This window comes from Dryas octopetala, chromosome 5, assembly GCF_963921425.1.
Source record: "Dryas octopetala chromosome 5, drDryOcto1.1, whole genome shotgun sequence".
Taxonomy (NCBI): domain Eukaryota; kingdom Viridiplantae; phylum Streptophyta; class Magnoliopsida; order Rosales; family Rosaceae; genus Dryas; species Dryas octopetala.
The window spans coordinates 672,067-744,155 of NC_141370.1; the positions used below are offsets into that span (position 1 = coordinate 672,067).

Consider the following 72,089-nt stretch of genomic DNA (forward strand, 5'->3'; position numbering starts at 1 on the left):
CCTTCTTTCTTTACAAACAAAGAACACCCTCAAACTTATTTCTTTTAAAGCACCTTAACATAATTCAATCTCGCATTTTTTTAACTTGGAAAGGGTAAGGCTAGTATTTTTTTAAAAAAGGTAAGACATTTTGTGGTGAAAAGAAATAAAAGACTAACATAAAGGCACAAAATGACAATCTAATGTGTATAACACAATTATAGATCATGCTCATTTGGCCATGGTGGATTTCTAATGCCTAGATCATTTCCAAGATGCATTCATGTTTGACACAAAACTTTGAGAGATATTAAGCAAGTTTTAGATATGCAATATGCACAAGATTTTGATCACACAAGAAGAATAAAGTGCTAGGAATAATATATGCACTTCCATGAGGCTCAAAACTCACATATATGGCATAATTGGTTCACATAAGGCCTACTATGGTTCTCTCATTACAATGCACCAAATTGACAAAATTTGTGTAAATGGATTCAAACAAGATCTCATAACTCACTATTAACAAGAGAGGAACTTCTTAGCCCTAAACAAACAACAAAAATTGAAAATTTTCAACATAAGTTACCTTTCCCTACACACTTGAATCTAACATTATCCTTAATGTTAAAAAGTGGCTTTAGAAACTGTCAATGAAACATCCAAGCATAAAAGGATAGATAAACAATAACTTATTCAAACTACTAAAGCATGAAAACAAAACACCAACAACAAAGCATAAATAAAGAAATTTAAAACAATGTAAGGATCAAGAAGACTCCCCCTTGTTGACCTCCATCACTTGGGTTGCCTCCCAAGAAGCGCTAAGTTTAACGTCTTTCGCCGGACTATGCATCCTTGAGAATCTTAAGGCAGCTTGAACTCCAACTCAAGTGCATGATATGGTGCAAGACGAGGGCAATTCACCTTGGAGATGACTCCACTCTTCAAATCCTTGATCTCAATGGCTCCTTGGGGAAAGACTTGAACAAGCTCAAATGAACCATTCTAACTTGATCTTAGTTTACCCCTAAACAATTTCTATCTTGGTTCGGAAAGAAACACAAGTTGTTTTGGCCCCAATCTCTTCTTCACAAACTTCTTATCATAATACACTTTGGTTCTCTTCTTGTATAGCTTGGCATTCTCATTAGAAGGACATACCTCAACTTTGGGAACCAAGGGTGTTGTATAGGGTCTCACGGCCTCCATGGTTGCTTATTCTTTGAACTTCATGTCATTCCTCACTTCAATCTGATAACAATCATAAACTTGTTATGGCTTCTCCAATGCATGAAAGACTCTAAAGGCAATGGTAGTGTCATGAACCGTCATGGTTTTAAGCCCTTCTTTGACATTAATCTTGGCACCCGTCGTGGCCATAAATGGACTGCCAAATATAATAGGCAATTCGCTCCCATATGCTTTCACCTTTTCCATATCAAGGATAATGAAATTCGCAGGTATGATAAGCTCATGAACTTTCACAAGAACATCCTCTATCACTCCTCTTGAATACACTATGCTTCTATCCGCCAATTGTAGAGAAATAGAGATGAGAGAGAGATGTCTCAAAGACCTAGTGTCTCATACACATGATAAGGCATAAGGTTGATGCTTGCCCCTAAATCCATCAAAGCTTTCTCAAATGGTTGTGACAGGACCGCTCCCAGATTCCACTCTGAAACCGGGAGAGGTCCTATGGGGTCCAAAATCAAGGAAAATGCTACCGAGAATTCGGAAGAACCTCCCTTGAAAATGAACTAATCCAAAATTTCAAAACCTGTAAAAGCACTTCTAAAAACATCAGCAGCCTCTACCACAACCAAAAAGGGTCTCAGACCTAACAATTTCAAAGAAAGCCATCTTAAATTTAAGTGTGGTTATCAGAGCCACTATTCTATTACAAAGAATTTTTACAAAATTAAAATGGCGTAAATGCCTCGACATGATTGGCTCGACCTCCACCAAAGCTACTACATGGGGAGAAAATTTTAGACAAAAATAGAGAAATGGTGAGATAACTCAGTGAGTGGACAGATTTATGAAAATGAAAACAAAGGTAAACTTTATGTTCAAAAATCCTTCAGAACCACGTTTAGCTCTAAGACCTCACGTCACTCTTTGAAATCCCATAGTTTTAAAATCATTTCCAAGCTTTAAGAGTGTTATAAAACTAATGGACCTCAAGGAAAAGATAAATCAAACACATTTCTCAAATGCCAACCATCTAAATTAACATAGTCATAAAAATAATAAAATCGAAATCTTTATAAAACCCGAAAGGTATTTCTTACTTAAAAATTCATATTTAAACTCTTGAAGATAACAATTCAATTTCCACCATGCTTATACCCTAATAAACCTGGCCATACACCTCTGCGGAATTCCTGCATCGCACAGGCAGGCAATATCCTGGCCATACACACCTACGGAGTAAAATTCATTCACGTGCAGGCAATCCTGGTCGTACGTGCACTCAGAGCAGCCCCCGAGGGGCGAAGCATCCCAACACACGGCCCAAAGCCTATATGTGTGCCGTGATGGGTCCCAAAGACCTATCCAATCTGATAACCTGGAGGGTACTGCAAGAGGGTGGATTTTGAAAACCATTTTTCATAACTAAATAATAAATCTTTTTCTCATCAAAAGCAAATATTATCGAAACCTTCCAACAAAATATAAATCAAAATGCCAAAGTGTATTATTTCAAATAAATTTTATATACATGAAACAAATCCAATCTTTTTGACAATACCCAAATTATTAAATAAACCACGTGAATGAAACAAGAGTTAGATTCTTTTCCAAAGTCCAACAACTCAGAAAAATCAACATGTAAATCTAGGTTTTAAAACTTATTTATGAACGCATTTTGAAATCCGAAATCCATTGCCATTGGTCAAATCCCAAATCATCTCAAGATATTATGCACAATAGAATGAATGAATTTTTATAAATTCATTTGAAAACCAAGGTTCACTCACACTTGTTATTTCTAAATCAAACTCAATTAATCAAAATAAAACGCAAATTTCATAAATCATTTAAGGAAACAAAGGTCCACTCACAAAGATAGCCCTAACTTCGATCCTCTGCCTGATCGTCACGAGCCACGTTCGTCTTGCCTATAAATAAACAATCAAAGAAATACAATTAGTTCCGACTCAAAACACTTAAATGTAGATGTGTGCTCAACTTAACGTCACACCCGACTTTCGTTCTAACTCGACGGTTTACGACGTTCAAATTAAACTCACAAACACCTCCTCAAATTCCCCAAAGCTTCTTGGCTCTAACCAACATCACCAACCATCCAAACAAATCCTAAACTTAAAAGAAAATCTGCACAAGACTTAATTCGGTCGAAAAGCTTATTTTAGAGAAATTTGGTATCAACAAGGTCTCAATTTAGTCCCAAAACAACTTCGGCTTCTCCAATCACATTCAACATGATCAACAACTCACTCCACAATTGCCCAAAACTAATCCTTTATTCACAAATGGTAGTGGGGGTTCAGAATCAATGTGGGTGCCGCCCAAAGCGACTGCCCCAAATCCAAATGTTTAACTAAAATACCAAATTCATCAAATCTACTCAAACTTTCAATTCTAAGCAACAATTGGGGTTCCTAGGGATGAAATTTATCCAAAACCATCACCGAAAACAACCATCAACCTAACTCCAATTTAGTATACACCCAAAACGAAAACATTGCAAAATACTCAAATACCAATTATACCTTTCTCGCATCCTATTACCACCGTGACACGGCTTAAGGTTTCGTTAATCGATCGGCCATGAATTGTTGTGTAATGTCCTAAAAAAAAATATATATAAAAAATTAAATAATAATAATAAATATAATAATAAATAGATAAATAAACTTTGGGCTACATTTCTAATGTTTGGGCTTTAGCCCAATTTTCTTCAACATACAAAGCCCAACTTAAAAAAAAAAAAAAAAAAAAAAAAAAAAAAAAAGAGATAATAACCAACTCCATCAGCTTTCTCAAAACTAGAACACCTAAGCCTTGATCAAGGGTGATGATTCCTTTAGGGGATAAGTCCTTATCTACATAATCATTAGATACATCCCTTCTTAACTGAAAATGCATGCCAATTAGACTATAAGGTATGCTTAAGAATAGTCTTGAGCAGCAAAAAGAAAACTGAACAGAGGAGACCAAAGAAGAAACCCGAGAGAAAAAGAAAAGAGAAGAAGAAAGAGAAAGAAAAAAATAAAATAAAAAGAGTCCAGCAGCTGGACTAGATTGCCTAGACATAACCGAAACCCAAAGGAAGAAAATAAGAAAGAAAGAAGAAGAAGAGAAAGAGAGGTTAGAAACTCTAGTAAGGTTAGAAATTGAAATTTCATCTTAGAAGTTTTCTTTAAACTTTCCTTAAACTAACCCCTTTTGTCATCTATGGTTTTTCTTTACTGTCGGAACTCACAGATTTTAGCCTCTATAGAACTCAAGGGGGGTATAAAGAAAGGTGAGTTTAAGGAACCCATGGAAAACATGGGTGTCCTTAACAAATTTTTTCTAAAACATGTTGTTTTATAATTTTATTTACACACCTTTCTTTTATGTTGTAAAACTAAAAATTAGGTTGTAGATAGCCTTATTATAGCCTTAGAAACATGTTTTGCGGTTTGGAATTGAAGGAAAATGAAAAACAAAGAAATATGAAAAATCTGGAAATTTTTCCAGAAAATTCGCATGTTCGTATAGCCTCTTTTCGAGCCTTATAACTTCAGTTTTAACCATCAGTTTTTCATGTTCTTTATATGGTTGTAAAGAGGTGATGCAGAGCTTTAAAACAAGTATAAGTTTGCTCAGTTTAGTGAAGGTTTGATAGGTCAAAAGTCGAGTCAAAAATGAGATAAAAAAACTGGAAAATCTGGAAAACAGGGACTGTTTAAAGAAGACGATGAACAGTGACCGGCCAGCCACCCCACTCGCACCGCCGGCGCGTGGTGGCGCATGCGGCTGTTTCCGGCGACCGGTTTCGCCCAATTTTTTACCCTCCTAACTCTATTTTTCGATACGAGTCCATTGGTACAAGTTTTGTGCCAATCCGACACCTCTAAGTTAGAGTGTGAGTTACACTCTCCTTAAAAAGTGAAATAAATTTAAATTTGATTAAGTTATATCTAAACTATATTTTTTTAAACTTTTTAGACCCGAACACATAGGAATGGACCAAGAAGGAACTCGTGCTCAAGAAATTAAGGTAGGGTCTCTATTTCCCCAATGATTGGACTATATTACAATTAATCCTTGTGTCATGTTGTGTGATTTATTTTCTTGTGATAATTTATCTTTATTACTTGTGATGTTATTTCTTCATTAAATGTATCAAGTGCATTATATTTGTGAATAAGCTTTTATTATTAATCTTGTGTATGCACTGTGAAATTCCTAAGTCTGTGATACACTCAAATTGCGTAAGGTTAAATTATTATGCATGTACTATTTAATTTCTCTATACATGCATTAATGTTTATCTTTACATGCATAATCATAAGTGCATAAGGCAAGTGTGATTGTGAACAAGGTTAAGAAAATGATTAATTGAGACACCAAGAAGAGAGAGAGATGAACTTGGTGGTCTCGTGATTTATTAGAGATACCATGGAGAAAGAGAGATGTACCTGATGATCTCATGATTTGTGGAAGAATTATTGAAGAAAAAGTGGAATTAATTATATTCAAAATATTTGGGCTTAAGGGACGGACGGGTGGTGGCTCATACTTGGGACATTCGGGGCCACAGTGGAAGGATGCACGGTATGGGACGTGTAGGCCTGTTTGTCTTGGGTATGTGTCAACGGGAATGGTTAAGGAGTGAGTACACACATTCTCATTGCATATAATTGAAATCAATATCTGTAATTATTTTTTTTTACTGAGACATTGATTAAATGTGATAACTGGCCATGAGGGATCAATATACCCTACTAAGCCTTAAAAGCTCACACCCTAATAAATCATGCAGGTGACGGAAATATGACCAATGTTGTGGAATATCCAAGGGAAATTTAGAGAATTTGTTGGAGTACTATGTTTTGTTTGTTTATCAATACATTGTAATATATATAAGAAGATGAACATCTAGTATGGTACTCTTGGAATAGTAGTTTGCTAAATAAAGTCTATTTTTCATTTTCACTTTACTTAGTATCTTCAATTATTTTATTTTATTTTATTTTCTTCTCACGTCCTAATTGTAGAAAAAAATTTTATTAATCTGCGATTATGACGTAAGTCACGCTTCACTCCTAGATATTAGATTTGATTCAGGATTGGGGTGTGACATGTTGTCCTTAGGATATGCATAATCTGTCCATAAAAATAATGCATTACAATCAAGAATTGGGGTGTGCTCGAATGTATGAACGATCAAGAATTTGCTAATACTAATCGATGAAGTAGATGAATTCTGATTTGGGCGATTTTTTGTAGGAATGATCTTTGAGTATAAACGAATAAAATGAATGGCTCCGATCATTGAAATTACATTATAGTCTTCACAATTGTTGAATCGACAAAGTTTCAACGAAAAAGCTATAGAATTATACTCTTCAAGTGTATTTGTATGTAGAAGATCACTTTTCTATTGTGTTTTTAACGATCCGAACCGATCATTTCTTAGTACTCCACTCAAAGATCATCCATGCAAAAAATTATCTCAATTGGAGATGTACAAGTTAGGTTTGGCGTTTAGGGTGTATGAACGATCTTAATTCTTATACTAATAATCGAACGGGTAGATGAACTCCAATTGAGCCGATTTTTTGCAGGGTTGATCTTTGGGTATGAACGTATATGAAGAATGGCTCTGATCGTGATAATCACGTTGTGGTCTTCATAATTATTGAAGCTACAAGTTTTTAACGAAAGAGTTAATAGAATTTTATTATTTAAGTGTACAATCCACTGATTTATATGTAGAACCTTATATGTCGATTGTGTTTTTAAAGATCTGAACCGTTCATTTATTAGTTTCTCACTCAAAAATCATTCCTCCAAAAAGTTTGGTCAATTGGAGATGTAGAAGTTTGGTATTGGAGCTTGAACGTATGAACGACCATGGTTCATACCAAAAATCAACTTTGGGCGACGAATACTTCGTCGCCCAAAGTCTGAAATTTTGGCAGGATGAAACGGTGCCCTAAAGTTAACGACTTTGGGCGACGAACAGGATTCCGTTGCCCCAAAGTTTCTTTGGGCGACGAAATCATCAATTCCTTGCCTAAAGGTTCTTTGGGCGACGGAATCCTGTTCGTCGCCCAAAGTCTTTCAATTATAACCCAATTTCTGGGTTTCATAATTTTCACTTCACTCCACTCCTGCCTCTCAGCTCTCGCTCCTCCCTCTCAGCTGTCGCTGCTCCCTCCTCTTGACTGTCGGCTTGTCGTCCCGCCTCCTCCCTCCTCCTTCCTTCGTTATCCCGAAAACCCACCCCCCTATCGGAAACCCACCCCTCCACCCGAAAACCCACCCCCTCCTCCTCCCTTCTTCCGAAACCCACCCTCCCCCGAAAACCCACCTCCACCGAAACCCACCCCCCCACCCTCCCAGCTCACCAAACCCCCCCCACACACGGTATTTTTTTTTTTCAATTTCAGTTATTTTAATTAATTTTTGTTATTTTCTGTTTTTAATGTTTTCTAATATTGTGAATTTTGTATTTGTAGGATTGGACAATTTGCACTTGTTGTGAATTTTGCATAAATTGGTTGTGAAATTTCTGATTTTTGTGGTAATCTGTTAATGTTGTGGTTTTTTTTAAATTTAGTAGTTTGGTAGTGAAATCTGAATTTAGATTGATGTTGGGCTAATATTTGACAATGATTTATTTTTTCGGTGAAGGAAGGATAGTGTTGCATTTGTTGTGAAGGATAATTACATTTTTGGTGAGGTATGTGTTTAATCTATCTTTTAGTTAAGTTTTTGTATGATTTAGTATTTAATGTTTCATATATAATTGTATTAAACTTTTTTACTGAATTAGTTTGTATGTTAAAATTAATTATAAAATTGATTAGTTAGTTTGTATGTTCTTAAATGCTAAAATTTAATAGTTTGTTTGTATGCTTGTATATATATTGTTAGATTAATTATAGTTTAGTTTGTATGATACATTTAATTTAGTTGTAATTGCAAAATTCCCGATGACGTAGTCCAGCACTCCTCGAGTACTGGGTTAGGTCATGTGGCACGAAGCGCCTGTGCGAAGTTATCAGTCGATAACTTTGTACATTCAACTAGTCGTGCGAAGTTATCAGTGGATAACTTTGTACACTAAACTTAAATTCACCTTAGACCTGTTCGAGAGTCTGTTGGATGCACGCATGGACGCTGGGCATGACTGCGCTCCAATATGATTCTTGAATTGTCCAAATTACCCATGGACAGTTTGGGAGTGCACAATTATGTGTTGTGGTTAGCGGTTCATGTGACGTGGTTTTGATCTGAGAAAATTTCGGCAACATCTCCCTATGTGTTTTTCGAGTGCATACTAGATATTTGTTTTAAATATCTACGTCGTGCACTTGGAGAACCATAAGGAGATGCTGCCGAAATTTTCCCAGATCGAAACTACGTCTGCGAGCCAACAACCACGACACATATGTGCATTATCGAATGGGATAGGGCCCTTACCAGAGGCATAAGGAAACAAAGAAGGGTGACAAATCTTTTTCTAATTGTCGTGTAATATGGACACAGGCATCATGGACCGACAGTGGATACGTAATACGAATTGTGTTAGTGATGAATATTTATATGGGATCGAGTCATTTATCTAAGTTGCACAGGAACATGTCAATTATCAGAATAATATAAAGTGTTCGTGCTAGAATTGTGACAACACTTTATGGAAGACAGTGCGTGAAGTCAGAATTCATTTGGTGAAATATGGGATGTCACACAACTATACGACATGGTATTATCATGGTGAACCGAGAGTTTATGCTTCGAATTCCTCGTATGCTCGAACAATTTTGCAGCCTACTGAATCTATTGGTGATAATAATGACCAAGTGATGGGCATAATAAACGATGCTTATCCATATGCATCGCTTGATCATGAAGTCAATCAGGATGATACAGAGAGCAATAATATGGATGAAGATGATGGGTTGCCCGAAGTCCAAAGAGAAGAGTTTGATAAGTGTGAGAGATTGTTGAAACAAGCTCAGCGGGAATTGTACTCTGGTTGTAAAGAGTTCTCAGTGCTAACTGCTGTTGTGGAGTTAATGCATTGGAAAGTACTTAATCAACATTCGAATCGAAGTTATGATCAGTTGATGGGATTTTGAAACAAATGCTTCCGAAGAACAATCATATACTTGAAACCTATTATCTTGCGAATAAGGTGTTGAAAGATCTCGGTTTAGGATATGAAAAGATTCATGCATGCAAGAATGATTGTGTATTGTTTTACAAAGAACACTAAGGGAAGGATAAATGCCCTGTGTGCAATGAGCCGAGATATAAGAACAAGTCTGTAGAGAGAAAGAAACAGATTCTGCAAAAGGTGTTGTGTTATTTCCCACTTAAGCCAAGATTGCAATGATTGTATATGTCGACACATACTGCAAGTAACATGAGATGACACAAAGATAAGCGGGTTGAAGATGATGTGATGAGACATCCTGCAAACGGAAGCGCATGGAAAGAATTTGACAAAATATATCCAGATTTTGCAGCAGATCCACGAAATGTCAGATTAGGACTTGCTAGTGATGGATTTAATCCATTCGGAAATATGAGCACATCTCACAGCACTTGGCCAGTGGTCGTGGTTCCTTATAATTTGCCTCCCTGGAAATGCATGAAAAAAGAATTTACAATTATGACACTATTAATTCCGGGACCGCAATCCCCTGGCAAGGAGATCTATGTATATTTGCGGCTGTTGATTGATGAGCTGAAAGAATTGTGACAAAATGGTGTGCTGACATATAATAAGTCCACCGGAACAATGTTTTCCTTGCATGCGGCAGTCATGTGGACAATAAATGATTTCCCAGCTTATGAGAATCTATCAGGCTGGAGCACCAAAGGTTATATGGCATGTCCTACTTGTAATAAGGATATAACTTCCGCTTGGCACAGTGGTAAAGTATGTTATATGGGCCACCGAATATGGTGGCCGGGGGATCATAAATGGCGTCACAGTAAGGAGGCCTTTGACGGAAAAAAGGAGATGGGCATGAAACCTAAAGAGTTATCTGGTGATGACATCTTGAGGTAGTTGAATAACTTAGAATTTGGCCGAATTGGTAAACATCCCTCTAACAAAGAACGAAATATGCCAAGGTCACCTGCACATCTAAATTGGACGAACAAGTCGATATTCTTCGAGTTGAAGTATTGGTCCAAGTTGAAAATCAGGCACAATCTCGATGTAATGCATGTTGAGAAGAATGTGTGCGAAAGTTTGGTGGGGACAATTTTGGGCATTGAGGGAAAATCAAAGGACACAATTAAGGCCCGACAAGATTTACATGAAATGGGCATCAGGAAACATTTGTGGTTAACGAAGAAGGGTGATAAAATGATAAAGAAACATCCATTTTATACAGTGATGCCTGGGGATAAGAAAGAATTCTTAAAGTTTCATGCATCGGTCAAATTTTCAGATGGATACGTGACCAATATCTCACGAAATGTGAAAATCGACTCTGGAAAAATTTTGGGCTTGAAAAGTCATGATTGTCATGTTTTATTGCAACGTCTGCTTCCGATGGGTATTCGAAATTTTTTGCCCCAAGATGTGGTTGAATCGATTGTTGGGTTGTCGAGATTCTTTCAGCATATATGCGCTAAGACGTTGTGTGTGTCGGACGTGTCAAAATTGAAAGATGAGATTGTGTACATCGTATGCAAATTTGAACAAATATTTCCACCGGCCTTTTTTGATATAATGATTCACTTGATGATACATTTACCGCAAGAGGCAATTCTTGCTGGGCCGGTCAGTTATCGGTGGATGTACCCAATAGAAAGGTAACAATTCCTAAACTTTTTTGTTACTATTCTCCAAATTTAGCTCTATGTTACTCACAAACGTTTTCTCACTATGTACTTACATTTGCAGAATGTTGGGTAATTACAAAATGTACGTCTGAAACAGGGCACGCCCTGAAGGCTCCATAGCGAAGGCATACATTGCAAATGAATCCATCACCTACTGTGCAAAGTATCTCAGCAGTGTTGAGACGTCATTCAATCGGCCCCAACGCAACGACGATGGTGGTTTAAAAAATGAGTCACTTTCTGTTTTTTCTCAAGTTACACGACCATTTGGCGAAGCCCCTAAACCAGCTGTTGAATTCTCGAAATACGATATGGAGGTGGCTCATTGGTTCATACTCAACAATTGCGAAGAAGTTGACTCCTTACACATTGAGCATGAGGAACTAATGAAACGCGACTATCCAAGATGGGACAAGGAACGTGTACAGAAAAAGCATCGAAAATTGTTTCCTAAATGGTTTAAGGAACATGTAAGTGATTATTGACAATAATGATCAGTTCGTTCATGTGTTTGTATGTTTTTTGTAATATATTAAATACATTGTCTTTTAACAGATGGAAAAGCTGACTAATGATAATTCGCCATTATACAAAGAGTTAATGAGTTTGGCGAGTGGCATTCAATGGGTTGAAACGTTTTCCTGATGTAATGTGAATGGAGTTAAGTTTTTAACTGTAGAACGAGATGTCATCTTGAGCACTCAAAATAGCAGGGTTTGTGTAGAGAACTTGGAGACTTGCACGGTAGATTTCTACGGCAAGTTGACGATTAAGATGATGAAGATGATGAAGATGAAGATGAAGATGATGATGTTGATGGTATCGATGATGATGATGGTATCGATGATGATGATGGTATCGATGATGATGATGATGATGATGAAATGAGTATTTCTAGTGGTGTTTCAGATTAGAAATTGATAATGGTGATTCAGATTAGTAAGTGATAATGATGATTCAGATTAGTAAGACATTACTTTAGTTTTCTTTTTGACTAACATAAATATTTATTGAATTGTGCAGATGAGTTTGATCTTGAAAAGGGGTGGATCTCGGAGGTCCAGTTCAGAATCCATGTCCGCCCCTGCAGCCCAGCCTGCCCCTGCATGCAGTACAGCCCGACCTCATAGTCCAGGGTGAATCGACCCCGGCGATAGCCCCAAATCTCTCATCCAGTACTGGGTCTGCGATTCAGTCGGCACGGAGAGCCCGACGTGGTCACCGTTATGGTGTATATGATAATGTTGCATCATCCACTCGTACTGCCTCATCATCAGAGAGTAAGAAAAATGTTTTCACAACACTTGTGTTTAGGTTTAATTTTATTTAGATATTATAAGATTACTGTGAAATTAATATGTTATATTTGCTTTTCTAGGTACCAAAACCACGAGGGGGATAAGTAGAGGGTTGAAGGCGTCCCAAATCACGCGCATGACGAACGAGAGGATTCGAATCGTTCTTCAGCAAGATCACCTACGACTGAGCAAGGAGGTCCATAGTACTTTCGCTTCCTTTGTCGGGGCGATTAGCCATGCCGAATGCCCCATGCTTTTCCCCAGTTGGGAAAAGGTTGATGACGCCATCAAGAAGAGCATTATAGGCTCCATTTCTGTGAGTATATTTCAATTAATACACAATGATTAATTTGATCATTCCTAACAATTTAATAATTATTTTTTCAAGTAAACTATGACATTCGGATGGAGGATCCAGATGTAGCTAGGTATATGGAGAAGTTATTGAGAAAAGTTTGCACACAATGGAAGCATGAGCTGCACAAGGAATATAACATGTTTGGATTGGTAGCTGAGGCATTGGCCAGCCCTCCTCCAGAGATGGCATCTCGACTTGATCAGTGGCAGTGGTTGTGCACTCATTTTCAGAGTCCAGAATTTTTGGTATATTATATCATTTTAAGACTTCAAAAATCTTTTTTCTTATGTTATTCCTTTATTGTGTACGCACTAATACATTTACAATTTGCTTAATATTTAACAGAAGAAGTCGAATGCCAATCTTAAGAACCGGAAAGCGCCCGCAAGGATTGATCATCATGGTGGTTTCATGCCCTTCTCATACCGGGTGGAGTCGTATCGTCAAGTGCGCCATTATTTAATTTATTATATATATTCCTTAGTATTGTTTGAGTTTTTGTCAACATTACATTCTTTTTCAGGCTGGTTCACAATTTCCGGAGCTCGACAACTACGGGGATGTTTATGGCCGACCCGACAACGACAAGGGCATGGCGAAGCACGTTAGTTTTTTATATTTTAGTTTTATTGAACAATTTTTAATATTTGTATTTGATTTCCTAATTTCTAACTTGTGTATAACATTTTGAAGGTTGAAATGCTCGCCAAGAAGGCGAGTTATTTGGAGGAGGTGACCAGCCAGTACCCTCCAGACACTCCGTTGGCGCCGATCTCAGTCCCCAATCGTGATACCGGTCTTCGTATTAAGACGGAAACACTGGGTGTTAGGCGTGGTAGGGAATGGAAGCGGGTCGGGTTCGTGATCTCAGCATTGGGTCTTCGTCTCAGCCATCTGCAAAATTAGTCAACCTGTCCACTGAAGTGCAGCTGTTGAAGGGTCAACTAGAAGAATCGAGAGGGGCATATGCGGAGCAGACGAGTAAGGTGCATCAGATGCAGCAGATGTTTGGCCAGTTGACCAGGATTATACCTGAGTTTGTGCTGCCACCGAACATTGACCAGTGCATGCCAGACTTCTCCACCGGTGCTGATGATGCTACTGACCTAAGGGGCCATTAGTGATTGTATGTACCGTTTATATTTGCATACAGTATTAAATTGTTCCTACTTTGTATGAATATTTAGATATATAAATTTATTAATTTTGTTTTATATAGTTTTTGAATAAAGATTTTTTTAAAATATTTAATTCAAATATATAATCTAAATTTTAAAAAAAATTTAAAAAAAATATGTTTAGGCGACGAAATTGTTTGTCGCCTAAACATGCTTTGGGCAACGAACAATTCTGTCGCCTAAACATATTTTGGGCAAGGAATACTTAGGTTTGTCGCCCAAAGAATGTTCGGGCGAGGAAATTAATTATTCCTCTCCCAAAGCATTTTTAGGCGATGGACAAGTTCGTCACCCAAACAAGCTTTGGGCGACGAACCTAATTATTTCTCGCCCAAAGCATGTTTTGGGCGAGGAATAATATGCTTTAGGAGACGAAGGAAATCCGTCGCCCCAAGTATCTTTGGGCGACGAAATTTACTAGTTCGTCGCCTATAGTGTTGGGCTACCAAACTGTCGACGAACTCAGTTCGTCGCCCAAACGTTTGGGCGACGAAATTCGACTTTGGGAGAGGAATTTGATTCGACGAAATTCACCCAAACCTTTTTTTCTTGTAGTGATAGTTAAACAAAATTTAAATTTCTAGTGGAATTTGATTTGGGTCGTTACAGGTTGATTCCCAATAGTGCAACAAATGGTAAAGGAACTCGGATCCTTCAACTTAGGTGGAAGCTTCATTTGCAAAACGACACTCACTTGCTCACTTAGCACCACATTATAATTCTTCACAAAGCTTGTCTTGCACCTCTTGTTTGTGCATAGGTCCTTCAAGAACTTAGAATAGGAAGGAATGGTCTTGATGGAATTGAGAAGTAGAATGTTTTCTTGAACAACTGAAGAAGCTCATTCTTCTCTTTTTCTTTCTTAGCCTTAGCCTCTTGTTTTCTTAAAACTTGAGGATATGGAAGTGGTGGTACAAAATCTTGCACTATATTCAAAGGAGGGTTGAATGTGATACCTCTCTTGAATGGTCTCTCAAATTGCTCTTGCTCTTACTTCCCCTTGATGCTACTCTCGGCCTAGGTATTAAGATTGTCCTTCAAAGCCTTAGAATAACACTACTACAATTATATAAATAGACAACGGTCAATAGACAATGGTTCTTATTTTATCCGTTATCTTAATTCATAACACAACGGTTTTATAAATACCGTTATATGAAGGTACAATAGCCAATGATATTTAGGATGATGGTTTTTCCTAAATTATTAAACACAATGGTATTAGTCAAAACCGTTGTGTTGGGCAAGTTTCACAAAAATAACAATTTTGCGGCTCTTTGTAAGTTGACAAAGCTCAAGCCCGCGTTAATTAAAAAATCGCACTTAAGTCTTTTTGGGTCAAAGCCCTCGACTTCACCCACTTTCAGACACTCACAACACTCAGCCCCATTTGTAACGACCCGACCCAAAGTTGACTTTTAAAACTAATGGAATTTCGTCTTTGACTTTGGGCACGTTGGGAAGGTCTCGAGCCCACGAGTTCGTAGACATGCGGCACGCGTCAATCGGAGCTACGGTCTGAAAGATACGGGCTTGTGAAGTGAGTGGCAAACTTGTAATTTTTACGGAAGTAGATTTTAAATACCCAAAATCCAGAAATTTCTGGATACTCTCTCTCCTCTCTCCCCGCTGGTTTTCTCTCTCTCGGCTGGCTCTCTCTCTCTTCCCCGTGATCTCTCTCTTCGACCCTCGGTCGTCCGGCGCCGGATTTCAGTGATCCGACCGGCGTTGGACTCGCCTCCACGCCGCCGACCTCCCAGTGGGGTCTGATCAGCCAACCAAGCCGCGACGGCGGCGCAGCGACGCAGTTTCTGAACGAAGCTCTCGACGGCGACTCGATTTTTCCGGCGAGTTCGAAGCCGACGACCACTTGGGTTCTCTTCCCCAGGCTCCGGCGATTTCAGCGGCGTCACCCCCTTCCTCCGGTGATCGCTCACGGCGGTGGATCGACGATACAAAAGCCGGCGGCTTCCGCCGTCGATTCCGGCGTTTCCGGTGACTTTTGGCCGTCGGTCCAGTTGACAAAATCGATCCTCTAGGTACGGGTAATCTTTCCCCTAAGGTGTTGATGTTCAATTTTGAGATTTTAGAAATTCAATTTTAGGGTTTGGGTCTATTTTGAATATCTTGAAATTGGACTCAAATTTGTGATGTTTATGTGCAATTGAAGGTTCTATTATATAATTAGGATTGTGTGGAGTTGAATTTGGATATTTCTAGGTTTGTGCCGCCGCTGCCACCGTCGGCCCCGCCCCTCGTGGCGGCGGGTTGGATGGTTTCTTGTATTTTTCCACTTCCTTAGAGTTCTAGCAGCTTAATTTTAGGTTCGGTGACTATCTGGGTTTATTTTTGAGTGTTGTTTATGGCCGGGCAGCCACCGTGTGTGGTGGTTGGCCGCTTGTTTCGGTTGTTTGACAGCTAGTTAAAGAATCTATTGTATATGGTTGGTTGTCTGGTCTTAACAGGTACATGGGCTCGGGAAATCTCATTTCCGATGCCGTTATGCTGCCGGATTTGGTATCCGAGCAATGACACCGTGAAGGGTATTTCGGTCTTTTACGTAGTTAAATTGTGAGTGAAACTTATTTAGTTATATTGTTGAGTACCGTAGATGAATCGTCAGTTTTGTGTGATTTGATGCTTTATGTTAAAGGAAGCCAAGTATAGGGTTCAAACCATGAGAAGGAATTGACGAAGATTGAGACTAAAGGATTAAGTGAGGATTAAGCAATTATCATACAATAGACTGTGAGTATGAATGACAAACAAGTGAGGAAGGGGTCGTGAGTAGGAATCAATTTCGGAAAGGTTTCAGTATAGTTCAAGGTAGACTGTGAGTGGATCCTTGGTTTTCTTGATTTATTTGAGTATGGACAGTTTTCTGGAAAAGGTTTTGGTATTATTTTGGGGAAGTTTTATTAATGAATTTCTGTCCTTTAGAAAATGATTTTTGATCGAGCAGCTTTCACGATTTGAGATTAATTGTATTTAAGCGGATTTATGGAAAGATTTAAATTTCAGTTTTTATCTGGAGGAGTAGTTTTTGAGAGGTGGTTGATTGAGATATACAGAAGCGGTTTCAAACCACCATACTAGTACCCCCTTCAGCAGGTATGTATTGCTCTGCACTCGCCTAGAGATGACTCGGCGGTGTACGACCAGCACGCAGGTATATATTGCTCTGCACTTGCCTAGAGATGATTCGGCGGTGTACGACCAGCACTTGCTCTGCACTTGCCTAATTGGCGGTGTATGACCAGCATGATATTCGCTCTGCACTTGCCTAGTAGGCGGTGTACGACCAGCATTTGCTCTGCACTTGCCAAGTCGGCGGTGTATGACCAACATCACAGCAGGTATAGATTTGCTATGCACTTGCCTAGAGATGACTCGGCAGTGTATGACCAGCAGTTCCCCGGGTACTAGTGTGGCATGAGATATCAGTTTGTGGAGCATTTTGCGAAATGAAATTACATCAGTAAATATTTTAAATGACAGTTTCAGTAGAGCATTGTGTTTTTATTTCAGTTATTTTAACAGTTTTACAACTTGAAAATACTATTTATTCTTCAGAGTTCGAATTACAGTTTTGAGATGATTTAAAAAATGGATTTGTGAAAAGATATTAAAGCTGGGGGATTTCAAAGAGCGACGTGAGTGAAATTAGATAGTCTGTTTTGTTGATGTGTGCTTGCGTGCTTTTGTTTGCTAGGACTTGATTTGACTAGGACTGAGTAAGTCTAGGCTTGAATCTTGAGGATGGAATTGATGAATGGATTATGCATTGAGATTATGAGTTAGGATGTGAATGATTCGAGATTGAGGTTAATAGTTGACGTTTAGGCAATTGATTTGCCAGAATGAGGAATTATGTTTATTTTGATGCTTGGATGATTTGTGATGAAATTGTGATGTGAATCAGTAATAATGGGTGTTATTATGGATTAACTTTTGAGGTTTATTGTTTATGTCATTTCACTCATACGAGCTCTAGTGGGCTTATCGGGTTTGTTGTATAACCCGGTACACCATGGATGTGGTGTAGGAATTGTGTTTTGCAGGTTAAGCAGACTGAGGAAGCAGTGGGGGGGGGGAGACGAGTCAGTGGGACCCAGAAAGATTTATTTAATTGTTTTTACTCAGTGGTTTGTTTAAAATGTTGTTGACAGAATTATATTTACTTATGTTGTTGTGCATGGCTCAAAAGTAAGAGAAAGCAGATTGAACAGTTTGATGTTCAGTATTTTCATGGGCCCGAGGTTCGGGGTGTTACACCATTCGACCTCCATCTTCATCCTCTAAACACTTAGACTGCAGTTCCCTCGATATATCTTCATTGTCCGCATCGATCACTCACTACAACAATAAAGTTAATAGACAACGGTGAAAAACCGTTGTCTATTTACCCAAAATTCCGTCGTCTAGGCGAGTGACGACTATAGTATATTTAGACAACGGTCAAAACCCGTTGTTTAAATGGATTAATACAACAGTTATAATTTAAAACTGTTGTCTAGTACCCACCAAAATGCATGATATTCAGCTTAAACAGTTGTGTTGAAACCCAATACACAACGTTTACAGATACAAAACTATTGTATTAGTAATGATTAAATAATACTTATGTGCTATAAATGTTGTCCAAAGTACTATTAAACATCCATTTTAAGAAACACCGTTGCATAATTAAGTATAAAACCGGCATGAATGTTTGTACATAAGAAACTCAACAACAGTTTTTACTAAAACATGTTATTTTAATTACTTATACATATCATTTTATATATTAAAACCGTTGGGTAATCATATTTTCCACAACTTCTTTTAACTATATGTGATGTTAAGTTATGCGTATGACAAGTAATTTTTTTTCAAAAATGTTGTATAAATAGATGATACACATCAATTTTTTGGTTAATAAACGTTTTAACTGTTGTTAGTAGGTGTGTTATACAATGGTTATTTAACTAAAACCGTTGTCTATGATTTATTAACATAATTTTTTTAAATTGAAAACTGGTGTTTGTTTGATTCACATTTTAATATCTCTGCTTACATCCAATTGAATCCCCATTAATTCCCTGCTTGCATATCCAATTGGAATTAAATCCCACTAAATCCCTGCTTGTTGCATCCAAAGTAATCCACAAATATTGGTAACTCAAAAAGATCCATGAATTCATTAAATTGGAATTTGATTTTACAAAGTCGATCATGATAACAAACCCATTCACACATCCCTTTCCAATTAATGTATAGCCCAAAAAATTATAAGTAACTTGATAACTACAAAAAGTACTTGTTGATTACAAAAACTATAAAGCTAGGGATGACATGGTCTAACCTAAGTAATCGTGCAAAGTTAGCCATATACATACCAAAATATCTGACTTTGCAAGATTAGCTAGTCAATGAACTGCTCCCATCATAATATTGCATGTCTACACAGCCTAGCTAGTTAGCTATACAAAATATTTACCAAAAAATGCTTGTTAAACCCAGCCGGCGGACTTAGGGAAGTGAGGAGTACGTATTGGATCTACATATAGCGCACCAAAAAGCCCGCCCATTCAGCGCATACTTCATCAATCTGGTCCTGTGAGTAGGTGTTGTCCTTTCTCCTTTCCCACTGAAATTAACCTTGGAGTAACAAAGGGATTAACATAAGGGAATACACCAATAAGAAATTCAACATTTTTGTTTAATTAACCTTTTTTTTTTAGTAATTGAATGAATCAATAAAAAAAAAAAAAAGGAGCAGAGGAAACCCCTGAATGAAAGAACAAACATACAAAGCAAGAACAAACCATCAAAATAATGATCTAAGTGACTTAAAAAACAATTAACCTGCCATAACCATCAAGTTAATCATCAACCAACAAATTAATGATCTAATTGACTTAAAAAACAATTAACTTGTCATAACCATCAAGTTAATCCATCATCATCATAATTAACAAGGGTTTTTACACAATTGATCCAAAGCACATTTTAAACAAAATGAAACATGTCCTCAAAGGGGAGGTCCGGTCCTCAATGTTCAAAACCATTTCTTGTCCTACATCAAATTATTAGCTACTAAGACTAGATATTTCCCAAAAATAAATGCAATAAAATTAGCTACTGTCACAACAGAACCTTGTCCTAACACATGGCAGGAACTTAGACTTCCAAATACAAAGAACAAGAAAAAGCTTCACAAAAAGTAGGATGTTCAGAGAACAATGTTAAGATACATTCCCAAGTTTAAGAAATTCCAATAGAAAGATACGAAATAGTAGGAAGCTAATCTGCAGTGAGTCATATGGCATGCATGTATCAATTCTGTTTAAGAAGACCCATTTAGAGGATTGAAAAGCAGTATGTAATTACCATATCTAATTTGGCATATAATACTCTTTTACATGTACAATCATACTTACAAATGCATGCTTGTTTAAGAAATAATTAATAAATCTCAACATGCTTACAAGAGTCATCAATGGTGGCAAGCAGAACTTAGTCCCTCTCCTGCTCCCACTTTCCTTTTATGATATCAAGAATGACTTTTTGTAGTGATGCTCACTTCACTGCAACCTGAAATCATACAAAAAAAAAAGTTACAAGTTGAAATTTTCAAGAGACACTTGGGAAAAACCTTGTTACATATATTATACTGAAAAAAAACAGACACAGCCAACCGTCTATATGTTCATTTAAAACTTATTTTAGGAAACAATACTGTAATTACAAGAGCCTTGTAGCTAAAAATCAGACAGGGCAACCAATATAAACCGTTTAATACTATCTTTTCCCTTCTTAATTTCTTCTTCCTTTGCTTTGACTTTTTCTTGTCATTCCTCTTCCTTTCCCTTTTCAAGAGTGCTTGAAGAGAAATGGGCTGGCAATAAGATAATTTATTAAGATTATAAGAAAATGAGATTTCACTAGAACCTTATTTTAAGATATCACTTACTGCATCAAGTATGTGGCCATACAAAGGTAAGATGCACATTCCAATGCTCTCTTTGAATATGATGTTGCAGTCTGCAGAAAATGTACTCTCATCAGTAAGTATTTAAAATAACCAAAAAAATAGGTGCTAACAACTCATTAAATCACAGTACTTCTATATGGCTATTTAGCAAGGAAACATCATCGTTTAGTATTTGGCTTTGACCAAAATTTAGACTTCTAAGCTGTACTCTATTATTTTAAATTTACTATAAAAAAAATTCAATAGGATTCCTTTTCCTTTCATAATATGAAGTATGAAAATACTTGGGAACCTGATTTAGAACTTTGATGATAGAAGTAGGCTTCCTTGACCTTATGCTTTAATAAACCTGCAAAGAATTAAAACGAAAAAAAGAAAGCAAAGTAGGTTGATTGAAACTAAAAGATCAAGCTAAAAAAGTTCTAACTAAAAATGCTGAGACAAAAATAAAAAATTCTATGTTCTTGTTTTGCATAAGTCATTTAACCATATCTGCAAGATCTATCAATTTACCTACCGATAAACAAGTTAATTTTGAGTGGTTCTCTTGCATATCGAGTTATAAAATTATACATCTCCAGTCCAATTTATTGCAAATCATCATAAGTGAAAATATTCATTTGTCGTCCCAACCATCCATCAATACCCAAACCATTCAGCTAATGTAAGATACAAAAAATTCACTCAAGTACATATTGGCTATGAAGTTAACCCAAAGACCATTAAAAAAAAAAAACCATAGTTAGCGAAAAATTGTTTCATGCACAACTTTTATTCACAAGTATACATTGATAGATGTCCAATTTCCTGTAAAGTTAAAAGAGCACACGTGGCCCATCAATTTTATCATTCTTAACCTCCACTAAAGAAATTTCACACCCAGTCCTCTTAGCCCATATCTCCAGCTAGTCATAGGCAGTTGCTCAAAATGTATCCCCTGCTGCCATCAGTACCTGGTACAATTCTGAATCACAAGGCAATTCAAATAACAAAAGCCACTGAGGAATACACATGCTTTTCTTGGATGTATAAATACATATATATATATGGAGGTCTGACCTTTCACTTTAAATTCCAAAGGAGATATGGCTTGCTTCGGCACCTTTCCTGCAGGAAAATAACACAAGCTAGTCTTGTGATTTGCTAAAAGAAAAAAAAAAAAAAAAAGGGATTGCAGCCATCAAGATAAAAGAGGAGTGACTCATCTTCTTTGTGTCTTAAGTCTTGATTTTGGAGTGGCTTGCTGCAAGATGAAAGAGCAGGTTTTCAACAAAGTCATATGAAAAAAAAAAAATAGCAAAAAAAAAAAGAGGCAGTTGGCACCTGGAGAAATAAATCAAGAACATGGTCTCTTCTCTTCCCTCCCTGCCAAAAAAAAAAGCATGTATTAGAGAATGGAAAAAAAGACACCAAGAAAAAAAAAAGGATGGAGAAATTATGTCCATTATAAAGAAAAGGAACCTCACTCTTTGAAGTCTCACATGGAGGACTATGGGGGTATTGAATTCCTTTTCAGTTAGTTGACACCTGCAAATTAATAAAAAGGGTCAGCTACTGTTGGTATAAGACAAAGGAAAAGTATGGAAATCCAAAGTCAGCAAAAAGAGGACACATGAAAGGGATTAAACTACCAAAGAAATAAAAAAATTATTTCTCTTGCTCCAAGCCCCACGTAGCAATGTTTGCTGCAAGTTTTCTTAGGTGCTGCAAAGTCTACAAATACACATGGCAAACAAGTTCAAGTCAGCCCAAAAGTAGATACAAGATCAAGTTAAACCCAAAAGAAAATAGTCTAGCTTGCACATGAGACAGCTAGTAAGTGGTTGCTTTCACCAAATATTTATTTTCTGAACAAAAAGATAAGAAAGATCAAAAAGATGCAAAAAAAGACATGCGTAAAGTGATCTTGCCTACGCCGATTGCTTTGTTATTTTTCTTTGCCTCCAGTCAAAAGGAATTGGCTTGCTTTCAAAATTAGAGGAGAGGGGTTCTTGCTACTTCCAATTTGCAACCATGTTCTTCTTAACCTTTATTTAACCCATTATTTTATTATAATTTATTTATCACCATCTAGCTAGTCCTCCATATTCCAACCCCTGCTTTCAAATTTCAATCATGAAGTCTCCTTATCTCTTCATCTATCTCTCTTTCTCTCCCCCTCTTTTATCTCTCTATCTCTCTTTTTCTCTGCTATATCAATTTCCCAACCTTTAAACCTCCCCACTCTGCTATATTAGTTGTAACATTAATTCTGCAAAATGCAGGCCATTTAAAATAAGGGCCAAGACAAAACAAACCCAAGTATACAAGTTAAATTTTTACTACAAATTACTAGATCCATCAGATTTGGAAATAAAAAACAATGATTTGGAGCTATGTAGAACTATTGAGGGTCCCTAATCTAAGTAAGTATGCCCAGTTACAACAATGCTTGACTTATGAACTTAATTCTCTGACTTGTTATTTTGTAAAGACTCCCCAGGACAAAAAAAATAATTAAAACTCCTCTACTTCCTGTAAGATAAACACAATTTTTTTTCTTCGATCTCCCTTTCTTAGAAGGTATAAAACAAAAAGATTTGCCAAAAGTGACCACAAAAATCAAAATCAAAAACCCAGAAAACTAAATCATAACCTTGCCCAAAAAAATTTTAAAAAATTAACAAGATAACCATCACACCAAAGAAGAAAAAAACCCAGCAAACAAAAATACAAAACCCCCAAAATTAAAACATCTAAACCGAAATTTAAACAAAAAAGGAGAAGAAAACCCTAACTTTGAAGAAGAACCTAATCAGGAAATAGACAGAAAGATAAGTAAAACCCGATGAAACTTCAACAAGGTGGAAGAACAACTGTAGTAGAGGAAACAACACTACTGCTGCAGCTTGATTCGCGCAAAAACACACAAACCCAGATGGAATTACCAACAAGCTAAGCTCAAAACTCACCATCGGGGCCAAGACTAGAACATTGAAACCTGCCAGAGGATTGACCTTCCACTCCGTGAGCTCTTCGTGTATCCGATTGCCAATCTTACCTTAATCTTGAAGCGGGTATCAAAATCCCTAATTTTTTTGGGGTTTTCTGGAAGTGGGCATGAAATCTGTTTAATTGTAATCATGGTGGCTAAAATGAAGAAGAGAAATGAGACAGAGACATAGACATAGAGAGTTTGGCTGGACTAGGGGGTGGGTGTGCGACATGACAGAGAGAGTTTAATAGTGGTAGAGAGAGAGAGAGCAGATCAAGAGGTTTGAGAAAGAGAGGGATTTTGACTAAGTGGAAGAGGTAATGTGAAAATATAAGGAATGGGACATTACACAACCGGCCTAAGCTACAGTAAATTTTTTATAAATCTAGCGCTTACACAATGCTTAAAAATTAAAAACGTTGTTTAGACAAAACATAAACAATCAACAACCCAAAAATCATGAGATTCCATGTATTAATACAACAGTTTTTTTAAAAACCGTTATGCTTTGAAACTAGACAACAGTTTTAACAAAACCGTTATCTATTAAGTGTTGTCTATTTACATTATTGTAGTAGTGACTTCTTCTATTCGTTCATCCACTAATCATTCTTGCCTTCGTCTCTGTCGCCAAGTCTTGAAGTCCCTTTTAACCCTAATATCAACACATATGGAGCAGTTTGAGGCCGGGTAAATATCTCTCTCTATCTTTTCCTCAAGTGGATCCGTTTCTTTTGGGGTGTTTTGGTTGGAGTGAATTTCTAGTTGGGTGGTTCTTAGTTTGGCGAGTTTAAGGGCGGAGGGGTTGGGTTTCTAGTGGTTTAGTGGCTTATAAATGGTTAGGGGGCCTAGGGCTAAGATTTTAATGGTGGTTTTTTGGTCTGTAAATGGTGCTGGGTTGGGATGGGATTTTGTTTTTCTGGCTTGGAGTTATTTCAAGCTCAATTTTGTGGTGGATTTTAGTTCCAGTGATTTTGTGGATGGGGGTTTGTTGTTGTAATAATTATATCAATGCTATAGTTTACATTCCGTAATGTAACAGTTGACATTTCATATAGCAATTAGTGAGCAATCGAATGTCAATTGGAAATCAAATTTCAGTTCAGATTACTTACCGTGCGGAAGTGTCTTGAATTAGTGTAACCACCTCGATGTTACGGCCTCGATGTGCAGTAATCAACCCAGCTGCTTTGGAACGCAAATCACAACTTCTGTGCACGTTCTTGTGTCTCCAAGGTAAGGGAATTGCTATGAAAGTCAGATCCCAAGATTTCCACGATCCCAAAGCTCCCAGACTTTTTTGGTGAATTGTCTAAGTCGAGTTACTCAAGAGTATATGCACGAGTGTTTATATATAAGTCTACCATCAAACTTTCTCTTTTTCTTGTGGTTTCCTAGAGAGAGTTATCAGAAGTGTGGTGAGATTGGGTTTCTGTTTGAATTCAAATTCAAAGACCACAATCCCCATCTGCCATCCTTATCTCTTAACTGAGATATGGGTTTTATCCAATCAGCTAACAGGCCAGTGTCCACCCCAAGTGGGCGGATAATTATTGAAATTACATGGAAATAATTTTAGATAATTGTAACATCTTCCACTCGCCCACACAGGGCATGAAAACCACATAAGCATTCTCAATCTCTTCAGTACTCAATCCCTTCATACAGGAGATGGGACGTGCGACCTAACGAGAAAGAACGTACAGCTACGGGAGCAAGATTATTAAGTCATCACCTGACTAACAAAAATGCTACACCCAGAAGCATCTCGTATATATATATATACCCCAGATAACTTGAACTACACCAAATGAAACACTCTTAATCCCTCATAGAAGCAATGTTTCATCCCTCAGTATGTAATGTACTCATGACATACGTCGATAACTAATACAACGTATTCGCTGGCCAACAATGAGTCACAAGACTTGGTGTATTATCACAATTATCTTCCTTACGCACTCATGTCAATTCAATTAGACTTGACCACTTTCCTAGACATGCCCCTTAAAACCATATTAGTGAAGGTCCTAGTAAAACATGCTAAAGTAGCGTCATCAAGTATCCTCTGCATGACATATGCTTAAGTAACAAAGGGTAAAAATAAGCTCAAAATAATGATCCAAGTGGCTCACACAGTGATGAAGCAGGGATTCATTCATCACTCCCACTATCGGTCAGCTATTGCATATACAGTATGAAATATATACTATGACGTATTCTCATAAAAAGAGCATGTCACGTGTCTAGATGATAGACGTACGCCATACAAACCTTAGTCTAGTCGCTATACAAGCGTCTAACCTGAGCTTTACAGCCCAGTCGCTCTCTAAGCGCCTGCCTGAAATCTCACGTTCGGCTCCAATAAGGCAACATAGAGTCATGGACAAGATCTCTATGATCGACCTTTGGTTAAGGTCTCATCTTAGCTCTGTCTAAGGCGACATATGATAAACATAGGTATTTTATTATTGCTTGCCATCTTGGCGCCAAAAATATATACACGTCCTAATGCGCTACCTCCGCGCTCAAGGACTTAGATGTCTCATCTTGCTCGCTACCTCAGCGCCAAGGCGAATCACCCGTGTGAGCAGGCTGATCCAAGCCTTGTGACATTTATCTAAAGTGCGTAAAATGATTATTCAAAAACAACACAAAGTAATGAATAACTTCTTATTAACAAACAAATAAAGTCAATTACAAAAAGGCAAATTAAAACACATCAAATCCTACGTAGTCCCATACTCCTAATATGAGAAAGGAATACATCCCTGGCAATGGGCTTAGTTAAAGGATCAGCAACCATACTACCAGTGGAGATATGTCTCAAAACTACCTCACCCTTCGCAACTTTGTCTTTAATAAAGTGATAACGGATGTCAATGTGTTTGGTTTTTCCATGATACTTAGGGTCTTTTGCGTATGCTAGAGCAGAAGTGCTATATGAATAAACAAGCACAGGCTCCATAGCACGAGCAGTAATACCTAATCGTCCAAGGAATTTCCTTAACCAAACAGCTTCTTGTACAGCAGTCGAGCAGGCGACGTACTCAGCCTCCATTGTGGATAGAGCCACGCAAGTTTGTTTCTTGCTACTCCAAGAAACAGCTCCACCTCCAAGGATAAATGCATAACCTGAGGTGGACTTGCACTCATCTCTATCATTGCCCCAATCTGCATCGCCATAACCTGTAAGTCTTAGGTTCCCACCATGGTAGCAGAGAATGAGGTCAGAGGTTCCACGTAAGTATCGTAAAATCCGTTTCACCGCTTTCCAATGAGCGGGACCAGGGTCACTTTGATAACGGCTGACCATACCAACTGCGTAACAAATGTCTGGACGCGTACACAACATAGCGTACATCAGACTCCCAATCGCAGATGCATAAGGCACTGTGGACATATACTCTCTTTCTTTATCTTCTTAGGAAATAAATCAAGGGATAAGACGCATCCTTTCTCCATAGGAGTGTCAATGGGTTTGGATTGACTCATGCGAAAACGCTCAAGGATATTCTTAATGTAAGTCTCTTGAGACAAACCCAGAAGTTTTCTTGAGCGATCTCTCATGATCTTAACTCCCAGCACATAATTTGCTTCTCCCATGTCTTTCATTTCAAATTTAGAAGACAACCACTTCTTAGTGGCGGCAATGGAGTCCATATCGTTTCCAGCTATGAGAATGTCGTCAACATACAAGGATAGGATAACAATACTTTTCTTGGACCGTTTCAGATACACACAGTGGTCTTCTTCAATCATCTCAAAACCAAAGGAGACGATTGAATCATGAAATCTAATGTTCCACTGTCTAGACGCTTGTTTGAGGCCATAAATAGAACGTTTTAGGCGGCAAACTTTGCGCTCTTGTCCTTTGACCTCAAATCCAATTGGTTGATCCATATAGATCTCCTCGTCTAGTTCTCCATTGAGAAATGCAGTCTTTACATCCATTTGGAAAAGTTCCAAATCCAATTGTGCGACAATAGCCAGAAGCAGGCGAATAGAGACAAATCTCACCACTGGGGAGAAAGTCTCATCATAGTCTATCCCCTCTCGTTGGGTATAGCCCTTCGCCACAAGACGCGCCTTATACTTGTCAATTGAACCATCCGCCGTGCGCTTAATTTTTAAGACCCATTTGTTTCCAATGGTCTTGCGCCCAGGCGGCAGGTCAACTAACTCCCAAACCTTATTCTTGTCCATTGAGCTCATCTCATCCTGCATAGCAGCCATCCACTCGTTACTGGCTGAGGAAGACATCGCTTCTTTAAAAGAAGCAGGCTCATCTAAGTCCATTAGCAAACATACGAAGGCAGTCCCTTCAACCTCAAAATGTCGTTTGGGAACATTTCCTCGTTTGCTCCTTCGTATTTCAGGATCTTGAGAATCTAGTGGTACACTCCCACTAGGAAGGACACTCCCACTATCTTCAGCGATCACATGATTAGGAGTTAATTCCCCACCCTCGCTTGAAGATGGTAAAATGTCATTGCTTACCTCCAACTCATGGAGATCAAGATCCTTTCTAGTGTCACCAATATCAGGAAAATCATTCTCAATGAAATTCACATCACGGGACTCTATTTCAGTCATTCCTCCATTAGGATGTTCACCAAACAACACATAGCCTTTAGAGTTGTCACAATACCTTATAAAGATATGTTTCTTAGCTCTTGGACCTAACTTCCCATATCTATGAGAAGTGTTATGAACAAAACCAGCTGAACCCCAAGGGCGCAAATGCTCCAAATTGGGCTTTTCACCTTTCCATAATTCATATGGGGTTGAGGAAACTGACTGAGAAGGCACTCGGTTAAGGATATATGTCGCAATCAATAAAGCATCTCCCCAAAAAGATATTGGGAGGTTTGCCTGCGCCATCATCGACCTAACCATGTCTAATAATGGTCTGTTCCTTCTCTCAGCTACACCATTTTGTTGAGGTGTATAAGGAATAGTAAGTTGTCTGCGTATCCTCTTATTTTCACAAAATTCTTTGAACTGCTCAGATAAGTATTCGCGTCCTCGGTCAGTGCGAAGAGTCTTTAAACTCTTCTCTGTCTGATTCTCAACCTCTGCTACAAAACGCTTGAAACAATTCAAGGCTTCATAGCGGTGAGCGATCAGATACACATAACCATATCGCGTATAATCATCTATAAATGTTAGAAAATAAGAGGCGCCATGACGTGCCTTCACATTCATAGGTCCGCAAATGTCAGAGTGAACTAACTCTAGCGATTGAGATGCTCTTACAGCCTTACCAAAAGGCTTTCTGATAGCTTTACCAGCCAGACAACATTCACATATTGGTAGGTCGACCTTAGCGAGTGAGCCCAAAAGGCCTTCTCTAGCTAATCTAGTCATTCTATCACGACCTCTATGCCCAAGTCTAGCATGCCAAGTAACTGAATCAATACTAGCATTAGCTACATATGATAAAGAAGAGTCGGAATTATTTAAATCCAAATAAAATAAATTATTCCTTATAAAACCATGACCAATTATTGTTTCATCTAAAGAAATAAATTATTCCTTATAAAACCATGACCAATTTGCGCCCAGTGCGCAGCTGAAGCTGATATGAACCAACTCCTAATGCCTCCAAATGATTTCCATCACCCATGAACACACCATGGGTACCGCTTGGAACTCGACGATAATCTATGAATCCTACTCGATCTCGCGTCACATGTCTGGTTGCTCCTGTGTCTACAACCCAATCAATGGATGTATAAGCAACTAAAACATGAGAACTTACACAAATGTAGAGAGAGTTTGGATCAGAATGTACCTTCTTCGGCTCAGTACAATCACGAGCGAAGTGGCCCATTTTCTCACAGTTATAGCATTTGACCTTGGACATATCTTTCTTCCCACCACGCTTGCCTCTGCGCTGCTTGGTGCCTTTATTAACCTTAGCAGCAAGGGCCTTTGCCCCACCCAGCTGGAATGCCTTTCCTTTGTCATTTCGCCTAGACCTATTTGTCTTACGCGAGCCACCTTGGGCGACAAGTACAGTAGCATTGGCAGCCTCTGGGCGTTCTGCTTCCAGCTCAACATGTCGAGAGATATCAGAAAAGTTCTTTATACTCTCATTATGGGTCATGATCTGTTTCATAGGCCCCCATGATTCAGGCAGTGATCGGATGAGAGCTTGAACTTGTTGCTCATCACTGAGATTGTTTCCAGCAGCTCTGAGGTCACGAATTAGACCAGACATCACCCGAAGGTGTTCAGCCATCGAGTGCTTAGGGTCCTTTCGGTACACCTCAAATTTCAGCACTAGGCTTCTGAGCCGAGTGGTAGAAGTACCACCAAAAGCAAATCTCAGCTGGTCCCACATATCCTTGGCAGTTTGGAAGTTCTCATACTCTCCAATAAGATCATCAGACATGCTGCTCAACATAATAAAGCGCGTGCTACGATCTTTCTTAAACCAAGCATTGTAGGCCTCAAGTTCACGGCGGTGTTGGGCTGTTGTCCCAGTTTCAGGTTGGACAACAACATTGGTTAAGGTGTCCAGAAGCTCTTGCTCATTAAGAAGATACTGAATCTTCCTATGCTATATGTCATAGTTGGTTCCAATGAGCTTCTCACCCTTAGTGAGATCAGCAACAACATTTTTTGCAGCCATTGAATCTAGACAATATGCGAAAGATTTGACATTAGATTTGTTAAAAATACACACTTTCTATTTATTCTAAAGTTTAATTAAAACAACTTCTTTTCCTATGATTTGAGATCAAAAAATTGCTGTGCTCATAATCATCACTCAAAAAAAATAGGTCCAAAAACAATTTTAATTAATCTTTGAAATAAATATCTAAGCATGAGTTCTCAAAAAAAAAAACATGCTTCTGTCCATATAACTTATTTAGGATTGTAACGACCCGATCCAAAGTTGACTTTTAAAACTAAGGGACTTTCGTCTTTGACCTTGGGTCCGTTTGATAGATCTCGAGTCTACGAGTTCTTAGACACGAAGCACGTATAAAACAGAGTTATAGTTTGAGAGATACGAGCATTTGAAGGGAAGGGCAATTTTGTAATTTTGTAGGAGTGGGTTTTAAATACCCAAAATCCAGAAATTTCTGGACACTCTCTCTCCTCTCTCCCCGCTGGTTTTCTCTCTCTCGGCTGGCTCTCTATCTCTCTCCCCCGTGACCTCTCTCCTCGACCCTCGGTCGTCCGGCGCCGGATTTCAGTGATCCGACCGGCGTTGGACTCGCCTCCACGCCGCCGACCTCCCAGTGGGGTCCGATCCGCCAACCAAGCCGCAACGGCGGCGCAGCGACGCCGTTTCTGAACGAAGCTCTCGACGGCGACTCAATTTTTCTGGCGAGTTCGAGGCCGACAACCACTTGGGTTCTCTTCCCCAGGCTCCGGCGAGTCCAGCAGCGTCACCCCCTTGCTCCGGTGATCGCTCACGGCGGCGAATCGACGATGCAAAAGCCGGCGGCTTCCGCCGTCGATTCCGGCGACTTTTGGCCGTCGGTTCAGTTGTCAAAAACGATCCTCGAGGTATGGGTAATCTTTCCCCTAAGGTGGGCGCGTCCAATTTTGAGAAATTGAAATTTTGATTTTAGGGTTTTTGTTATTTTTCGAATTTCTTAAATTGGAGATGAAATGGAGTTGTTTTTGGTGCAATTGAACGTCCTACCGTGCAATTAGGACTAATTGGAGTTGTTTTGGGGTGTTTTCTAGGTTGTGCCGCCGCTGCCCCCGTTGAAACCGCCACCTTTGGCGGCGGGTTGGGTGGTTTCTCTTGCTATTCAGCCTCCCTGGGACTCTTAGAGACAAAATCCAGGCTCCGTTGTGTTTTGGGTGAGTTTTGATGTGTTAGTTGGAGTCGGGCAGCCACCGTGCGTGGTGGTTATCACCCAAATCGATTGATCAACGGCCAAATTAATATTCTTTGTGAACTTTGGAATTAGATTGTAATGCATTGTTTTACAAAGTATGCATATCCTAAGGACAACAATTCGTGGCCGATCTATTAAGGAAACCTTAAGCCGTGTCATGATGGTTATCAGACGTGAGAAAGGTATAATTGGTATATGAGTATTTTGCAATTTTTTCGTTTTGGGTGTGTATTGAATTGGAGTTAGGTTGATGGTTTGCTATTGGTGGTTATTTGTGAATTCAGGATGTTTGGGAAGCTCGATTATGTGATTGGTCAGTTGCCGAACTTGAAATCGAATTAACAAGGTGGTTTAGATAATTACTTGGTGAGGATTTATTTATATCGTTTACGTTGATCTTGGAGTTGTATTGATAATTGGGCGACTTAGTAATCGCGTTTGTTTGGTATAAAATTTAGTTAACTCGGGACAAACTCTAGACTTTCGGATAAGTCATAGGGGCACTTAGATTTTTCTTCATTTGATTTCAATCGACACTCGTATTCTTGACTATTTAAGTTAGTGGTACTTTTGTGTTAGGTGGATAGAGCCTCGTCTTTTGGCTACTTCTAGTGACGAACAAGAAGGGATCGTGAAATGGGAACGTATTTCCGGAAAGGATTAGACATTGATCGGTTAAACTGTGAGTGGACTCTTGTCTCTTTAGATGATTTATGAAATTCGTGATTTATTCTAGTGATATAAATTTTAATTGTGAAATTGAAGTTTGAATGGGCTTTTGGTTTTCTAAGAATTCATGAAAATTTCATCAATCATTTCACACTAAATACTTTGGGAATTTTATCTTGGGATTTGATCATTGGTATTAAATGTTGGATTTCAAATGTTATTTCAAATAAGTTTTATTGTCAGATGTTTGAAAGGAAATTAGTTTCTTATTTTTATACATATAGATTATTTCATATTTTAGCCTATGGTCAAAGATTTGATTGGTTTTATGTGTTTCAAATGAGATTTATTAAAGACTATTTTACTAGTTGTGTTTATGCATTGTGGATTGAGGATTTAAAGTTTATGGGAATGATAAAGATATTTTCTATCCGTGAGAAAATGATTTTTCGATTTGGTTATGGAAAAATGGTTTTCAAACCACCCTTTGCAGTACCCTCCAGGTTATCAGATACATAGGTCTTTGGGACCCATCACGGCACACATATAGGCTTTGGGCCGTGTGTCGGGATGCTTCGCCCTTTGGGGGCTGCTCTGCGTGCACGTACGACCAGGTTTGCCTGCACGTGCCGATTTTATTCACACGTGTGTATGGCCAGGATATTGCCTGCACGTGTTGGATTTTACTCCACTCGTGTGTATGGCCAGGATATTGCCTGCCTGTAATTCCACACAGGTGTATGGCCAGGATTATTCAGGGTATATAGCATGGTGGAAAATGGAATTGGTATCTTCAGAGTTTAAGTATGGATTTTAAGTGAGAAATATCTTTCAGAGTTTTATAATGATTTTGATTTTATTATTATTTTTACGACTTTGTTAATTTAGATGGCTGGTTATTGAGAAATGTGTTTTGAGTTATCTTTTCCTTGAGTTCCATGAGTTTTATAACATTCTTAAAGCTTGGAAATGGTTTTAAAACTGAGGGATTTCAAAGAGTGACGTGAGGTTTTAGAGCTAAACGTGTTTTTTTGAAGGATTTTCTGAAACAGAAATTTTACTTATGTTTTCGTTTATTTAAACTGTCCACTCACTGAGAGTTATCTCACGTTTTCTTTATTTTGTTTATAACATTTTCCCCCCAGGTGTTATAGATCGCTGAGGTTGGGCCGTACCACGTCGAGGCAGGACTTTCAGTTCTTCGGCGTCATTTCCCTTAAGTTGTGGAGATAACTTTTATTTTGCAATGGAAGTTTAGTTTTGCTCTGATTATCATGTGCCTTGGTGAATAAGAACTTTTTGGCTGTGGCAGAGGTGGTTGCTGATTTAGAAGTGCTTTTAACAGGTTTTGAAATTTCTGGGTTAGTCCATTTTCAGGGGAGGTTCTGCCGAATTTTCGGTATGATTTTCCTTGATTTTGGATTCCCGCAGGACCTCTCCGGGTTTTCAGGGTGGAATCCGGGGGCGGTCCTGTCAAGGATGCACATTCACAATAGCATATGAGTTTAGATGAGCCAAGCATGAGCAAACCATAAAATTAAATATGGTATGTAATACATCATCAGCCAAACAAATCACTACATTTCAAGTTTCACTCAGCACCCATCAAAAATAATTTCACAAAGACTATAAAAGGAAGCTCTTGAGGAAGTGAAATAACATATAACATATATATATATAAGTCAAGATCTATATATATATCAAAACTGCACAGAATCCTCCTATTTAATCATCAGATAGCATATTTCATATAGCATATATATATATCAAAGATATGCATAAAAGAAAGACTCGATCTGATGGTTCTTCACAGGAGGAAAGCCAAAAACATGCATCTTATTAAAGAGGCGAATCATCGAAGATGAAGCTCTCATACCAATGTAATAATTATATCAATGCTATAGTTTACATTCCGTAATGTAACAGTTGACATCTCATATAGCAATTAGTGAGCAGTCGAATGTCAATTGGAAATCAAATGCCAATTAGAAATCAAATTTCAGTTCAGATTACTTACCGTGCGGAAGTGTCTTGAATTAGTGTAACCACCTCGCTGTTACGGCCTCGATGTGCAGTAATCAACCCAGCTGCTGTGGAACGCAAATCACAACTTCTGTGCACGTTCTTGTGTCTCCAAGGTAAGGGAATTGCTATGAAAGTCAGATCCCAAGATTTCCACGATCCCAAAGCTCCCAGACTCTTTTGGTGAATTGTCTAAGGTCGAGTTACTCAAGAGTATATGCACGAGTGTTTATATATAAGTCTACCATCAAACTTTCTCTTTTTCTTGTGGTTTCCTAGAGAGAGTTATCAGAAGTGTGGTGAGATTGGGTTTCTGTTTGAATTCAAATTCAAAGACCACAATCCCCATCTGCCATCCTTATCTCTTAACTGAGATATGAGTTTTATCCAATCAGCTGACAGGCCAGTGTCCACCCCAAGTGGGCGGATAATTATTGAAATTACATGGAAATAATTTCAGATAATTGTAACAGTTGTCATTTTTGTGCTTTGGGGGATGGGTCTGGGATGTTTAGGGTTTTGAAGGTGGATTTCAACTAGCTAGGTTTGAGTGGGTTTCAATTTTTTATGGTTCCAATTGGTGATGTTAAATTATCAATTGGGTCTCTATGATTACTTTATGCTTATTTTAGTGTTAATTGGGTTTGATTGATGTGGAATTAAATATTGTTAATGGGTCGACTTTTATTAGCATCATGATGATGATGGATATGTTATTCTGCAGAGAAAATGTGTTAAAAGGGAAAGAGTTGTTAATTTGAGTGGAAGAATTAATTTCTTGGTTACTTTAAGTTTTTGTTTATAAATTTTGAGAATCCTCATTAATTTTGACAATAGAAATAAATGGAAATGGAAAGTAGTTAGCTGCTTCATTTTGTTTTCAATCTGAAAATGGAACTACAGAAATGACTTCTTAATGTTCTGGGAATAGGTAATTGGTCTTTTAGGATGATATTAGAATCAAGCCATCGTGCAAAGTTGATGTTGTAGATTGTAAGACAGTGTATCTTTCAGAGTATGCAATTGCTTCCTTATTTAATACTTCTATACATTGTTTTATTTGTTGTCGATATTGATGTAAGCTAACTCTGATCAGATACTCTTGATGTTTATTTGTATGCATTTGATTAAAATTTAAATGTGAATACAGTCTTCATGTCTAACTCATCTCGATTCATGTTTTTAGAAGCAAATTACAAATAAGCTGATAAATATGCAATTTTCATGACTAATTACAAAATGATTTTTATGAATGCAGGTCATTTGTGTGTGTGATCTATGATGGTCAATTGTTTGTTAAATTGAAAAAAGGTTTCAATTTCCCTACAATGGACTATGGGTCAGTTATCCTTTTCGACTTTTTGTGCATTTAGGATTCTAGTGATTAATTATTATCATGTGCACCCCTTCTTGTATACTTATACTTCACGTTTTGCTCTTTCTTTATTTCCTTTTAGATTTTGCTGATCTGTTTTGACATTTGATGGACATTTAGAGAACAAGTGATCCATATGTACGGTCATGCATGTTTGAGAAAAATGGGTTAGGAGAGTCCATTTGGAATGGTAGGCTAGTCCTTTTGTTCTCCAATTGACGGACTATTCATGGTTGTGGAAATCTCTTATCATTCACTTATTGTGGTTCATTTCTGCCATTAATTACAAAATGTAATGTTGGACCATCATGTTTTACCAGTTATGTCAGCCTGCCTCTCTTCCTCTCTACAAGTGAATCCTAGATGTTTTCCTATTTTATTGTTAAACCTGCAAAGTTTGATAAGAGACATGGGCTAAAAGGTATAGTTGAATGCCTTGTTCTCTTTTCCTTCAGTTTCTTTTTTCCATTCTGTCATATTATGAATCTAGGTGTAAGTTGTCATGAAAATATACTTCTAGGTACAGTCGCATATTTAACCTTTACTTTGGTTTCATGAACTTGAAATTAATTTACTCTACAGTAGGTTGTTGTAATATGGTGCTTTTGCTCGATCTGTTGTAGCATTTAGTGAAAGATTCATGACATCTGCCTTTACATTTTTGAAAGTTTGTATTAGGTGATTTATCTACCTAATTAACTTGATTAAAACCACTATCAGTAATCGGACCCCAATTTTTGTTTTATATGATCACTCAGGGACTAATCAAGCAGACAAAACTCTGACGACACAGTGGCTAAAATCTGAAGACACAGATTGACTTATCAATCAAAAATAACTTTTGTAAACAACACAAATCAAACACACCAAAGGATCAAGTGACATCCTATACACTTAGAGGACCCATCACAGTAGGCATCCCAGTGTTATCCACAACTACATTGGTGTGTGATTAGCTAAACAGTTTCATATGACATATAGCAATTTCAAGCATATAACTACAGTGCAGATTTGTGTTTAAAAGTTGAGTAAGTTAGTAAACATAACAACACAAAATAAAGACGAATGCACACAAGATGTTCACCCAGAAAAACCACAAAGGGTAAAAACTGGGGGTCTTTTTCAGCTGACCGGGCAATCCACTATAGAGGAGGTTCAATACAAAGGGAGCATACAGCACACAAGCTCAATCACTAAGTCCTAAACTAAGTGGCAGCTTCTTACCCCTTTGTGCAACTTCCATAAACAAGGCAATCGGTCATTCATGAAGAAGGCAGCTCCAACTCCAAGCTCATCAACCCATGGCACCAGTTCACACCAAGCCCAGCAGATTCTTCAATGTATGAACATGATATGCAAATTTGGATTCTTTAAAAATCAGCCTTCTCGAGCAAAAGACATGAAAAGGCTAATGGAGAATCCTTAATCTAAAATCTAAATTATACCGTTTGTGAATATGTGAAAGAGATTTAGAACACACTAGCTCAAACCCATTCAGATTTTAGAGAAAAAAGCAAGTTAAGAAAAAATCATTTAATATTTGAAAATCCAAAGTATTTTTCTTACTTGAAAGGATGAGCACACACCCACAAAAACCAACCCACTCATGCAACAAGCATGCTCATATAAAATTGACGTCTCTCCCCAAAGACCCAGGCCGAGCACACCACAAATACTCACGACGCACACATGCCCCTGCTGCCCGTGCCACATGGAAGCTAAGAAGTGGCTGTCCACAAAAGACAAATGAAGGTATATTCCTTTTGTCCTAGAGAGGTATCATAGTACAGCTAAGGATAGGAATAAGGAGCTGTAAGATCAAATATTTTTTTATTTTGCAAAATTCAGAAATGGGGAAGATGATGAATAGTGCTGAGGTGTGTGAGTGAGTGACGTGAAAGATCTGAGATGCAATCAGATCTGATTGATTCAGTGAAGGAAATCAAGTCATGTGTTGTGCACATGCATGTTTAGAAAAACAAAAAATGGGCTTTCAAAGAAATGGGCTTTAATAAGCAAAACCCGAAATGGCCCCACTGCAGTGACTGTCATGTAACCACTGTATGTGAAAAACATTGTTTTTTATGATCAGTGAATGACTAGTCAAATAGACAAAAAACTGTTATTTTCATGAAATGAATGAAGTGCAGTATACCTTGAGTCTTTGTTCATTCTTGACTTCTTCAATATAACTGATCTTGTCCTTAATCTAGCCTAGAGTTTGTGAGTGATTCAATAAAATTAAATATAATTATTTTGACAAGGAAAAAAGCCAATATATCAAATCCTAGAAACTAACAATTTTTAGCTCTATTTCTTCAAGTTACAGGTTAGGTTGTGAATTGATTTTATTGTTGTCACTAGTAGGTGTAACCAATAGTTCCCAGGTTAGGGTAGGTGTAACTAATAGTTCACAGGTCACTAGTGTGTGTGTGTTCATTTTGGCTTCTACTTCAAACTGTGAAAGTTTCCAAATTCCCTATTATTTGCAACTCATAGATCATGAATAAATCTGCACTTTGCAATTTTCAGAAACAATGGTGTACAATTTTGTTTCTTTAACTTCTTGAAGTTTGATTTTTGAATGAGAAATTTGTCATTAGTGATAAAGCTTGTGTGATGACCCTTTTAAAATATAATCTGCAAGTTGCGTTGAAGAAAGATAAACAACATTGGAAACTTTATTAGCCCATATGTCTAATAAATTGATGACTTGCTTTGAGGAGTTTAACTTTTTTCTTTCTAATTCTATATTATTGTCCTTCTTTAGGGGATTTTGAGTTGAGCAGCACTTATTGAATGATTCCAATTCAAATTTGTTTTTTCTATCTTATGTATAGTTGCAAATATCAGAGAGATCAGACTAAATTTATGTAGGCTTGGAACATCTGTAATCTCTTTATCAGCAGGTAGTCACTTGGAACATTTATAATCTCTTTATTGTGAACAGGCTCTGGAATGAGAAAGGGAATATGTTGGCAGACTTACTGGTTGCTAATTTTGGGACTAGAAATATGTGGTTATTTCTAGAATAAAAGAAAGGGGGTGAGGCCAGAAATTATGTGGCTATTAACATGTTGATTTATTTGGGCACATTTGACACGCTTGTTATACAGCATTTTCAATTTCCAGAATTCCTTCTTAAATTTTTGTACGCAGCAGCACTAGCACAGGAAACCAATGCAATTACAGACTATATACTTAAGGTACCCACCATTCGTCTATGCTAATGCTTTATCCATGAATATATGAACTAGGTCATACAATTTCTAATTCTGCTAAAATGAATATGCAAATTTTGGGCTAATATCTATTTTGGCAAGAACATAGAACCTAGAGGAACAGAAATTACTCCTCTGTTGAAATGGAGGACCTATCTTATTTTTCAATTGAAGAAGCAGATCCTCCATAAGGATATGCAGCTTCCAGGTAAGTAGCAACAGCTGAAATACTAAGTGCTTGACCATTTCCATATTCAATTTCTTAGTTTTTGTCTGTAGTTTTAATCTATAGTTTGCAAGCAAAAGTGTAACACTCATAATCTCCTTGAAATGACAAAACATATTGTTCAATTTATTTATATTGCAGAAGGGCTTGAAGCTATTAATTGCATTAAAGTTAGACCAGTCTCATTGTTTTTCATTACTAGTAGCCAAACAATTTTTCTCTTTTCTTAGGTATTGATTACCTCCATGTCTAACAGGAATCCATGGATGGCCATCCAATTGTGAAAGATTCTTTAATTTTTTTGGAAGTTTTTTTATTTGATATTAGTTTCAAGAGTTCAGGATGTTGAAATGTTGTTTGATCCACACTCACTATCCAATACCTTCATTGCTTGCTATTCTTATCTAGAATTTTTAATTAGCAACATTGATTGTTGTCTAGCTGATGTGAAATTATAAAAGTCAAATATAGTATTCAATGTTTGCTCTTGCTTGAAGAATTAGCTTAGGAGATTATAAATATACCCATTTTCCCTTTTTTTTGGGATAAGTACCTACTATTGGATGGAAATGGAGAACCAAAGATTGGTTTTGGTGGGTGCCTCACCATCACATTTGTGTCATTCTCTATATTTGTGAACTCCCAGTACAATCAATACTCAATTTCTGCTGCCTAAGTTGAATTATATGAATGAGTACTGACTGGAGATATCTTAGGCATACTTGTATAAAAGTTTTTAATTGGTTTTATTTTTTTTATTTTCAAATTCTATAGGATCCAAATAAGGCAGTCTTAGCAACTGAGTTTATATTTTTATTTTTATGTTTGCAAGTTGGTTGCAGAACATATAATGATACCAGATTGTACATGATGTTCCAGCTGATTCCATGTTTAACAATTCCAGTGATGACATTAATTTGTGTTTCCACCCAAATATACTCACTCAAGATATTGGCTTTGGGCTACTTGTAGGTCTTGTTCATCATTTGGTGAGGTAGTATTACTTTCTTTCTTTTCCCATTCTTGTCTTTCAGTGAATTTTATCTTTCCATTCATCTAATACAGATTGTTTACAAGGGTTTACCTTCTCTCTAAATTTGAAGCTTTTGCTGACAGGAAAATATAGCATGCAAATCATTACATAATCAGTGGTGACAAGACCGCCCTCGGATTCCACCCTGAAACCCGGAGAGATCCTACGGGAATCCAAAATCAAGGAAAATCCTACCAAAAATTTGGCAGAACCTCCCCTGAAAATGGACTAACCCAGAAATTTCAAAACCTGTTAAAAACACTTCTAAGTCATCAACCACCTCTACCACAACCAAATAGGGTCTCAGACCCAACAATTTCACAGAGAAACCAACTAAATATTTAAAGTGATTATCAGAGCCTCTAATCTATTACAAAGAATTTTACACCGAAAAATAAAATGACGCCTACTGGTCTGAGAATTAATATGGATGTAACCGCCTCGACGTGATTGGCTCGACCTCCACCAAAGCTACTACCTGGGGGGATAGTTTAAAACAAAACAAGATAAACCGTGAGACAAACTCAGTGAGTGGACAGTTTAATAAAAACAAAAACAAAGTAAACTTCATGTTTCAGAAAATCCTTCAAAACCACGTTTAGCTTTAAGACCTCACGTCACTCTTTGAAAATCCCCCAGTTTTAAAACCATCTTCAAGCTTAAGAATATATAAAACTAATGGAACTCAAGGAAAAGATAACTCAAAACACATTTCTCGATAGCAAATCATTTAATTTAACGAAGTCATAAAAATAATGAAATCGAAATCTTTATAGAACTCAAAAAGTATTTCTCACTTAAAATCCATATTTAAACTCTTGAAGATATCAATTTCATTTTCCACCATGCTATATACCCTGAATAACCTGGCCATACACCTGTGCGGAATTCCTGCATCGCACAGGCAGACAATATCCTAGCCATACACACGCGTAGAGTAAATCCAACACGTGCAGGCAATATCCTGGCCATACACACGTGTGAATAAAATCAGCACGTGCAGGCAATCCTGGTCATACGTGCACGCAGAGCGGCCCCCAAAGGGCGAAGCATCCCGACACACGGCCCAAAGCCTATATGTGTGCCGTGATGGGTCCCAAAGACCTATGTATCTGATAATCTGGAGGGTACTCAAAGGGTGGTTTGAAAACCATTTTTCCATAAACCAAATAATAAATCCTTTTTCCACTGACAATAAATATCATAGTACTTTTCCGAAAGAAACTTTAAATTCATAAGCCAATATATGAAATTCGAATCAAATTCAATATACAGGGACCGAAATAATACTTTTCAACAAAACTAAAATATTAAATGAACTTGTATATAAAATGAGAAACCAAATTTCATTTCCCAAAGCCCAACAACTCACTAAAACTAACATTTAAATATATGGTTTAAAAACTTATTTATGAACACATTTGAAATTCGAAATCCATCGCCATTGATCAAATCCCGAATCAAAATCAACATCACGGAATAATTAAAATGATACGATTTTCATAACTTATTAAGGATTATACAACCAACTCAAAGATTTTTATTTCTCAAACAATAATTAGAAAACAAGTATAAATTAAATTATAAACTTCCATAAACATTTTCAAAAAAATAAAAGTCCACTCACAGTGATATCCCTAGCTTCGATCCTCCGCCGGATCGTCACGAGCCACAGCCGTGTCGCCTATAGAATAAACAATCATAATTGATTTTGGATTTGATAAATGGCGATGGATTTCAGTTTTCAAATGCTTTCATAAATAAGTTTAAAAGATGGAATTACAGGTTGGTTTTATGAGTGGTTGGTTTTTGAAAAGGAAATCTAGTTCCTTATTTTATTCACATGGCTCGTTTAATAGTTTGGTTATTATTGAAAAGTTTGGATTTGATTCATGAAGTTTAAATTTAATTTGAATAATACATTTTGGGCTTATGGATTTAAATTTGTAAAAAGGTTTTCAATGATATTTCTCTCGACAAGAAAATGATTTTTATGATTTGGTTATGCAAAATGGTTTTCAAACCACTCTTGCAGTACCCTTCAAGTTATCAGATTGGATAGGTCTTTGGGACCCATCACGGAACACATATAGGCTTTGGGCCGTGTGTCGGGATGCTTCGCCCTTTGGGGGCCGCTCTGCGTGCACGTATGACCAGGTTTGCCTGCACGTGCTGATTTTATTCACATGTGTGTATGGCCAGGATATTGCCTGCACGTGTTGGATTTACTCCACGCGTGTGTATGGCCAGGATATTGCCTGCACGTGTTGGATTTACTCCACGCGTGTGTATGGCCAGGATATTGCCTGCCTGTGCGATGCAAGAATTCCGCACAGGTGTATGGCCAGGTTATTCAGGGTACATGGCATGGTGGAGAATGAATTTGGTTATTTTTAGAGAATATTAAATATGATTTTAAGTGAAGGATTCTTTTGAACTATATCAAGGTTGTTACGATGTTTTACAGTTCGTTGTTTAAAGAAATTGTTCATTTGAGAAAATATATATTGTTTTATGGAATTTCTTAAGTTTAAGTAAACTTTATGGTTTTAAAACTGGGGGATTTCAGAGAGTGACGTGAGGTCTTGGTGCTAAATGTGGTTTTGAAGGATTTTCTGAAACGGAAAGTTTACTTTTATTTTCGTTTCTATTAAACTGTCCACTCACTGAGTTTGTCTAACATTTTACCTTGTTTTGTTTTAAATTGTCCCCCCAGGTAGTAGCTTTGGTGGAGGTCAAGCCAAACACGTCGAGGCAGTTACATCCATCTCTCAAGTCGGACCGTGTAGGCGCCAGTTAATATTCTTATAAAAATTCCTTGTATTAGGATAGTGGCTCTGATGATCACACTTAAAATTCTTAGATGGTTCCTCTTTAAAATTGTTGGGTCTGAGACCCTATTTGGTTGCGGTAGAGGTGGTTGATATGTTAGAAGTGCTTTTTAACAGGTATAAAATTTCTGGGTTAGTCCCTTTTCAGGGGAGGTTCTGCCGAATTTTCTGTAGGATTTTCCTTGAATTTGGATTCCCGCAGGACCTCTCCGGGTTTCAGGGTGGAATCCGGGGGTGGTCCTGTCAACTTGATATCAGAGCATTAGGTTTTAGATTCCTCAATTATGCACTGAATGTGCATCCCCATTATTGATAAGAGTTTGGTTTTCTTATAGGTATTATGCCTCCTCGACGACGTGGCCGACCACCGGGGACCCACAATAGGGTAGCAGAAGGTGTCGATGAGACGACACAAGGATTCGAGCAGTCTATTGATAGGTTAGCCGAGGCAGTGGCTACTGCTGTTCGTACTAGGGCGTTTCCTGAGGGAGAGTACAGCATTGAGCGTGCCCGTAAGCTTGGGGCCTCAAATTTTTCGGGTACTTCGGATCCCAGTGAGGCTAACGAGTGGATGATACAACTCGAGAGGATCTTTGAGGTTATGGGATGCCCCGATGACCGGAAGTTAGTCTTGGCTACTTTCTTGCTAGTGGGTGACGCTTATCATTGGTGGGACTCCGAGCCTTTAGGACTCACCGCGGCGGAGATCACTTGGCACAGATTTAGGAGAGTCTTTTACGAGAAGTACTATCCGCGGGTTTATTGTGATGAGAAGAGGGCCGAATTCCTGAGGCTTAGATAGGGATCTATGTCAGTAGCAGAGTATGAGAGGAAATTCACTGAGCTTTCCAAGTTTTGCCCAGCACTTGTGGCAGACGAGGCAGATAGATGCTCGAGATTTGAGGAGGGTCTGAGAGACTCTATTCGCACGGTGGTTACCGCAGCTAACCACTCTACTTGTAGTTCTTTGAGAGATGCTGCTATGAGGGTCGAAAGGTCTTTATCTGATCGGAGTAAAGGTGAGGCGAGGCGTCGTCATTTTCAGAGTACCTCGATGGGTGGCCCTAGTCAGGGACCATCCAAGAGAGGTAGTTTCAGTTCAGGTTCTTCAGGAAGTGGTGGTTTCAGAGGAGTTAGACATGATTTAGGGGGTAGTCGAGGTTCTGGACACAGTCATAGTTCTGGTTATCAGTCAGCGGGTAGCTCAGCTCGTACCACAGCACGATTGAGTGGATCTCAGGGTAGTCGGATTCGTGGGACAGGCCGTCCTCTGTGTAGTTCTTGCGAAAGGTATCATGATGGAATGTGTCATTTAGGCAGCTCTGGGTGTTATCATTGTGGACAGACGGGCCATTTTATGAGGGAGTGCTCGATGCTACAACCAGGTGATGGAGGATCTTTGGGATCAGCCCCCCTACAGGGACAGGCTTCAGGGGCTCAGAGTCAAGAGCAGAGAGCAGCGGAGACTGTGGGTGCTACGTCTAGTAGTGGAGCACGGTCTAGTCTTGCCAGTAGAGGTGGAGGATAGCAGAGGGGCCAACCAGGACGCCCTAGAGCCCAGGGCAGAGTCTTCGCCATGACGAAACAGGACGCTTTGGTTTCACCGGATGTCATCATGGGTACGTTATCCATCTTTGGGCATAATGCAATATTTTTGATAGACCCTGGGACACACACACACTCTTGCGTGTCACGTATTATCGTTTTGAATGTCGATAAGAGATAAAATTTCTCGATTGGTGGGTTAGAGTGGTTTTCAAATGATTTAAAGGTTTTAAAATGGATTTATTTCGTAATGGTTTTATCCCTGAAAACTTTATCTAGGGTTTGGCGTTCTATCACATTTTTAAGTTTTTATTTTTGAGGCGTACTTAATTTATTTAGGTTCATTGTGGAGTGATTTCCTTAGTTTAAGTATCCTTGGTTTTCTCGAACGGAAGGAAATGCCAAAGTTCACGTATATTTTAATTTATGATTGTTAAAAAGGAGGTTTGATTTGATGGGTGATAAGAATTTTACAACTACAATTCACTTAAATTAAGGTTTTCGACTAAATTTCGAGGACGAAATTTTTGTAAGAGGGGAAGATTGTAACGACTCGACCCAAATTTTCACTAAAATTTTAAATTTTTATTTAACTTTGTTTTTAAGAGATTTTTTTTAAAGGATGTTGGATTGTATTTTAAAGATTTTGGGATTTATTCGGAAAATAAAAAGGGTTTGGATTTAAAATTTTTATTTTTATTATTGTTTTAATTTGGGGTTTGACCCAAAGTTGACTTTTAAAATAAATGGGTTTTCAATTTTGACTTTGGGTCCGTTAGATAAGTTTCGATCCCACGAGTTCATAGACACATAGCACGCATCATTCTGAGTTACGGGATGGAAGATACGGACGTGTGAAGTGAGGGGCAATTTTGTAAATTTATAAAAGTGAGTATTTAAACACCCAAAATCAGAAAATTTTTCTCATTTCTCTCCATCTCTCTAGAATGTTCCACAATATTTTTTTTTTCTCTCTCTCTCTCTCTCTCTCTCTCTCTCTCTCTCTCTCTTTATTTCTCTCCCCGCACACTCTCTCTCGGTCCTCTCTCTCCCGCAACCACCCCTGCGCCCACAACCCAGCTACCACCACCCACCCTTGCCGACCCCTGGCGCCGGCGAACACCCTCAGCCGCCGACCACCACTCCCCCGAGCCTACTCTCTCTCTCTCCCCGTGCTTCCTCTCTCTTTCTTTTCTCTGTGCGCAACCAACCCTGCGCATCAGCCAACGTCCATCACTCAGCCGCCGTCTCTCTCTTCTCCCAGCCATCTCCAGCCACCTGAGGTCACCGGCGTACATCCCCGATGCCTACTAGCTCGCCGGCCACTCCAACCAACCCAGCCCGCGCGCACAGAAATCCCAGCGGTTTGGCTCCCCTCTGTCTCACCAAATTTTCGGTGAAATTCGGCGCCAACCACCTCCATACCAGGCGAGACGATCGTGGCTCGAGACGACCCGGAGGAGGATCGAAGTTAGGATTCTCATTGTGAGTGGACATTGTTTTTAGAAGCATTTCCTAAATTTTATGAATTTATTTATTTTATTACCTTGAGTTTTAGTTGAGAAATAGTAAGCTCGAGTAGACTTTTGTTTTCCTAAAGAATCTATGATATTTCATAAATTCTATTATGCTGAATATCTCATAATTGATTTTGGATTTGATAAATGGCGATGGATTTCAATTTTCAAATGCTTTCATAAATAAGTTTAAAAGATGGAATTATAGGTTGGTTTTATGAGTGGTTGGTTTTTGAAAAGGAAATCTAGTTCCTTATTTTATTCACATGGCTCGTTTAATAGTTTGGTTATTATTGAAAAGTTTGGATTTGATTCATGAAGTTTAAATTTAATTTGAATAATACATTTTGGGCTTATGGATTTAAATTTGTAAAAAGGTTTTCAATGATATTTCTCTCGACAAGAAAATGATTTTTATGATTTGGTTATGCAAAATGGTTTTCAAACCACTCTTGCAGTACCCTTCAGGTTATCAGATTGGATAGGTCTTTGGGACCCATCACGGCACACATATAGGCTTTGGGCCGTGTGTCGGGATGCTTCGCCCTTTGGGGGCCGCTTTGCGTGCACGTATGACCAGGTTTGCCTGTACGTGCTGATTTTATTCACACGTGTGTATGGCCAGGATATTGCCTGCACGTGTTGGATTTACTCCACGCGTGTGTATGGCCAGGATATTGCCGGCAGGTGTTGGATTTACTCCACACGTGTGTATGGCCAGGATATTGTCTGCCTGTGCGATGCAGGAATTCCGCACAGGTGTATGGCCAGGTTATTCAGGGTATATAGCATGGTGGAGAATGAATTTGGTTATTTTTAGAGAATATTAAATATGATTTTAAGTGAAGGATTCTTTTGAACTATATCAAGGTTGTTACGATGTTTTACAGTTCGTTGTTTTAAGAAATTGTTCATTTGAGAAAATATATATTGTTTTATGGAATTTCTTAAGTTTAAGTAAACTTTATGGTTTTAAAACTGGGGGATTTCAGAGAGTGACGTGAGGTCTTGGTGCTAAATGTGGTTTTGAAGGATTTTCTGAAACAGAAAGTTTACTTTTATTTTCGTTTCTATTAAACTGTCCACTCACTGAGTTTGTCTCACATTTTACCTTGTTTTGTTTTAAATTGTCCCCCCAGGTAGTAGCTTTGGTGGAGGTCGAGCCAAACACGTCGAGACAGTTATATCCATCTCTCAAGTCGGACCGTGTAGGCGCCAGTTAATATTCTTGTAAAAATTCCTTGTATTAGGATAGTGGCTCTGATGATCACACTTAAAATTCTTAGATGGTTCCTCTTTAAAATTGTTGGGTCTGAGACCCTATTTGGTTGCGGTAGAGGTGGTTGATATGTTAGAAGTGCTTTTTAACAGGTATAAAATTTCTGGGTTAGTCCATTTTCAGGGGAGGTTCTGCCGAATTTTCAGTAAGATTTTCCTTGAATTTGGATTCTCGCAGGACCTCTCCGGGTTTCAGGGTGAAATCCGGGGTCGGTCCTGTCATTAAGAGGAGAGTATAAGAGGAATAAAGGTTTGTTATCCATGAGACCTGTACATCTCCATTGATAGTTCTTAAATCGTTCATGATCGAAGAGATTACTGCATATCTGGGAATCAATATATCTGAGTAAGATCACCATAGCTCTCTAAGCCTACTCAAATGTGGAGGCGATCGGTCTCGGACTACGCGTGTAGAGACACCAAGGGCAGAGAGTATGGGTGCCTATAGTGAATATCAGTCAACTGAACAAGATCAACAAATGACACTCTTGTATGGAGTGAAACACCTATCAAACAAGATCTCATTAGTTGTATTAGATTCGAATTAGTCCTTAGACCTGAGACACCATCGACTGTCTTGTGTGACCAAAAAATAAAATTTCGGGTTTCGAGGAAATTTCGACGGAAATTTCGATGATTTTTAAATTTCGACAAAAATTCGACGGAAATTGCTATCAAAATACATAAATTTTGAATGAAACTTTATCATATGTTTATTTAACATATTATCTACTATATTGATAAAAAGCATTGAAGAAACCAAATTATATGGTAAGTTTTATGTGATATGTGATGAATATAATGCGCGCTGGAGGCAAATACTATTAAATAAAATTAGTACAATGAATAAATGAAATTAATATATTCATATTTTATAATTCATACACTAAATCCTATATACTATATATACTCTAATACTCTTTATTCTTTATAATCTACACACTAAGATATTAGGGTTTAGGCCCTTTAAAGTATTTTTAATTATTTTTTTATATAAATGTATTAGGGTTTAGGGTTTAAAAACAACTAAACGAAATCTCAAACTCTTTTTTTCTTTCCAATTGCCCAAAGGCCCCAAATCCCAATTAACAATAAACTTTTTTTTTCATCTTTTTTTTTTTTTTCTTTTTTTTTTCTTTTTATTTCTTTTCTTTTTCTTTTCTTTCCTTCCTTTCTCTTTTTTTTTTTTTTTTTTTTTCTTTCCTTTCTCTTTTCTTTCTTCCTTTCTTCCCGTAACTTCCTTTTTCTTCTTATCTCCTCTTTCCTAGTCCTAGTCTCCTAGACGCCACTGCAAGACACACCAGACCCTGCGCATCTCCTCTCTTTCCTCCCTCTTCCTCTTTCCTCCTTCCTATCCCTCATCTCTTCTCTCTCCAAGATCTTTTCTCTTTCTTCTCTTTCTTCCCTGCCCAATCACCCTCTGATCTCTCTTTGATCTGCCGCCATTCGATATGCTGACTCCGACGATGGCTGGCGACGAGGGCAGCTCGCCTCTCCCTCTGGTTTCCGCCTCCTCGAGCTGAAAATTTCGCCGAAATTTTGAAATTTTCTGCGAAATCATCGAAATTAGGACGAAATTTTGTTAGTTTTGTGTTAAAATTTCGAAACCCCCAAAAATCCAAATTTAACACCTTGTGTGTGACTAATTAGTGTGCTTTGGTGGTACAATGCACATGTATCGAGGTACAATGTGTGTATCGCTGGGTACAGTGAAAAGGAGAACGAAGGCATATGAGTGGTCAATAAGGAATCTATTGCCTTACCCTATGTGGAAGGACAATTAATGAATTGGATTAATTAATCATGGTTAATTGTTAACCAATTACTTTCCGGACTCAAGTGATTAAATTAATTAGGGCGATTAATTAGTCACTAAACTATGGTTAATTGAATTTAATTAACATGGTGGGTCACATGTGGAATTGATGGAAAGTAAAAGGGCAAAAGTGTAAATGTGAAACCATGCACATGGTAGTCACATATGACTTAAAAATGGTGGGAAAGGTTGGTGAGAGGATAATGTTTTTTATTGAGAGGAAATCTCTTCCATAGGATGAAATTGGATTGCTTTTGATCTAATGGTCAAAGAGAGGATAAAAAATCAAATGATAGGAGTGGGATGGTGATGTCATGTGACATCACACATCACATGACTCCCTTAAGGGAGTGTTTGGCATAGGGGCTGTTTTAGCACCCTGCCATTGTGTGGTTCACACAACTCTCATCTCTCTTATCTCTCTCATCTCAATCTCTCAACTCTCTCTAGAACCCTAACCTAAAAGTTTCCTCTCTTTCTCTCTAGAAACCAACTTTCCCTCAAACTAATCCTTGTAGAGATTAGTGAATCATGCGCATGTGATGAGCCTAGGTCCATGATTCAAGTCATCTAGCCCTTTGGTTCCTTGTCCTAAAGGAGAGATCAATTTAGCTAGTTTCTCCTTTAGAATCTCATCTCTAGGTGGTCTCTTAGTGTGTACATCCATTGAGTGATCTCACTAGAGAGATAGGAACCAAGTGCAAGAGGAGGAGCAGAAGGTGGAATTCCCACCTTGGCTGAAACCACAAGGGAGAGAGAACCCCACGAGTTGACATAAGGGCTTGCCCCTTCAGTCTTCATGGGTATTTCTGCAACCTCTCCCTCTTTAATATTTGATTTTCCATGTTCTATCAACTATGATCTTGGTGTTTCTCAAGAGAATTTCATAAAAACTTTTAAAACCCTACATAAGATTTCCCTTAAATTGGTATCAGAGCCAATAGTTGTTTAGACATGGAAAAAGTAGTTTAATTAGATCACAAAATACATGAAATTGCATTTTCAATGATTCGAACCGTTCATTTTTTAGTTCTCCACTCAAAGATCATCCATACAAAAAATTGCCTCAATCCGAAAGGTAGAAGTTAGGTATCGGAGCTCGAACGTATGAACAACAGAAGAAGACTGCTGATCCAGCCAATGAGAGACCCATGCTGCAATCTATAGATCCAGCCAATGAGAGACCCATGCTACCATCTATTGATCCATCCAATGAGGTAGCCACTACTCCATCTATTGAACTAGCCAATAATGAAAGACCCACAAAAAATGCAGATCATACATAATCAAAAAAGACACAGGGTAACTACAATGGGAGTCCTACCAAAAGGTGAAATTGAAAAGCTTCTGGTGGATTTCAATGTCAAAGGGCAACCTTATGGAACAAACTCACAAAAATTGGTCTCCTTCCTTGGTGTCATAGCAATCCAACATGTGTCTATCGTGATAACTTGGAAACACCTTGAGAAGGAAGAATGGAGTAAGTTTAAAGCTAATTTATGGTCTTTAATTCAGGTGAGACACATTTAGTTGATTATCATGTTTTCAGCAAAGTCTATTAAAAATAATTAATATCTAATACTTCTTTGTACTGCAAAAATACTTCATTGTGAATGAGGTTCATCAACCAATTGTTTTCCAAATGATGGCAAAGTGTTGGAGGCAATATAAATGTAAAGTAACAAACCAGAATTTCCGAGCAAATGAAATACCAAATAGGAAATGTGCTATTGGCTTTTTGAAGCCACCAAATGTGACATCAAATGCAGCATAGGACAAATTTGTCATTGAGAGACTTGAACCTCAATTTTGAGTAAGTTTTTTTATTTTAGTTTTCGAAGTAGCCTTCAATCTTGCTTCCTAATAAATACATAGTCAGAGAAACAAAACAATCAAATTGAGAAGAAAACATAGAAAACTCGGAATCACAATCCTGAACTGATTTTTCTTGCAAATTTTCGCACAAATTTCATGAACTAAACAACTAGCAGTAAAACCATCATATCTTCCTCTAGAAACTTCAAAATCACAATCTGTAAAATTCTCTAGAAAGCTTACTTCCAAAGCTTTCCAATGATATAAGGCTCATTAGGTAATTCCTTCGTATGAGGTGCAGTTTAATCCACAAAGTTGACTATTCTGCAACGACAGTTTCTGATAGAGAGTTGTGATGAAATTTAAAACTGAATTATGTACTCTTTTGGTTAAAATTTGAAAATATATTTTCTATAGGTTGACAAGGAAAGGTACCAAGTAATGGCTAAGAAGCAAAAAATCAAACATACCATGAGTCGAAGCTCGCTTGAAGCAGGAAATGGTAACAAACTGAATTGATTATGATGTTTGTATTTATAACGTGAACTGTTTGCTAAGTTACCATAGTTGAATATGTTATATACTCATGTAGAAACTGAACTATCCTAATCCTGAAAAAAATAACAAGGGTTGATGTATGGCTTAAAGCATATCAAAAAAAGGATGGAACCCCTGTCAATCAGGTAGCTGGTGACTTAATGGTAAGCCTCACAAAAGCTCTCACTTGTGTAATACTAATGCTAGTTTGCTAAGATAATATTCAATTTTATAGGAAAAAATAAAGAAAGTTAGTGAGTCAAAAGATAATCCACCAAGCAAAGACTATGTACAAGATGATCCTCTTGCAAGAGTTTTGGGACCTAAAACGAGTGGGCGAGTCTGTGCCCTTGGTTTTGGTGTGACTCCCTCCAAAGTAAATGCAGCAGTTCATGGTAATGTAAGAGTTAAGGAGCCTGAAGCTGCAGTAAAAAATCAAGGTGAAAAGTTGGACAATTTTGAAGCTAAGCTAGAAGCAATTTTAATATTGAGTCAAGAGGTACTTAATTTCTTGTAATAATCCATGTATTAAGTCAGTTTGAGTCTTATAGTGTTCTATTACTTACAAATTGTATGTCAATCTTACTTATATCTTTTTCGCAGCGCCAAACCAAAACTGTGGAGGATGTGATAAGCTCATATGCATGTACTCCTGTTGTAAGTAGACTTTCATTACAAATATAGTTTTGTACATTTTTCTTTATGATGAAATATGAACACATCAGTCTTAATATCCATTTCATTATGCTATTTGTAGTCACAACTGTAACACCCCGATCCTAGGGCCCAAAAATACACTGAAACTTTGTTCTTTAAACCTCTTTTCAAAGAATGAGCCATGCACTTAGTATAATAAATAGATACGTTAAATAAGTCAGAGTGTGAGCCCAAAGCATTTATGTAAAATTCACTGTATAAAATCAATTAAATCAAATTAAAATAGGTCTCACTGCCTCGTCTTCTCCTCACTGCCTCTTCAGCCTGCTTAACCTGCAAAACACTAATAACCACACTGCACCATATTCATGGTACACCGGGTTATTCAAACAAATAAAACCGGTAAGCTCACTAGAGCTCGTATGAGTGAAATAACAAAATAATTAACCTCAATAATATCCTCAATTTCCATGCTCAAAACAATCCACAAGAGTATCCATAATTACTCAATCACATCACAAATTCATCAACAAATATCCAAGCATCAAGATAAATATAATTCCTCAAATTCACATCATAATCACACCAAAAATAATAATAATCATTCTGTCATTCAAATGCCTAAACGTCAACTATTAACCTCAATCTCGAATCGTTCACTTCCTAACTCATAACCTCAATGCATAATTCATTCATCAATGTCCATCCTCAAGATTCAAGCCTACACTTTACCAAGTCCTAGCCAAACCAAATCCTAGCAAACAAATGCACACAAGCACACAAAGCAACGAAATAGACTATCTAATTTCACTCACGTCGCTCTTTGAAATCCCCATAATCTCACTCTTTGGAATTCCCCAGCTTTAAAACCTTTTCACAAATCCATTTCCGAAATCATCTCAAATGAACCTCGATATACTGAAAAAGCAATGAAACTTCCAAGCGGAGAAATAACCAATCTGAACTGAAATTATCTTTATAACTAATATACCAAATGTAACGACCCGACCCAAATTTTCACTAGAAATTTAAATTTTTATTTAACTATGTTTTTAAGAGATTTTTTTTAAGGTGTGGAGTTGCATTTTTAAGATTTTGAGATTTATTTGAAAAATAAAAAGGTTTTGACTTAATTGTTAATTTTCGTTTTAATTTGGGTTTGACCCAAAGTTGACTTTTAAAATAAATGAGATTTCGATTTTGACTTCGGGTTCGTTAGATAGGTTTCGAGCCCACGATTTCATAGACACGTAGCACGCGTCGATCCGAGTTACGGTTTGAAAGTTATGGGCGTTTAAAACGAGGGGCAATTTCGTAAAATGACAAATTGGGGTTTAAAAATCAGATTTTCTAGAAATTTCTCTCTCTCTAGAACATTCTCTCTCTCCTTTATATCTCTCTCTCCCCGCACTCTCTCTCTCTCTCTGTCTTCACTCCACCCCCGCACCCTCTCCCCTGCGCGCACCAGCCCAGCCATCCCCACTCACCTCGCCATCGACCACCACTCGCCAACCAGGCCCCTGGCTCCGGCGAGCTTCCCCCCAGGCGCCGACCACCCCCCGGCCTCCTCTCTCCCTGAGTTCTCTCTCTCCCCCTTTCCTCTGTGCGCGACCAGCTCAGCCCAACCCAGCCCGGTCAATTCCGGCCACTACCCGACCTCTCCAGGCCACCGGCGAGCCCCCAGCAACCTCCCCCTTGCAGCCCAGCCCCCACACGCGCGAGAACGAGGCCAGAGGAAGCCAGCCCGCCGCCACTGTTCGCCGGATTCCGGCCAAATCTCAGCTCCTTCCGTCCCTGTTTTTGGTGAGATTTCTTCCCCTTCCTTTGGGCTTTCATCTTCCTAAACTGATGTTGATTAAATTCGAGTATATGGGAATTTGAAATATCTGGGTTTTTGAAGCCATTTCGGGTTTTCTTTAATTTTCTGGTTAGAGGGCTATTTTTGTTGTTTTGTTTAGCAAATTTCATCCCTAGGAACCTCTAGTGTGGTTTAAGATTGAAGGGTTGATTGGGTTGAGAAATTTTACAATTTTTGGCTAAAAATGGGTGAAGGGCAGCCACTTTGTGCGCCACTGAATGTGATTCCGAAACCCCCCACTGCCATTCGTGAATTAAGGACTATTTTGGGCATTTGTGGAGTGGGTTGTTGAGCATGTCTACGTGAGTGTGTTTGGAGAAGCCAAAGTTGTCCGTAAGTTTAATTTTGAACGTCGTAAATCGTCGAGTTAGAACGAGTGTTGGGTGTGACGTTAAGTTAAGCACACATTTATATTTAAGTGCCTTGTGTCGGAACTAATTATATTTCGTCGATTTTCTATTTTATAGGCGAGACGACCGCGGCTCGAAACGATTCGGCGGAGGATCGGAGCTAGGATTCTCACTGTGAGTGGACTTTTGTTTTAAAAACATTTTGTTTACTTTATGGTTGAATTTATTTGCTTATCCCGAGTTTTATTTGAGTATGGCTTGAGTTAAAATAATTTGGGGTTGAATTTGTTATAAATGATTATGATTTTCAAAGTTTATATTTCCGTTAGTTTGATTAATGTCCTTACTTTAAGTCTTATTAAATCATTTTTCATATGAAATTGATGAACTAATTTGGTTTTAAGGGTCGATAGGGATATACGATTTCAAACGTGATTTATACAAGAAATTATTGAAAGTAAATTGATTTCAAAGTTTTGAGTAAGCCTTGAGTTGATAGCGAAATGTGTGATAATCTCATTGGGATTCTTCATTTTTGAGAAATTATTTGGCGTGGCATTGAGATATTATGAATGGTTTTATGTATATTAAATTTATTTGAAATAATATACTTGGGAGTATTTATTTAAGTTTTGAAGGAAAGTTTCAATAATATTTTATTTCAATGAGAAAATGATTTTATGATTTGGTTATGAGAGATGGCTTTCAAACCGCCTTTGCAGTACCCTCCAGGTTATCAGATAAATAGGTCTTTGGGACCCATCACGGCACACATATAGGCTTTGGGCCGTGTGTCGGGATGCTTCGCCGTTTGGGGGCTGCTCTGCGTGCACGTACGACCAGGTTTGCCTGCACGTGCCGATTTTATTCGCACGTGTGTATGGCCAGGATATTGCCTGCACGTGTTGGATTTACTCCACGCGTGTGTATGGCCAGGATATTGCCTGCCTGTGCGATGCAGGAATTCCGCACAGGTGTATGGCCAGGATTATTTAAGGGTATATAGCATGGTGGAAAACGAATTTGGTTATTCTCAGAAATTATTAAATATGTTTTTAAGTGAGGGATTTCTTTTCAATTCTATCAAGGTTGTTGTTGCGATGTTTTACGGTTCGTTTGTTTTAAGAAATTGTTATCTTGAGAAAATATATATTTGTTTTATGGGATTCTTTAAGTTTAAGTAAACTTTATGGTTTTAAAACTGGGGGATTTCAGAGAGTGACGTGAGGTCTTAGTGCTAAATGTGGTTTTGAAGGATTTTCTGAAACAAGAAGTTTACTTTATTCTCGTTTTCATTAAACTGTCCACTCACTGAGTTTGTCTCACGGTTTATCTCGTTTTGTTTTAAATTGTCCCCCCAGGTAATAGCTTTGGTGGAGGTCGAGCCAAACAGGTCGAGGCAGTTACATCCATCTCTCAAGTCGGACCCTGTAGGCGCCGGTTAATATTATTGCAAAAATTCCTTGTATTAGGATAGTGGCTCTGATGATCACACTTAAAATTCTTAGATGGTTTTTCTTTGAAATTGTTGGGTCTGAGACCCTATTTTGGTTGTGGTAGAGGTGGTTGCTGTATAGAAGTGCTTTTAACAGGTATAAAATTTCTGGGTTAGTCCATTTTCAGGGGAGGTTCTGCCGAATTTTCGGTAGGATTTTCCTTGAATTTGGATTCCCGCAGGACCTCTCCGGGTTTCAGGGTGGAATTCGGGGGCTGTCATGTCAACTTGGTATCAGAGCATTAGGTTTTAGATTCCTCAATTCTGCACTAAATGTGCATCCCCATTATTGATAAAAGTTTGGTTTTATTATAGGTATTATGCCTCCTCGACGACGTGGCCGACCACCGGGGACCCACCATAGGGTAGCAGAAGGTGTCGATGAGACGACACAGGGTTTCGAGCAATCTATTGATAGGCTAGCTGAGGCAGTGACTACTGCTGTTCGTACTAGGGCATTTCCTGAGGGAGAGTACAGCATTGAGCGTGCCTGTAAGCTCGGGGCCTCAAATTTTTCGGGTACTTCGGATCCCAGTGAGGCTAACGAGTGGATGATACAACTCGAGAGGATCTTTGAGGTCATGGGATGCCCCGATGACCGGAAGTTAGTCTTGGCTACCTTCTTGCTCGTGGGTGACGCTTATCATCGGTGGGATTCCGAGCGTTTAGGACTCACCGCGGCGGAGATCACTTGGGACAGATTTTGAAGAGTCTTTTACGAGAAGTACTATCCGCGGGTTTATTGTGATGAGAAGAGGGCCGAATTCCTAAGGCTTAGACAGGGATCTATGTCAGTAGCAGAGTATGAGAGGAAATTCACTGAGCTTTCCAGGTTTTGCCCAGCACTTGTGGCAGACGAGGCAGATAGATGCTCGAGATTTGAGGAGGGTTTGAGAGACTCTATTCGCACGGTGGTTACCGCAGCTAACCACTCTACTTTTAGTTCTTTGAGGGATGCTGCTATGAGGGTCGAAAGGTCTTTATCTGATCGAAGTAAAGGCAAGGCGAGGCGTCGTCATTTTCAGAGTACCTCGATGGGTGGCCCCAGTCAGGGACCATCCAAGAAAGGCAGTTTCAGTTCAAGTTCTTCAGGAAGTGGTGGTTTCAGAGGAGCTAGACATGACTCAGGGGGTAGTCAAGGTTCTGGACACAGTCATAGTTCTCATTATCAGTCAGCGGGTAGCTCAGCTCGTAGCACAGCACGTTTGAGTGGATCTCAGGGTAGTCAGATTCGTGGGACAGGTCGTCCTCTGTGTAGTTCTTGTGGCAGATATCATGATGGGATGTGTCATATGGGCAATCCTGGGTGTTATCATTGTGGACAGACGGGCCATTTTATGAGGGAGTGCCCGATACTACAACTGGTTGATGGAGGATCTTCGGGATCGGCCCCCCAACAGGGACAGACTTCAGGGGCCCAGAGTCAGGGGCAGAGAGCAGTGGAGACTGCGGGTGCTACGTCTAGTAGTGGTGCCCAGTCCAGCCATGGCAGTAGAGGTGGAGGACAGCAGAGTGGTCAGCCAGGACGCCCTAGAGCCCAGGGCAGAGTTTTCGCCATGACGCAGCAGGATACTTTGGCTTCACCGGACGTCATCATGGGTACGTTATCTATCTTTGGGCATAATGCAATATTTTTATAGACTTTGGAAATACACACACTTTTGCGTATCACGTATTATTGTTTTGATTGTCGATTAGAGATAAACTTTCTCGATTTGTGGGTTAGAGTGGTTTTCAAATGATTTAAAGGTTTTAAATTGATTTACTTCGTAATGATATTATCCCTGAAAACTTTATCTAGGGTTTGGCGTTTCAATCACATTTTCAAGTTTTTATTTTTGAGGCTTACTTAATTTATTTAGGTTCGTTGTGGAGCGATTTCCTGAGTTTAAATATCCTTGGTTTTCTCGAACGGAAGGAAATGTCAAAATTCACGCATATTTCAACGTATGGTTGTTGAAAGGAGGTTTGATTTGATGGGTGATAACAAGTTTGCAACTACAATTCACTTACATGAAAATTTTCTGCTAAATTTCGAGGACGAAATTTTTGTAAGGGGGGAAGGTTGTAACGACCCGACCCAAATTTTCACTAGAAATTTAAATTTTTATTTAACTATGTTTTTAAGAGATTTTTTTTAAGGTGTGGAGTTGCAGTTTTAAGATTTTGAGATTTATTTGGAAAATAAAAAGGTTTTGACTTAATTGTTAATTTTCGTTTTAATTTGGGTTTGACCCAAAGTTGACTTTTAAAATAAATGAGATTTCGATTTTGACTTCGGGTCCGTTAGATAGGTTTCGAGCCCACGATTTCATAGACACGTAGCACGCGTCGATCCGAGTTACGGTTTGAAAGTTATGGGCGTTTAAAAAGAGGGGCAATTTCGTAAAATGACAAATTGGAGTTTAAAAATCAGATTTTCTAGAAATTTCTCTCTCTCTAGAACATTCTCTCTCTCCTTTATATCTCTCTCTCCCCGCACTCTCTCTCTCTGTCTTCACTCCACCCCCGCACCCTCTCCCCTGCGCGCACCAGCCCAGCCATCCCCACTTACCTCGCCGTCGACCACCACTCGCCGACTAGGCCCCTGGCTCCGGCGAGCTTCCCCCCAGGCGCTGACCACCCCCTGGCCTCCTCTCTCCCCGAGTTCTCTCTCTCCCCCTTTCCTCAGTGCGCGACCTGCTCAGCCCAACCCAACCTGGTCAATTTCGGCCACTACCCAACCTGCCCAGGCCACCGGCGAGCCCCCAGCAACCTCCCCCTTGCAGCCCAGCCCCCAAACGCGCGAGAACGAGGCCAGAGGAAGCCAGCCCGCCACCACTGTTCGCCGGATTCCGGCCAAATCTCAGCTCCTTCCGTCCCTGTTTTTGGTGAGATTTCTTCCCCTTCCTTTGGGCTTTCATCTTCCTAAACTGATGTTGATTAAATTCGAGTATATGGGAATTTGAAATATCTGGGTTTTTGAAGCCATTTCGGGTTTTCTTTAATTTTCTGGTTAGAGAGCTATTTTTGTTGCTTTGTTTAGCAAATTTCATCCCTATGAACCTCTAGTGTGGTTTATGATTGAAGGGTTGATTGGGTTGAGAAATTTTACAATTTTTGGCTAAAAATGGGTGAAGGGCAGCCACTTTGTGCGCCACTGAATGTGATTCCGAAACCCCCCACTGCCATTCGTGAATTAAGGACTATTTTGGGCATTTGTGGAGTGGGTTGTTGAGCATGTCTACGTGAGTGTGTTTGGAGAAGCCGAAGTTGTCCGTAAGTTTAATTTTGAACGTCGTAAATCGTCGAGTTAGAACGAGTGTTGGGTGTGACGTTAAGTTAAGCACACATTTATATTTAAGTGCCTTGTGTCGGAACTAATTATATTTCGTCGATTTTCTATTTTATAGGCGAGACGACCGCGGCTCGAAACGATTCGGCGGAGGATCGGAGCTAGGATTCTCACTGTGAGTGGACTTTTGTTTTAAAAACATTTTGTTTACTTTATGGTTGAATTTATTTGCTTATCCCCAGTTTTATTTCAGTATGGCTTGAGTTAAAATAATTTGGGGTTGAATTTGTTATAAATGATTATGATTTTCAAAGTTTATATTTCCGTTAGTTTGATTAATGTCCTTACTTTAAGTCTTATTAAATGATTTTTCATATGAAATTGATGAACTAATTTTGTTTTAAGAGTCGATTGGATATACGATTTCAAACGTGATTTATACAAGAAATTATTGAAAGTAAATTGATTTCAAAGTTTTGAGTAAGCCTTGAGTTGATAGCGAAATGTGTGATAATCTCATTGGGATTCTTCATTTTTGAGAAATTATTTGGCGTGGCATTGAGATATTATGAATGGTTTTATGTATATTAAATTTATTTGAAATAATATACTTCGGAGTATTTATTTAAGTTTTGAAGGAAAGTTTCAATAATATTTTATTTCAATGAGAAAATGATTTTATGATTTGGTTATGAGAGATGGTTTTCAAACCGCCTTTGCAGTACCCTCCAGGTTATCAGATAAATAGGTCTTTGGGACCCATCACGGCACACATATAGGCTTTGGGCCGTGTGTCGGGATGCTTCGCCGTTTGGGGGCTGCTCTGCGTGCACGTACGACCAGGTTTGCCTGCACGTGCCGATTTTATTCGCACGTGTGTATGGCCAGGATATTGCCTGCACGTGTTGGATTTACTCCACGCGTGTGTATGGCCAGGATATTGCCTGCCTGTGCGATGCAGGAATTCCGCACAGGTGTATGGCCAGGATTATTCACGGTATATAGCATGGTGGAAAACGAATTTGGTTATTCTCAGAAATTATTAAATATGTTTTTAAGTGAGGGATTTCTTTTTAATTCTATCAAGGTTGTTGTTGCGATGTTTTACGGTTCGTTTGTTTTAAGAAATTGTTATATTGAGAAAATATATATTTGTTTTATGGGATTCTTTAAGTTTAAGTAAACTTTATGGTTTTAAAACTGGGGGATTTCAGAGAGTGACGTGAGGTCTTAGTGCTAAATGTGGTTTTGAAGGATTTTCTGAAACAGGAAGTTTACTTTATTCTCGTTTTCATTAAACTGTCCACTCACTGAGTTTGTCTCACGGTTTATCTCGTTTTGTTTTAAATTGTCCCCCCAGGTAATAGCTTTGGTGGAGGTCGAGCCAAACAGGTCGAGGCAGTTACATCCATCTCTCAAGTCGGACCCTGTAGGCGCCGGTTAATATTATTGCAAAAATTCCTTGTATTAGGATAGTGGCTCTGATGATCACACTTAAAATTCTTAGATGGTTTTTCTTTGAAATTGTTGGGTCTGAGACCCTATTTTGGTTGTGGTAGAGGTGGTTGCTGTATAGAAGTGCTTTTAACAGGTATAAAATTTCTGGGTTAGACCATTTTCAGGGGAGGTTCTGCCGAATTTTCGGTAGGATTTTCCTTGAATTTGGATTCCCGCAAGACCTCTCCGGGTTTCAGGGTGGAATCCGGGGGCGGTCCTGTCACCAAAACACTTGTACTTTAAACTCACACCATACTTGTACCCATACCGTAGACAATGTCCTGGCCACAATCCCACGCACGGGCAGGCTCACATCCTGGCCACAATCTCGTACGGATGACCCTTCCGCACGAGCAGGCTCGTATCCTGGCCACAATCTCGTACGGATGACCCTTCCGCACGAGCAGACTCGTATCCTGGCCACAATCTCATACGGAGGGGTCACTCCGCACGAGCAGGCTCGTATTCTGGCCACAATCTCGTACGGATGATCACTCCGAACGAGCAGGCTCGTATCCTGGCCACAATCTCGTACGAAGGGGTCACTTCGCACAAGCAGGCTCGTATCCTGGCCACAATCTCGTACGGAGGGGTCACTCCGCACAAGCAGGCTCGTATAATCGGTACATGCACTAACACAGCTGTCGTTAAATACTCTTAAGTCTCTACTCATTTTTAAAATAAAAGGTTAAACATTTTTCCATTCTTTTCAAAACTCTCCTTAACAATCCAACTCATCAAAAAGGTTGCTTCTCCTCAAATCACAACGTTCTCGAAACTAACTCATAACCTTCATTGTTTTACCGAATACTAATGCCCCTTGAAATTTCTTTTCAGATTCACCTCTACATATGCATCACCATCAACGCTTGCTGTCATAAAATTTATTCCTTGAACATTTATTCTCCACCCACAAAACCATTCAACATGGAAAGTCAGCCTCTTAATTATCACTCAAAGTTTACTCCGAGCTATGCCGAATCCCTTCCGAAACTAATTCTTGCTCATGACTCCTCATTTGTTTACCACTCAAATCATACCAAATACTTCCGCCAAAAGTAACTTGATTATTCTGTAAGATAATTACCTAATCATTTTTAATTTATCCTCGACAATAAGTATTTCTTCCCTAATCCAGCAATTATTCTCGGACAACCCTAAACTCCTAAATAATTTCCTAGCCTCAAATCCTCATCAAATCATCATCATGATCCAAATTCTACACTTAGCCTTCCTACCATAAGATGACAAACACACAAAAACAGACAATTCATTAATGGTACTCTACATTAAAAATCGATAAGTTTCACTAACAGTTTGACCGCGTGAAAAGACCGAAGTGCCCTTCACGGCGCCATTACTCGGATGTCAAATCCGGCAGCATAACGGCATTAGGGATAAGATTTCCCGAGCCTGTGTACCTGTTAAGACCAGACAACCAACAAATACAATTCAGAAACACAATTGGGCCACTGACGACCGGAACGGGTGGCTGCCACCACACGCGGTGGCTTCCCGACTTAAAACAGTACCCAAAACACACAGAGACTCACCCATGGGCTTTGGATGACTGGCCAAAGGCCAAAAATCAACAATCTCAACCATCGGCACAACCCAACGCGGCGGGACTCGTGGTGGTCCGTGGTGGTCAACCTGAGTCGACGGCCAAAACTCGCCGAAAATGGCCAAAATTGACGGCGGAAGCCGGCGACTGACTTGGCTTCCCGAGCTCATTGCTCCGTCGTGGAGCCTCGTATGGACGAACGGAGGCCATGGCTAGACTCACCATGACGAGGGGAACAAAGCCAGTAGGTCCGGCCATCCAATTTCTGCCGGAACAGTGAAATTGCGGTGGTACAGCTGCATCCCTTGTGGCGTCGAATCTTCGTCGTGGAGCGTTACCGGCGTGAGGGAAGGGCATGGAAAGACTCGCCGTGGCCTGGGGAAGAGAACCCAGGTGGTCCGGCGCCGCAACTCCGTCGGAAAACACAGATCGCCAACGAGGACATCTTCTCTGTCTCGCGTCATTTCTCCGTCGACGATGGTCGCCGGAGCAAGGGGAGGCCAGGGGAAGGAGGAGGGAGGGATGGCGATGGCAGGGAGCCAAAGCTCGATCCCAGTTGCCGCCGCACGCGCCCACACGCGCCGGTGGCAGTGGCGGCGAGAGTGAGAGAGTGAGACACGCAGGAGAAGGAGAGGATCGGGGAGAGAGGAGAGAGAATGTCCAGAAATTTCTGGATTTTGGGTATTTAAAACCCACTCCTACAAAATTACAAATTTGCCCTTTCCTTCAAATGCTCGCATCTTTCAAACTATAACTCTATTTTATACGTGTTTCGTGTCTACAAACTCGTAGACTCGAGATCTATCAAACGGACCCAAGGTCAAAGACAAAAGTCCATTAGTTTTAAAAGTCAACTTTGGGTCGGGTCCTTTCAACAACAAGGAAGCCGTCAGATGCAAGACAAAAGCAACAATCTGGAAAATGCAAAGTGTTGGTACAATTTCGATTCATAGGAAGTTGTGGCTGAAGGACGCATTTCATCAACAGACCCAAGGAAGAACATATCACACACCTCTTGGGCGTGATTGTTGGAAGGTATGGGTTCATGACGTGCTCAATGAACAACACCTTTATATAGGGCCACATATGAATTCAAATGGTTTGGTGAAGCTATATGCAGTACAGTTGTATGACCAAAAAGCTCTATCAAATTTTTGTAGTAAAGTTATTTAGCCCTAATTGTTCGTAAACGGAAGAGATATGGCTTTCTTTTAGGTATTTTTTCAGCCTTAATTGATATTTACTATGCCATAATTTCAGCCTCAGTTGAGATGCAATTTTCTTCTATTTTTCTTGTATTCAGTACAAACATACATGTCACTCCCCTTCTTACTCTCTCTTATTTTCTCAACTCTGTATGTTTGTAGTGGTGACCCCAAGATGGACTCGCTGCTACCCTATCTAAATTATATTATATTCAAAGCGGGATGGTTTTTTGCATCAGCTTGTGTTGTGATGGTGTTGTTGGTGTTAGTATAGTGAAGAACAAACTTGGCAAATAGGTTACGCACCAAATTTTGTAAGGCAAGGTGTCCAACTTCAATATTTTCTAATTTTCTTTCATATGAAGAATTGATGGGTGTTTAATTCTCTTAAATAAATTTCTATATATATATATATACATATTTTAGTTATCTTTTCATTGGGAATAACTTGTGATTGGTGAATTAATGAGCTATATTTTTCTTATGGTATATAAGATTCATTGTGGATATAAATTTTGGTTGTAGCATAGGTCATGTTTGTAAATATAATTTTTTAAGAAAATTTGTATAACAACGTGCGTGGCATGTCGTCAAAGGATTCACTACAACGCACATATGCACGCTGTCGAAACTATACTAAAACATGTGTGATGCACGTTGTTAATTGTTCCAAAGTATTAACAACTGCGGATTTGACAGCGCGGGAGCTCACATTGTGAAAACGCTATAACAACGCAAAATGCATGTTGTTAAAGGGTTTTTTTCTTGTAGTGAAACTTTTATTCAAATGCCTTTACAAAAACTAAGTAAAAGGGATATAAAACAGTGTGGATTCATAAACATATCAACAGTTCCAATAGTGAAAGACATTATATTCAAGTTTTAGTTTGCCACACAGTCACTGACATTGATTTTCTTATTTTCTACAATCAAATTTTGAACTGTGTTATTTTTTTTAAGACATTCAACATCTAAAGTAGAATAATATGATACTGTCTTCAAGCTAGAAACACTAGCCTTTTGAAGTTGAAATATGTAAATTCTTTTCTTGTAACTTACATTCGAGCTCTGATACCATACTTACTCAATTAGAGATGTAGCAAATCCATCTGTAGCAAGTCCCAAACTATCCATGGGTAATTTGGACAATTCAAGAATCAATATTCGAGCACAGACACGCATTGTGTCCATGCGCGCTGTAACGACCCGACCCAAATTTCAAGAGAAATTTAAATTTTTATTCGTAATGGTCATTTAGAGGTGTAGTGAGAAATTGAATTGTGAGACCTCGTATTTTTCAAAAATTTATTTTAAATATTTTGAGACTTTATTTTGAAAATAAAAAGGTTTTGGTTTAATTTTAAATTAAGTTTTAAATTGGGTTTGACCAAAGAGGTTGACTTTTTATTTAACGAGCTTTGGACTTCGAGTTTGTGCTTGTTGGATAGGTCTCGAGCCCATGATTTCATTGACACGTAGCACGCGTCGATCCGAGTTACGATTTGAGAGATATGAGCATTTGAAGCGAGGGACAATTTTGTAAATTGACAAATTGGATTTAAAAAACCCAAAATCAGATTTTTTTAAAGGGGATTTCTCTCTCTCTCTCTCTCTCTCTCTCTCTCTGTCTCTCTCTCTCTCTCTCTGTCTCACTCTCTTTCTTCCCCAGTGTCTTTCTCTTTCTTTCCTTGACAGTTCTCTCTCTCTTCCTTCTCCTCTGTGTGCGCACGGCCTCACCACTGGAGGCAGTGGTCCGGCCACTTTCTCAGGGGCGCGAGGCCACCGGCGTGACCCCCAGGGGCCGGTCGTCCCTCCCCCAAGCCTCCTTTGGCTGATCACCTCCCCAGCGTGCAGAAATAGCTCAGAAAATCCAAGCTCCATCGCCGGCTTCCGCCGCCGATTCCAGCGTTTCCAGTAAAAATTGGTCATCGATCCAGTTTCGAAAATTGATCCTCTAGGCATTATCAATGAGGCTCAAGACAATCCGACGGAGGATCGTGTAACGACCCGACCCAAATTTCCACTAGAAATTTTAAATTTTTTTTATTTAATTATGGTTTTAAGAGGTTTTAAAGGATGTTAAATTGTATTTTAAAGATTTTGCGATTTATTTGAAAAACAAATAATAAAAAAAATAAAAAAAAAATAAAAAGGGTTTTGATTTAAATTTTTATTTTTGGGGCTTGACCTAAAGTTGACTTTTAAAATAAATGGGCTTTCGATTTTGAACTAGGGTCCGTTGGATAGGTTTCGAGCCCACGAGTTCATAGACACGTAGCACGCATCATTTCGAGTTACGGTTTGAGAGATATGAACGTTTGAAGCGAGAGGCAATTTCGTAAAATTGACAACTTGGGTTTTAAAAATTCAAAATCAGATTTTTTAAGAGGATCTCTCTCTCTCTCTCTCTAGAATTTTCTACTCACTCTCTCTCCCTTTATTTCTCTTTCCCCGCACTCTCTCTCCCTGCCTTCCTCTCCCCCGCACCCTCTCCCCTGCGCCATTACCCAGCCACCACCCCCACTCACCATCGCCGGCCACCTTGCCGGCCTCTGGCTCCCACGAGCTTCCCCCCAGGCACCGACCACCCCCCAGCCTACTCTCTCTCCTCATTCTCTCTCTCCTCGAGTTCTCTCTCTCCTCCCTCTTCTTTGCGCGCAGTCACTAACCACCAGCATCGATCACCTCCCGCCGACCCCAACCACCAGCGACCTTCCCCCTCTGGCCGGACGTCACCTTCCAGTCGTCCTCCTCGCCGAGCTCTCCCCCCTGCAAGCGAAAACTCGCCAGAAAAACCACCTCGCGCCGCCCCTTCACTTCGTCGGTTCCGACCATCTTCGGCCTCAATTCAACGTGTTTTCAGGTGGGTTTTTCTCCACTCTTGATAGGCCTTCCTTCCCCTAGACTTATGTTGATTTATTTCAGTAATTAGGAAATTGAAAATCTGAGATTTTTAGCCATTTCAGATTTCTTTGGGTTTTCGAATTTAAAGGTTGTTCTTGTGGTTAATTTGGACTAATTTCTTCCCTAGGAAACCCTATTGATGATTAAGTTTGAGAAATTAAATGGGTTCTATTGAAGTCTATTGTTTTGGGCTAAATTAGTCTATTGTTTTCGTCCCTCATTGTCATTATTGGAAATTAGATTTGTTTTTTTTTGAGCGATTTCTAAGTTGGTTACTGATTTGGAGCAGGTGGAAGTCTTCTGAATTTGAGGAAAACCTCAATTTGGATTGTATTCAGATACTTTTCTGTATTGAATTGATTCACAGACGAGTCCTGGTCGAGGTATTGCGCGCATAAAGTTTAATTGGATATATTTGGTGGATTAAATGTTTGGGTGTAGTTGGATTTTGAGCCGGGAAAGAATTAGAAGAGATTTGGGTAATCAGACCTTAAGAAAAATAATAAATCATCTTTGAAAAAAAAATAGAAGGGTTGAGCGGAACGTTTAGGCTACACACGTACACTGTAATCGTCGTTGAGCCGAGCCTAATTTCATATTTCATTTCTTTAACTGTAGGCGACAACCCTGAAATCCGAGACGACGCAACAAAGGATGGAAGCTAGGGCTAGCTCTATGAGTGGACTCTTATTTCTTTAAATGATTTATGAAATTCGTTATCTATTTTTGATATGTAAATTTTTAGTTGAGAAATTGAAGTTTAAAATAGACTTTTGGTTTTTCTAAGAGTTTATGGAAACATCACCAATTAATTTATATTTAACGTTTTGAAGTTGATTTTGGGATTTGATTAATGGTATTAAATTTTGGATTACAAATGCTACCGCAAATAAATTTCTTCTTGTTGGATGTTGAAACTAGTTTCTTATTTTAACACGTATGGGTTATTTCATATTTTAGTATATCGACGAAAGATTTGATTTGTTTTATGTCTTTAAATGTGATCTATTCAGGATTGTTTTACTAGTTGTGTTTATGCATTTGTTTTGAGGATTTAAAGTTTTGGAAATGCTATAAAAATGTTCTTTATTGGTGGAAAAAAAAAAAAAAAAAAAAAAGACATTATGTTTGGTTATGGGAAAAATAGTTTTAAATCGCCTTTCAGTAACCTCCAGGTTATTAGATTGAATAGGTCTTTGGGACCCATTGCGGCACACACATAGGCTTTGGGCCGTGTGTCATGATGCTTAACCCTTTGGGGGTTGGCTCTGCGTGCACGTAAGACAGAATTTGTGGCTCTGCATGCGTACGACGGATTCTTGGCTCTGCGCGTGTATGACAGATTCTATGGATAACTGACTGGTGTGTGTTTTCAGTTGTTAAGTATTTTAAGTGATGAGTTTAAGTACGACGATTTCAGTTTGAGAATTTATTATTTTCAAAGATTGATTTTCAGTTAATTGATTTGTGTAAAAGATTTACATATTGATGAGTTTCTTTTTGCTACTGCATGACTCCTTTTAAGATTTTCATCCATTTATTATTCTACGAGTTTTTCTTATGCATTGGGCATTCTGAGGATTTGAAATAGTTTTTTGTTCATATGTTTTCCCCATACTCTAAGCATGATTGTGGTTTACAAGTAGATTTTGAAATAGACTTGTGAAATTGATTTTTAAAACTGGAGGATTTCAAAGAGTGACGCGAGGTTTTAGAGGAGTTTTGATTTTAAAGGAATTTGGAAGGATGAATAATTGAAATACTTGGTTTTTATATTTTGTCCACTCACTGGGAGTTTTTCTCACATTTTGCTTTTGACGTTTTTCCCCCAGGTAGTAGCGATCACCGAGGTCGGACCGTACCACGTCGAGGCATTCGAGTTTCTCATATCCAGCTTATTAGTAAAATAGGATCAAGGTTTTCCCTTGAAATAAATAAAATGAGATATGATTGTATAGTTGATTAGATATGCTCTTATTAGATTTGTATTACTTGTTGTGGGCCTGAGACTTTATTTTTTTTTGTGGTAGAGGTGGTTGATGTTTTAGAAGTATTTTTAACAGGTTTTGAAATTTCTGGGTTAGTCCATTTTCAAGGGAGGTTCTGCCAAATTTTCGGTAGGATTTTCCTTGATTTTGGATTCCCGCAGGACCTATCTGGGTTTCAGGGTGGAATCCGGGGGTGGTCCTGTCAGATCGACGGCCAATTATAGCCGGAAACACTGGAATCGGCGGTGGAACTTGGATTTTCCACTCCCAAACCTCGGACATTGTAGACGACATGTCCACCTTGTTATTTCTTTTAGCTTTAGTATAGAACTGGCTGTATTAGTAGCTTCGATAACCGCATTTGGACCCTACGAATGAATTATTTTTATTTGTTGAGTCTGAGACTCCCTATTGTTTACGGTAGAGGTGATTGTTGAATTTTAGAAGTGTTATTTACAGGTTTATAAACTTTTGGGTTAGTCCAATTTCAGGGGAGGTTCTGCCGAATTTTTGGTAGGATTTTTCCTTGATTTGGATACCACAGGACCTCTCTAGGTTTCTGGGCAAAATCGGGGGACGGTCCTGTCACACACGTCCAATAGACTCTCGAACGGGTCTAAGGTGTATTCAAGTTGAATGTATGAAGTTATCCACTAATAACTTCGCATGACTAGTTCAATATATATCTACATAAATATATCTATATACAAGCCCATTCAAGTGTGAGATCCCACATTTAAGCTTATTTGTGGGATGGGGCGAATGGGCCCACTCCATGTAGTTTTTCAACAATATGAACTGTCTATTTTTTAGATCCCAATTCATAGATCATCCTTGCAAAAAATTAGTCAAATTGGAAATTAGTTGTCTATATAACTTTGATCAAACAAATAAACGGTTTTATCAAAAATATTTGGTTCATCTATTTGTTTGATCAAAGTTAGATAAACAAATGATTTTCGATTTGGCTAATTTTTTGTAAGGATGATCTTTGAATAGAAACTTAAAGAATAAACAGTTTGGATCGTTGAAATATTATATGAAGTAAGCTGTATTAGGGATCCCGCAAATAAAATTATTTATGAGATCCCATACTTGAAAGGGCATGTATCTATATATATATATATATATATATATATATATATATATACCTCATCTAAATACATTTAATAAGTAAAATAAAATAAACTAAATTTAATAGTTAATTTAAATTTAATAATAGAAAATTAGGATTAAATACCAAATCTCAATAATTTTTTGGTATAGCATGAAGACCACATAATATTTCAATTGAACTACTAAATTTAAATGTAGTTTTTTAGATTAGGTCACAAATATGTTGGCCCCTTTGATTTGAGTCTTTTCCATTTGACATTTTTATCCTTTGGCCCACATATGATGAGTGTTAGTTAAAATTTATAAGGTTTTGACAAAATTGCTCTTGAGGCTTTTATATTATCTTGAAAATTTGCTAATGTAGTCTTAACTTCACATTTAGTTGTGACTGTACGACACTCAGAACTTCAAATTTTTTTTTTTTTTGGTCGAAAGAAGATTCATAAGCCACAAAGGCATAAAAAGGGGAACACAACAGGAGAGACAAGAGGGGGGATGGAACCCAGCCCTCAGGCCACGCAAAAGAAAAAGAAACAGACAAGAGCTCCAGTTAAAAGAAGCAGCGAAAGAAAGAAAAAAAAAAAAACAAAGGCCAAGGAACAAACAGGCTAAGAAAACACCAAAAGAGGAACCAGCAAACAGAGCTTCTAATTTGGAGGGCCAGGGAGTCCATCACGATCAAGAATAGACACTAGGGAGGTTGGAGGTCGATTGACCCAATTTTCCATGCACAACCTCCGCTTGGCTAGCCGGGCAGCGTGATCTGCAGCACTGTTGGCTTCTCTTTTAATCCAATCCCATCTGACAATGAGAAAAGAATCACACAGAGGAAAGAAGTTGGTTAGAAAAGGAGAAATCTTCCAATTGCAATTCTCCAAACCACCATTAAGGTTATCAATCAACTCTTTGGAGTCAGTCTCCAAGTGGACATGCTGAAAGTGGAGAGAATGAGCTAGTTTTAGACCCTCAAGAGCAGCACAAGCTTCAGCCTCAATAGGAGAATTTAGGAGTCTATGGTGGGCCAAGCCCGCAATAAAGGAACCGGTGTGATCTCTGATTATCACTCCCAAGCCAGCCATGCAAGATGCACAGTCCCAAGCACCATCAACGTTGATTTTAACAAAAGGAAGAGATGGTGGTGACCATAGTCTTGGAAGAGGAGGAAAGGGATTACTGGCGCTAGAAACAATATCACATCTAGAGGCCTGAGCCACTTGGTATTCAGCTACTGCCCAGTTTGTTTTCAAAATAACCTGAGAAGGGCATGGAGAAAGACCCTTGTAGATGGCATTACAACGTTCCTTCCAAATGTTCCAGCATAAGAAACTAGTATAAGTCATGAAATTGTTGAATAAAGATTGATCCGTTCCAATAACAGCAGGGATGCTATTTATCCATTTATCCATAGAAGTAATAAGCTCTCTTTGGGGTCTATAGCCCAGACAACTCCCATGCCAGACTCTCTCAGTCCAATTGCACAAAAGAAGAGAGTGCTCAATTGATTCCTCATGTTCGCCACATAGGACACAAACCGGGGAAGTCACAACCTTTCTTTTGAATAAATTTAAAAGAGTGGGAATAGAAGAGGTGACAATTCCCGCGATCTCCAGATAAAATTGATGACCTTTGGGGGGCCCTCTATCTTCCAAATTAACTTCCATACATCTGGGTCAATTGAGTGAGATGAGGTAGGTCTAGAGAGGACTTTTTGGCAAGCTGCGTGGTCGATGAGCCAAAAGTAACCAGAGCGAACAGTAAACTTCCCAGACTTAGTAGCTGGCCAAACCAACCTATCCTCACAGTTCAGGTTCCCAATAGGCAACAAGAGAATGCTCTTTGCATCATGCTCAGAAATGAAAGGCAGAATGGGAGCTAAATCCCAAGTACGCGAGTGTTGATCAATCAGAAGATTCACACCAAACCTCGTGAAATTGCTTGTTGTGTCCGTTGGCTTAAGGATGCCATCTGGAGTGTGGATGAGCCATCTGTCCTTCCAAACTGAATCTTACCCCCATTCCTAACTTGCCAGCGAGCCCTATTCTCAATTAAATCTCTCCCGGCTAGAATACTACTCCAAGCCCACGAAGCACGGGCCCCTTTCTTTGCACTTAAAAGGTCACAATAATGGAAGTATCGGGCTTTTAGAATCCAAACCCACAAAGCATCTGGATTTTTGATAATCCGCCAGCATTGTTTTGCCAAAAGGCCTTGTTAAAGCTTACCAAATCCTGAAACCCCATGCCTCCATTTCTCTTAGCCCTACAAAGCATACTCAATTTTGCCCACTTCGTCACTGTTACCCCACCAGAAATTAGCAAGCAGGGAGTTAATTTCCTTGCACAAAGTGACTGGAAGAAGGAAACAAGACATGGGATAAGTAGGGATAGCCAGCGCCACTGCCTTTATGACAGTTTCTCTACCAGCCTATGAAAGGCAATTTTGCTTCCAACTGCTAAGTTTTTTGAGAATTCGGTCCTTAATGTAAGAGAGAGCTTTTCTTTTCCAGCTGCCCCAAATAGTTGGAAGCCCCAGATAAATTCCAGGGTCTGAACATTTAGGGATATTAAAGAGAGCACCAATTGAGTCTTGAACATCCATAGGGGTATTCGG

General features: G+C 38.7%; 1 pseudogene; it reads right to left on the reverse strand.

Annotated features, from left to right (window-relative positions):
- Positions 1-26,540: 26,540 nt before the first annotated feature.
- LOC147283301 (secreted RxLR effector protein 161 pseudogene) lies at positions 26,541-27,173 on the reverse strand (annotated as a pseudogene).
- Between the last annotated feature and the right edge of the window lie 44,916 nt (positions 27,174-72,089).